This window comes from Suricata suricatta, chromosome 10, assembly GCF_006229205.1.
Source record: "Suricata suricatta isolate VVHF042 chromosome 10, meerkat_22Aug2017_6uvM2_HiC, whole genome shotgun sequence".
Classification (NCBI taxonomy): domain Eukaryota; kingdom Metazoa; phylum Chordata; class Mammalia; order Carnivora; family Herpestidae; genus Suricata; species Suricata suricatta.
The window spans coordinates 79,322,594-79,386,477 of NC_043709.1; the positions used below are offsets into that span (position 1 = coordinate 79,322,594).

At 39.8% G+C, this 63,884-nt stretch overlaps 2 protein-coding genes across 3 annotated transcripts; one reads left to right on the forward strand and one right to left on the reverse strand.

Annotated features, from left to right (window-relative positions):
- Positions 1-10,217: 10,217 nt before the first annotated feature.
- On the reverse strand, positions 10,218-16,568 carry MED21 (mediator complex subunit 21). Its single transcript, XM_029954106.1, has 4 exons — positions 16,482-16,568; positions 12,322-12,436; positions 11,673-11,773; positions 10,218-10,691 (listed from the first exon to the last, which is right to left on the reverse strand). Exons 1-4 carry the CDS (start codon positions 16,521-16,523, stop codon positions 10,515-10,517), a joined length of 435 nt encoding a protein of 144 aa, XP_029809966.1. The 5' UTR covers positions 16,524-16,568; the 3' UTR covers positions 10,218-10,514.
- Positions 16,569-23,969: 7,401 nt separating this feature from the next.
- Positions 23,970-58,607, forward strand: TM7SF3 (transmembrane 7 superfamily member 3). Of its 2 annotated transcripts, XM_029953946.1 has the most exons (13): positions 24,166-24,247; positions 25,898-25,968; positions 33,980-34,134; positions 37,232-37,382; positions 39,905-40,025; positions 40,767-40,938; positions 44,014-44,191; positions 50,311-50,397; positions 52,219-52,299; positions 52,906-53,058; positions 55,684-55,781; positions 56,359-56,521; positions 57,789-58,607. In XM_029953946.1, the coding sequence occupies exons 2-13, from the start codon at positions 25,956-25,958 to the stop codon at positions 58,049-58,051; spliced, it is 1,635 nt and encodes a 544-aa protein (XP_029809806.1). In that variant the 5' UTR covers positions 24,166-24,247; positions 25,898-25,955; the 3' UTR covers positions 58,052-58,607. The 2 variants fall into 2 exon arrangements, with proteins under 2 accessions (XP_029809805.1, XP_029809806.1); XM_029953945.1 differs by lacking the exon at positions 25,898-25,968 and having other exon boundaries at positions 23,970-24,247.
- Positions 58,608-63,884: the final 5,277 nt, after the last annotated feature.

The window sequence follows — 63,884 nt, forward strand, 5'->3', positions numbered from 1 at the left end:
AAATGTTTATAATTCTCCCAGACTTACCTAAAAGGGCCCGTGGGCATTTCTTCAGTCCACTGTATACAAGGGAAAGAGAAATACCAAGGCATTCTGAGGACTGTCGGCTCTAGGATCTAATTTGACATTAATACCAGAGAATCCAAAGCATTATGATGGTTCCCCTCTTGGAGAAGTAAATAAAAAGTAATAAATGGTGTCCTAGCCAAGATCTCACACATAGTAGGTCCACTGGTTCCATGACTCATCCAGCGATCATTTTCTTGGTTACTAAACTTTATAGTTATCAGAACTCACAGTTCGTGGGTTCGAGCCCCATGTAAGGCTCTGTGCTGACAGCTCAGAACCTGGAGCCTGTCTTCAGATTCTGTGTCTCCCTCTCTCTCTGACCCTCCCCTGCTTTCTCTTTGTCTCTCTGTCTCTCTCTCTCTGTGTCTCTTTCTCAAAAATAAATAAAACATAAAAAAAAATTTTAATATTTATTTTGGGGAGAGCACAACTGGGGGAAGGGCAGAGAGAGGGGAACAGAGGTTCTGAAGTGGGCTCTGTGCTGACAGGCTGACAGCAGCAAACCCAACATGGGGCTTGAACTCATGAACTGCAGTATCATGACCTGAGCCAAAGTCCAACACTCAACCCACTGAGCCACCCAGGTGACCTCCACGTTAGTTTTTTAATTTTTTTTAATGGTTATTATGTTTAGAAAGAGAGACAGAGCAAGCAGAGGAGGGGCAGAGAGAGAGGGAGACACAGACTCTGAAGCAGCTTCAGGCTCTGAGCTGTTAGCACAGAGCCTGACATGGGGCTCGAACTCACAGACGACGAGCTCATGACCTGAGCTGAAGTCGGATGCTTAACCAACTGAGCCACCCAGGTGCCCCCACGTTAGTTTTTTAGCCTATAGCATAAGAGCTATGGAAGTGGAAAAAGCCAAGAGAAAGCTCTGAAACTGTCCCTCCCACTCCACCTTGGTCAAGATAACAAAGTTAAGAAATGCAGTATTATGAATAAAAGCATATATTGTAAAAATTTGAAATATTATGAAATGTCACTATAAATATTGTAAATAAAATACAGTATCGCCTGGAACAATGGAAGAAATTAAAGCCATCCTTAATGACATAAAAGATACAGAGACTGTAATCCCCATTATATCCCTCTATAATTCACTAGTCTGGCTTCTACAAACTCCATAGATATCCCAGAGGATGATGCTGGACCACTGCACATACATAAACTCATTTACTCTTGAAAACAATCCCATGAGGTAATTAGTAATATTATCCCCGTTTTACAGTTGTGCTGAGACACACATAACTTGCCTAAGGTCACACAACCAATAAATGGCTGTGCTTAAACAGTTTTTACATGCTTTTCCATAGGGTTGCCCTTCAGGTAGGATATAAAAGATTTCTGATGTATGGCCTGTTTAACATACACACACACACACACACACACACACACACACACACACACACAGGCACACACACATGCACATAATAGATAATTTACCATCCAGAACAAGTGCTCAAATACCTTCCTTTGTGGTTGATCCTAGTACTTAATCTCTCAATGATGAGCCATGAAGTTGTGTCCCTGCCCTTTTGTTTTCAGGTGAAAATTAACAATGTTTGGTCATCACATTCAAGTTACTGACACCAGGAGGACACTAGTTCAAATAAAAATCATAACACTAGCTTTGAGTGGATTCCCAGGGAATCCTAATTTGTGGCTACTACTACCCAACTAGCTAATCCCCATGTATCCCTCTGGGTCACAAAACATCCCATTCAACTACTTCATGAATGAAACCAAAAGTCAGGGTCAAACTGCCCTCTTGTGGTGAAAGATTGCTATCTGTTTGGTCTCTGAGAAGCTCCAACCCACAACATCAGTGCCTTAATGGAGTTTTCCTATCACCTGAAGCAACTTGGGGAGCCAGAAGGGGGGGGGGCGGGGGAAGAAGAAGAAAAGAAAAGAAAAAGAAAACCCCCAAATAGGCAAAGACAGGATGAGAAGCAGGGACATAGTAACAGGAAGATCATCTCTCTAAAGTCTATCTACTGTTGAACTTTTGAAGAGTATGGCGGACAGAATGTGGTTCCTTCCATATGGAGGAAGATTGAACAGCCCCTTCCAGCAATATCTAGAATAGCTAAGAGCAAACCAGTTATGCTTAAATTCAAACACAGATGAAACAATATGTTATTCTGCTTAAAACTGGGCTACTGTAGGGGTGCCTGGGTGGCTGTCAGTTAAGCGTCCAGCTTCGGCTCAGGTCATGATCTCATGATTCGTGGGTTCAAGCCCTGTGTCGGGCTCTGTGCTGACAGCTAGCTCAGAGCTCATAGCCTGGAGCCTTCTTCAGACTCTGTATCTCCCTCTCTCTCTGACCCTCCCCTGCTCACATTCTCTCTGTCTCTCAAAAATAAATTAAAAAAAAATTTTTTAATAAAAAACTGGGCTGTTTTATACATTATTGAAAACATGACCTTTTAATATAGTTTACATTATTCTTTTATTAAATGCATACCTCCCAGTTCAAGAATACTATTATATTACCTTAAGAGTTCCTCTGTGTGCTTCCCTAATGGTATCCTTTCCCACCAGAGAGTAATCACTGTCCTAAATTTTGTCCTTGGAATCTCATTTTCTTTAAGTTATATAAACATACATTTATAGACTTGCCCTAAACATATGTAGCTCTGGTCAAGAATACATGAAAACCTATGGACCACATATCCAAATGTATAACGTTTATAAATCAAGCTAGCAAAGCATTAAGTTTAAAAATAAGTACATTTTGTCTTCCTGAAGACCCAGAAAGCCAGATTTAAATTCTCTGATTACCAATGAGGTGGAACTTTTTTTGTTTGTTTGATTGTTTGTTTACTGGCCATCTCTCTGGTATGAAATGACTATTTTGCAGTTTTTCTAATGGATTATTCTTTTCCCAATTGATTCTTATTAGTTCATAGGAGGGTTTTACAGATTCTAAGTATTAACCCTTTGTGCAGTTACAGCTTTTGCAAATAACTGCTTCCAAGTTGCGCTTGCATTTTCTATTTATGGAGTCTTCTGATGAACAGAAGATCTAAATTTAAATGGAGTTGAATTTAACCTGACCTAAAAGAGTTAATATATGTAAGTTTGAAACAAGGTCTGATACACATTGTTTATATTATAATTCTTATGTTATTTTCCTTTATGATATGAATTTTTCATATCTGTTTAAAAAATTATTTCCTATCCTGACATCATAAAAATGTTTTCCTTAAAATGTCTTCAAAAACATTTTAGGTATTTGTCCTTCATATGTTTTTAATCCACCTGCATGGATTTTTTAAATAAATGGTTTTAACATAAAATTCACATACTATAAAATTAGTCTTTTTATGGTACACAGTTCAGTGTTTTTAGTATATTCACAAAGCTGTCATGACTATCTAACTCTAGAACATCTTCATCACCCCAGAAGAGAAACCCCGTAGGCATTGACTTTAATATATGGCATATAAATATGACCAATGTTCTACACCAGTTCTATTCTTCCCCCCAGTGATTTGTAGCATTATTTCTGTCACAAATCAGATTTTCCTATCTGTGTGGATTTATTAGAGATCTCTGTTCTCTTTCATTGGTCTGTTTGTCTATCTCTGTACTAATATGTCTTATATGCTTGCTATTAAAGCAAGCTCGGTCATTATGTTATCTTTTCTCATAAGTATCTTGATTTCTATTGATATTTTGCACTTCGAAATAAATTTTAGAATAACTTCTCAATTTCTGCAGAAATCTCATTTGAAAACCTAGTTAAAATTATATTAAATCTATGAACCTGTTGAGAAAATTTACATATTTACAATATTGACTCTTCTGTTCCATAAAGGTGGTATTATTCTATTTCTATTTTTAAAATGCTTTAAAATTAAATTTTATAATTTTTCCTTAATTTTTGTTCTATTTCTATTTTGTTCTAAATATCTTACATTTTAGTTGTATTTTAGTCCTTGAAACATCATTTTTTATGCTATGGAAAAATTTTTATGTTTATTTTTCAGAGGAGGGGGGAGAGAGAGAGAGAGAGAGAATATCCCAAGCAGGCTCCATGCTGTCAGCACAGAGCGTGACACAGGGCTCAAACTCATCAACTGTATGAATCATGACCTGAGCTGAAATCAAGAGTTGGATGCTTAACAAACTGAGCCACCCAGGCTACCCGGAAAATGATTGTACGAGGTAATTTCTCTGCCTTTTGTTGCTGGTGTGTTGCACATTGTTTTCATCTCCAACAACGCTTCCAAAATACATCTATGGAATCTTCTTGATTTTTCCTGCAGGTTATTATTTTATCTTTAAATAATAAGAGTTTTGTTTCTTTTTTTCCCCATCTTATAATGTTTATTTCCTTATCATGCTTAGATGCATTGGTTAGGACTATCAGCACAAAGATGAGTAGTTTATAGCAGTCATCTTTGTCTTGTTCTCAAGCTTAAAGAGAATGAATCTGACCTTTCAACATATATTTTGTACCCTTCATATTTTAAAAATTCTTTTGTGAGGATCCCTTTTGCACTGCTGGTGGTAATGCAAACTGGGGCAGACACTTCGGAAAACAGTATGAAGATTCCTCAAAAAATTTAAAAATAGAACTACCCTATGAGCCAAGAAATTGAACTACTAGGTATTTATCCAAGGGATACAGGTGTGTTGTTTCGAAGGGGCACATGCACCCCAATGTTTATAGCAGCACTATTGACAATAGCCAAAGTATGGAAAGAGCCCAAATGTCCACTGATGGATGAATGAAAAAGAGGTGGTCTATATATATTCAATGGAGTATTACTCAGCAATAAAAAGGAATGAATTCTTGCCATTTGCAACGACGTGGATAAAACTAGAGGGTATTATGCTAAGCAAAATTAGAGAAAGACAAAGACCATATGACTTCATTCATATGAGGAATTTAAAATATAAAACAGATGAACATAAGGGAAGGGAACCAATATAAAAGCAGAGAGGAGGACAAAACATAAGAGACTCTTAAATATAGAGAACCGACAGGGTTGCTGGAGGGGTGTGGGAGGGGGATGGCTAATTGGGTCAGGGGCAAAAGGAAGACACTTTCTGGGATGAGCCCTGGGTCGGGGGATGGATCACTGGAACCCACTCCTGGAATCACTGTTGCACGATATGCTCACCTGGGTGTAAATTTAAATAACCAGATAGATAGATACAGAGATACTCCTCTGTTTCTCCTTTGCCAAAAGTTTTTCCATAGACGCTGGATTTTATCAAAGGCTTTTCTCATGTCAAATTACATGATCATACAATTCTGATTGTAATCTACTGTGACAAATTACAATTTTTGATCAAAGCTTCCACCGGTGGTAAAGCATACCATTATATGTTCCAATAAGGAAGGAAAAAAACAGCTACCCGTTGAATATTCCAATTTAAGATACAATTAAGAAACAAAATGGTGAGCATCTTAGAATTCATAAAAATACAAAGTAATTTATAAAGATAAAACTGCCATGTATCCCTGGGGTTAAACAAAGATGTGTGATATATTCAATGTTTAAATAACTAGTGGCTTTTAATTTGCTAATATTTTTGCATGTTCATGAGTGACATTGGTTTTCATTTTTACTTTTGTACTTTCCATGGGATTTTGGTAATGAGCTTTCTGTTTGAAATTGTAATTTTTCTCACTGTAAGTTTAACAAAACTATTAAAACTCTCTGGGCGTGGTGCTTTATTTGTGAGGAAGTTTTGACTATTGACTGAATTTTTTTAAAAGGTTATAAGACTATGATTTATATATCTCCTTAAGCCTATTTGCTACACTGTTTTTTTCTAGGAGTAAGTCCTGCTATCAAAACTTTTCAAATTCATTGGCATAACATTACTCAAATTTTCTGTGTTTTAAAATCAATGTGTAGGACTTTACCAGTTCATATTGTTTATTTATATTATGTTTTCTAATCAAACTTGCCTAAGTTGTCAATTTTATTACTCTTTTTTAAAAAATGTTTATTATTCTGAGAGAGACAGAGCAAGCAGAAGAGGGGCAGAAAGAGAGGGAAAGAGAAATTCCAAGCAGGCACCATGCTGTCAGCACAGAGCCAGATGTGGGGTCTGATCTCATGAACTGTGAGATGGTAACCTGAAGTGAAACCAAGAGTTGGTAGCTTAACTGAGCCACCCAGGTGCCCCGATTTCAGTACTCTTTTTGAAGCTCAACTTTGGGCTTTCCTTATTTTCTCATGGTATGGTTCTTAATTTCTTGTGGCCTTTAGGGGCGCCTGGGTGGCTCAGTCGGTTAAGCATCCGGCTTCAGCTCAGGTCATGATCTCACAGTTCATGGGTTTGAGCCTCGCGTCAGGCTGTGCTGACAGCTCAGAGCCTGGATCCTGTCTTTGGATCCTGTGTTTCCCTCTTTCTCTGACCCTCCCCTGCTCATGCTGTCTCTCTCTCTCTCTCTCTCTCTCAAAAATAAATAAAAAAACATTAAAAAAAATTTAATTTCTTGTGGCCTTTATTATTTCCTTCTTTCAGTTGGAAGCTTAGCTCGTGAATTTTCAGCCTCTTCTTTCCTAATATAAGTAAGGAAGGTAATACTTGCATTTTCTCCTACATGTTTAGAAGATTGCCACAAGTTTCTTTTCTTTTTCTTCCTTTCCTTCCTCCCTTTCTTTTCCTTTCCTTCCCTTCCACCCTTCCTTCCTTAACAGCAATGAGTGTTTCTTTTTTACATAGAACTCAGTAATTAACAAAAAATAACTTCCATTCTCATGGCACTTTTATACAAGGACTTAATAAAAGAAAACAATGAGAAGCCCTTGCTGTGAAAAAAGAATGATACTGCAGCTCCGAAGGGATGAAATGTACTCTAGTGGCCTGGTTGCAACTGCTACCTTCTTTCCTCATCAACATTTTCTAGAATGAAAAGCATGATGCCGCGCACAGTCTTTGATTCAAAGGTTTCAGAGCCCTTAAAAAAGCTCCATCAGTATCCAGCACTATTAATCCCATTTAGAGGTTTTCTTCCTTCTGTAACTGTGTCCCTATCATTAGCTTCCTAGAGTTTCTTTGTATCATCTAGTGGTCTAGTGTCGCACTGTAGAGAACTGGTACAAATTGCCAAAAGTGAAAGGGTTACAAATCCAAAAGCTGTTATAGGTTTGTTAGGCTTATGAGGAGCTCTGGATTCACAGCTCATAATAAGATTGTTGTGTGGACCCCTCAGACCTGGGTTTTGAAAGTCTTTCTCTTTGGGTGGTTCCTTTTTAAAGCCTAAAGGCTCAGGTGCTAAAGAACATCTTAACTAATGATGATTTATTACCTGCCATGAGGTCACCTTCCTTGCGTACCTGCTCTGCTCCCCACAGGTTTCTATATGTAATATTTTCATTAAGTTCTGAATCATGTCCTAACCTCCATTATAATTTCCTCTTTCATCTGAGTTATTTACATCTCACAAGGTTGGGTTTTAAATATTTATTAATATTTTCTTTATGTTTTTTATCCTAACCATACATATAGGTGTCCTGATAGATTTCTTACTACTTCACAGTGAATGAGTGTCACAGCCCCCTTGGGCCCAGGGCTATGTTATGAGAGCAGATGAAGTTTTTTCCTACACAAGTGAGTGGTGGTAAGTAAAAAAATCCAGACTTACGTACAGAAAGGCTTTACTGGAAAAGATTGTAGCAATAAGGAGAATGCCCTGACCATAAGATCTACATTTGTCTCAAAGATCAGGTAGAAAAGAGCTTTCTAATAGAAAGGAGTATATAAACAATAAATGAAAAATCTGAGTGTGAGAGAGATGAGCAGGTGACATAATGGGACAGTTGATCAGGGAACATCTTTTTAGTGATCAGTTAATTTTTTCGAGGAGAGTCTCAGGAGAGACTACCCCACATTCCAGTGCAGGCTCAAGCTGAGGGTGGGTTAAAATTCAGGGGCATATGTAGGGAGAGGCCTAAAGTTTGAACAAGTCATTAGAGGGCATTTTGTCCAGATTGGTCTGTGGGGACAAAGAGTTCCACTAACCATTTATGAGATAAATAATGTGAATTTGGAGATCTAAGTCTAACTTTGTCACAGATGAACAAAGTCACATGGGAAAGGGTGGTTCTTTGCAGTAGGCCATTGCCTGGAATACAACAGGATGGAGGAACTTAACTGTTAACTGCTTTCCAGAAGCACAGCGTTCAATCAAATTGTCAGTAGCCAGGTTATACCTAGGCAAATGACAGGGAATGGGTTGGGCATTGTTTTACATGTCACACAATTATCTCTCTACCTTTAGCATGTCCTGAATGGGAGTATCTTCTCTGGCATTGGTGTGTCCAAGTTAAGGGTATCGACTCCAATAATACATTCATAGTAGAAGCCATGACCACAGTGTTATCAGATCAGCCTCAAAGTTATATTTAGCCATAAAGTGATACTTAACTTCCTCACTGGTTACTTTGCCTAGACCCAAGATTGAACTTGTTTGACCCTGCTCCCCACTAGACTAGGTACGACAGTAACTTGGGCACCCATATCCAACAAAGCCATGAAAGTTTGTGTTCCTCCTTTCCCTTAGTTCCCCAGAAAATTCCAACAAGGATAGAGGGTCTACGGTCCTTTTGGAAGAGAGAGACCATGGCCTCATCTTTAAGAATTTTTCTCCTTAAAGCAACTTAGATTTGGGTACAAGGGAAAGGTAGGCAGGAACCAGGAGATGAAAGATATGACATCCATGATTTTCTGTCTTCCCAAAGCCATGTACTAGGCAGCAAAATCATCACTGCCCATACATCCATTTCAGCTTTGAGGACTTCTTCATCCAACAGCCATGTCCACAAAATGATGGCCAAGAGAAGCTGCTGTATACAGTCTTTATGAATTATGCTATGTACAGTCTTTATCAATAGTCCAGAATGTGTGCGGTCATTTTTCTGCAACACGTTAAATGGTAATAACAGGCAATTTCAAATATAAAAAGTTTCTCTCAGGTAAGGATAAATAATAGTCTACCAGCTGAAGGCCAGAACTTTTCATACTTCTCTCTCTGGGTTAACTGTATTGAATAGAGTTCAGTACTTTGAATATTACTTTCTTCTGTAAGTTCCTTATCTTCTATCTCATGCTAGGTTTATAAATAAAATGAACTTTTTTATGATTTAAATGTAATTTAAATATGATTTAAAAATAAAATCATTTTAAGTGATGCCAGAGAGAATAAACCCAGCATTTTAAATATTTATTAGTACAGAGGACATTTAATATAACTTTAAAAATTAATGACTCTATAAATTGTACTTTAGAGTTAAAATGTGCCTCTAGTTCTTGTATTTTTCAAGAACTGTGGAAGAGCTTGATTATGATGGGAATAAGAAGCAGAATCTAAGACTACTGTTCTTGCACTTTCTTAAACTTAGTAAGACTGCAAAAATGGAGCTCAGGATATTCTGAAAAATGTAGCCTCAGGAGACAAAACCAGTTACAACATGGACTACATTTCAACTCTAGCTTTCTAGTAGAAATAATCAGTGGGTTCAAAGAGAACCAAGAGTTGAATGCATAATCATACTTGATAATACAGACACAAGTGTCAGCAATAACAAACATAGGTGGAATGCATAAAATGATATTAAAGTAACTAAGATATTAAAATTATGTTCTTGTCAGATTAGAACACAGGAATAAAGGTTGACAGGTTAACAAGATCAGAACCAGGACCTTCAGATACATAAAAAGGATGAGAAGGAACTGATGACACAGGGAACATACTTCACTATGTAAATTAAGAAGGAAAAAAGCAGGTCAAAAGATAGGAGAAAGGATAGTTCAGGATGAAGAAAAATATTGTCATAATAGCATGGGAATTCTACAGAGAAGACAATTTCTTAGAAACCCATGTGGACATGAACTAAAATGGGTATGAGGCTCTGGAAAATGAGGAATGTTTCCCTAAAAGTGATCTAATCTCTCATCCAGCCACATTTTTCTTAAAAACAACATGGCTTCAGAAACTTTCATGGCCCAAGCTCTAAATTTATATAATGTCACATCTGAAAAGGCAGAAGGGTTATCAGCCTAAATTGAAATGTCCCATATCACTGCACTTAACCACCTCTACTCTGGCTTGAGGGATGTTTTGATTTGTAAAAAGACTATAGAAATTTGATAAGAATAAAGACAGAAATGTCACAACAGAATTTTAAAGTACATCTGTTTAATTATAACCATTAATGCATGATCTGCCTCAATAATTTCATTCTGATAATAAAAAATGATAGTATAATGATGGTTTAAAGCTGGTTCAATTCCAATTTTAGAGGCTTATTTATCAAGAGTGAAAATAGAAGACTATTAAAAAACAGCTAAAAAGTTAACGTGTCATAGTGCTTAATGTTTCTGTAACTGTTGGTAAGGCGTACATCTACATTTGATGCAGAATTCTCAACGGCACTGAAATAGTTCTTTTCTCAGCCACAGGGTACACACTGGTACTACGAGTCAGGAAGAGCCTGGCTATGGGTGCCACTCCTTGTCTTCAGCTGTGACTGTGCAATGTCAGCAAGTGCACTTTGTATCTTTTCCAGAAGCATGTCCCCTCGATAAACAACATCCTCCAGACACGTAGCAGCTTCGTGGTTTTCTTCTTCCAGCTTATACAAGCTAGCAGCCTTCGTAAGACACAAATTTAAAAATCTTTTGAGAAATGAAAACTTGAAGATTATTAAAAGCTAAGAAGGAAAAAAAAACTGTAGAAGTATTTACATTTCAATCTGGATGACTCTGCAACCATTATGATAGATTCTTTTGGTGGCAGAAATTTTTTTCTTTTTTTTTTTTTTTAAATGTTTTTATTTATTTCTGAGAGAGAGAGATAGAGCACAAGCGGAGGAGGGGCAGAGAGACAGGGAGACACAGAATCGTGGTGGCAGAAATTCTAAAATCAGGTAACTTTTAAGAGTTTTTCCCTATGTGAATTATTTAAAAGAATGAAATTTTCAAACTCTCCGGATGTCTACACTGCTTTGGGACACTCTTATTCTACTCTATACCCAGAATGTCACCTTTGTCTCATTATCTGTTAGGAAAAGAACCAAATTAAGGAAAATAGGAAGTTTTCTTATAACTCAAAATTGGACAACTACATATATTCAGTAAGATCTTTAACAGACTACAATACCTCACAATTAACAAAACTTCCATTTTAAACTTTAATCTTGGAGTGTCTGGGTGGCTCAGTCGGTTGAGCTTCTGACTTTGGCTCAGATCATGATCTCACAGTTTGTGGGTTCGAGCCCCACATCAGGCCCTCTGCTCTGTCAGCACAGCGCCTGCTTTAGATCCTCCCTCCCTCTCTCTCTCTCTCTCTCTCTCTCTCTCCCCCCTCTCAAAAATAAACAAACAGTAAAAAAATAAAATAAAAAATAAAATTAATCTTAAGGAAAGTTTGAATATTATTAACAAAAAATATTAAGTCTCCTTTGGGCACCTGGTTGGCTCAGTCAGAGCAGCATATGACTCGATCACAGGTCAGAAGGTCAAGCCCCACACTGGGTATAGAGATTACTTTAAAAAAATAAATCTTAAAAAACAAATCACCTTTAATCGAAATTCTCTACTAGCGAATTTCTGAAAGGTAAAGAGATTTTTACCTGTAAAGCAGCTGTAGATTCTTCACTGGGTAATGAATCTATCAAAACATCAATGTCTTTTGCTGTTCGTGCAATCAGTGCCGCAAAAAGCTGAGCATATTCTAAAGAAAGATAATACTAATTTAGAGTATTAGGGAATCTCAAGTTTTCAGAAACAGAAACTAATTCAAGGCTAAAAAGACCAGGAAATTACATAAACTTTTCTGTACTAGACTTTGAACGATTAAAATATAATTCTAACACACCAATCCTATTAACATACTTGAGAACTAGCCTTACCATTAACTCAAATTGGGAATTAAACAATCATTTCATTTTCTAGGACAATATGCCACTCACTTAAATGAAGGAATCTGTAAATAAAATGCTTTCTAAATTAAGGTCCTTCAAGTGAAATTTAACTAAATTCATACAAATGAATTTCTAAAGGAGTAACAATCTGTTATTTGACATGAACAGAAATATGAGATGTTATGTAAATTGACTGTGACAAATTCATTTTTTTAATAACAAAACTTGCAGTTATAGTGTCAAACAACCAGGTTTTAAGAAACCCATAAGTAAGCTACATTTCTCAGTAAGTTTAATTTTAAAGGATTACAATAATGAAGGTCAAATTAAGAGAAGACAAAATCTATAATCTATTTACCTTCTGTAGGATTAGCTGGCTGATCTTTGTTAATCGCTGTCTGAATATTACTAAAAGAGGCAGGAGGACCACACTGCTGCAACACTCCAATGGCATTACAAAACTGATCTGCAAGCTTGAAGCCAAAGAAAATGTATCAGAGTTAGAAAGGATTTATCTGTTTTAAAGACTGTGACTGGTAATAGCAACAAAAATAAGTTTCTATAATAATGATCTCTGAGCAAGGAAATAAAAAAGGAGCAATTTTGGAATAAAATAGCCAGTTATTTATAATGATTAAATGTTTTAATCATGCAAAGAAACTAGGTTTGGTATCAATGTAGTTGAGACAGGTAAAAAGAAATACAAAATAATCTTTCTTTTCATTCCTAGGTAACAGAATGATAAGACAAATATATGCCAATATTTGTTACAAGCATAAGTAAGTAAAGACTTTTTGGGACACAGTGGTGGGAAACAGCAAATCTGACTGGCAAAAATCTAAGTATGACCCTAGGATAAATTTAAAATGTGATTCATATATGAAGTATATGATCCCTTTTTTGAGACTAAAGTAGGTACAAGTATAAAGAAATAGCAGGAAAAAGACTCTACCTTAGGAAGTCCTAAGGTCATTGATGGATGAATGGATAAAGAAATTGTAGTACATGCATAAAAAGAACACTATTTGGCCATAAAAGAAAGGGAAATCTTGCCATTTGCAACACGAATGGACCTTGATGGCATTATGCTAAGTAAGTTAGAGAAAAAGACAAATACAACATGATCTTACTTATATGTGGAATCTAAACAAAGCAAAAACAGAGGACAGACTGGTGGTTATCAGAGGACAGGTGGGAGTGAAGGTGAGCAAAATGGGGGAGAGGGATTAAAAGGTATAACTTCCAGTTATAAGTCACGGGGTTACAATGTACAGTATCGTGACTACAGTTAATACTGTACGGTATATTTAAAAGTTGCTAATCTTAGAAGTTCTTATTACAAGAACAAAAATTTAACTCTTAACTACATATGGTGACATATGTTAACTATACTAATTGTGATCATTTCACAATACACGCAAATACCATTATTTTGTACACCTGAAACTAATGTTATATGTCAATTATACCTCAATTTAAAAAGCAAAAAGAAACTGTCCCTTAAGTATTCAGAAATGTTTTTCTCCATGACTCAAATTGTAAACTCCCAGTGCTCTAAAAGTATTCCTTAAGCAGTTTTGAAGACTGAGAATACTAATCCCTTACTATCTCCAAACTTAAGTATCCTATCCTCCCCAACAACTTTTCTCAATAGCCCTGACCTCAATTCCCTTTCCTCCCCCCCCCCCGTTTTTTTGGGGGGGTTAATGTTTATTTGCTTTCAAGACGGAGCATGAATGGGGGAGGAGCAAAGAGAGGCACAGAGGATGCACCTGAGCTGACAGCAGGGCGCTGATGCAGTGCTTTAACTCACCAACCTTGAGGTCATGACCTGAGCTCAACAGACTGAGCTATCCAGGCGCCACCTGAACCTCAATTCCTTATTTCCAATCAGTGAATGACCATTTCCACTAAGTTTCTCTACCATTATTTAAATGACAGAACTTGGTGTGCCTGGGTGGCTCAGTTGACTGAGTGTCTGACTTTGGCTCAGGTCATGATCTACCAGTTCATGAGTTTGAACCCCACATCAGGCTCACTGCTGTCAGTACAGAGCCTGCTTCAGATGCTTGGTCTCCCTTTCACTCTGCCCCTCCCCAGCCTGTGCTCTCTCAAAAACAAATAAACATTAAAAAAAAAAAAAAAGTTAAAAAAAAAAAGTAAATGCCAGAGCTCCAAGTCAACAGTTTCCTTTAATATCTAATTTGTATTGACAATCTCCTAGTTAGCCAGTCTAATTTCAGGCTCTTAGGTTCCCTTTATCTTCAACTCCTTCTGTTACTATCTCCCTTTTCCTTCTAACATCATTGGGGCTGTGTTAGTTCAGTCAATTATCTCATATCAGATTTGTTAGAACAGTCTCATTGTTTTCTGGTTCATTATGTTATTTAATCCTGCTTAAAAATTTTGAGCTCACCCCGGGATGCCCTTTAAGATTAATCTCCAACTCTTAAGGCTGTTCCAAAGCTTTCAATAATCTAAGTCAACTCTATATATTCATTTTCTACTACTCCTTCATATATACCTAACTAGTGATAAATTCACTCCTATGTTTTCTCACGTTTTGCTACTTGTAATGGAACCGTAGTAAGTGCTCAGAAACTGTACAAATGTGAATTCTAATTCTGGTTCCAGCAACCTGAATAGGGTTTATTTTTCATTTTTAAATTAGGAACATTCTCACATTACAACATTGTTTTGCGGTATTGAGAAAATGCACATAAAATTATTCGCCACAGTGGCTATCTCTTCTGTCCTTCAAAAGCTCTCAAGATCCACTGATTCAACAAATATTAGTTGAGAATCATCTCTATGACAACCATTGTATATAAACATTATAGTGATACAGTGAACAAGAGACATAGTTTCTGCCCTCACAGAGTTCTGAGTGTAAAACAAATTTTATTTTAATAATTTAACAATAATTATCATTCAGATCAATGCTAAGATTTCCTCTATTTTAGCTCATATCACTCTATTCTAATTTACCTCAGCACTTTCAGCTTAAGACACTTGATTCATTATAAGTACCGAACCACATCCTACTTTTGCATTATCTAAATGTCTCTTGAGTATATGACATCTTTCTAATTATACTGTAAACTCCTCAAGGAGTATATTTCTCTGTAAACATGGTAGTGCTTACATACATAGTAGGCATTCATACTAGTTAACCTAGAGGTTTCTTCCCTAAATCCAATTATCAGCATGCCTACCCTGGCGTTAAGGTCATATTCACTTTGTTCCTATTGTCTTTCCAATTATAAGACATGTACGGATATGCAACATTTCTCCTAAAATAACACTTCTATCCAGCAGCATCATTACAATTTGATCTTGAAAAGCTTCAAAGGAATATCTCCCAGAGGGACGTTGGCTGGCAGCCCAGGCAAGTCACCATAAAGTAGAATTTATGTTGGTGAATTCATCAACACTTAGGGGCTGGCCCTCTGGGTTCTGAAGGGTCCTATTTTTAGGTCCTAAGACGTAAAAGGTTTTATTTTCACTAGTAGACCCGTTTCTCACAAGTAGATTCACACCCCTGAAACTGATGTAATACTAATAATCCCAACTTCTTAGCTTCCAGTGTGAAAAAACTGGCAAAGGGCCAGATAATATGATTTTCCAGTCAACATATCATCTCTATACAGTTTACCTGGGACATCAAATTATAAATAGAATGACAATAAAAATATAGCTACTAATGAGAAACTGTTTAACTCTTAACGGCAATGAGTATATAACTCCTTTCGTTTGCATATACAGTCCTTTCCCGTTAGGCACAATAGGAAAAATAACCGGAAGGATCAAAGTAAGGGGGATGATTTGGCCCTTAACAGAAATAGGCTTTTTGAGACACATTAAAGACGACTTTAATCTTTATACAAGGATAATCCATATACAAGGATTAGAAGATTCACTTCCATAAAGATGTCAGTTTTCCCCAAACTAATTTACGCTAGGGAGTCGCCAAGAGACGGAATCGGACTCTTTGTCTATAGGAACCAACTAAGATAAAACTTCCCACGTCACTATCACTCCCCCTCGACGTGGAAGTCCTCGCGAAGGAATACTCTTGACTGACATTTAACGAAAAAGATCCAATAATCAAGAGCACTGGTTTTCCTCTGCCCTCAAAACTGATAAGAGAAAAAAGAAGCTTCTGCGGCTTCTCCCCGTTCCCCCGAAAGACAAGCAATCTCATACGCACTACTGACAAAATAAAACTGTTTCCAAAGAACAGGACAGGGCCGTGACACCTAAGTGTCCTGGTAGAAAGATTCTCTACTTTCCAGGAGAAAGAGACTGCTTGCTTCCTCCCTGAGCTCTCCGCAACGCCGGCAGCCGGCCTCAAACCTCCCAGAACACCGCGCCGCCTCACGCCGCCACCAGCGCTTTTTGCTGAGACTCTGCCTCAGTCCGCTCCCCGCCTCCAGGATCGTTTTTCGGGCCTCTTCTGCTCTCTTGCTTTACCTTCGCAAAGGGGAAGTCAGATATTAATAGACCGAAATTGCTCACCGAGTTCACCGCGTCCTGCAGCTGTGTGAGGCGATCCGCCATGTTCCTCCCGCAAGCTAAGGAAGCTAACACAACTGCTCGTCCCTGATTGGGCAGCTTCAGTAATGTTGTGGCCAATCACGAGGCAGCGTTCTTGGAAGGGGTGGAGTCAGACTGAACTCCTAGCCGGACGAAGAGGGAGGGCGGGACTTGCCCTAGGCTTTATTTTGGTTAGAGCCCGCCGCGGAGGAGCGCGGCTGGGAGCTGTTTGAGTAATTTGATGGTTGTTCCGAGTCCATTCGCTTCTGGGGCCAGCATACTGTTCTCGAGGCTTTTGAGTGTTAAACACTTTACGGAGATTTTTAGATTCTGCGGTTTTAAAAGTAGTTTTCCTTACCCTCCCACGAATTCATTTTTAAGCTTTGCCTTGAATGCTTTTGTTAAGTTGCTTTGGTTTTCCAGGTGGTCCTCAGTACATATACACAGAAAGCAAGAACATTTGGAGGTCGCGACACCGATTTTAATTTCAACAAATCCAAATTAAAATCACAAATTAGGGGCATCTGGGTGGATCCGTCTGTTAAGCGCCCGACCTCAGCTCAGGTCATGATCTCACAGTTCGTGGGTTCGAGCCCGCGACGGGCTCTGTGCCGACAGCTCACAGCCTAGAGCCTGCTTCTGATTCTGTGTCTCCGTCTCTCTGATTCTCCCCCGCTCACACTCTATGTGTGTGTGTGTGTGTGTGTCTCTCTCTCTCTCTCAAAAAAAAAAAGCGTTAAAAAATGTTTTTAATCACAAATTAGGATCACCAAGCAATCTTGGCTTCGTTAGGGTGCCTTCTCTGTTGCTTTTGGATTGGGGGGAGGGGGGCGGTGCGCGGCGCTACTCAAGTTGAAGACTGGGTGCTTGCGTGCTCTAATTCTGAGTGTTGTTGTGCTGGGGAAGCTGACACGCGTTGGCAGGAAAGCTCCCGAAACAATTAAATACAAAATCAAGCTGTATTGACTGTGTTATAAAAGTATGGATAGAGGGGCGCCTTGGCTGCTCAGTCGGTTAAGGGTCCGACTTCCGCTCAGGTCATGATCTCACGGTTCAGGAGTTCAAGCTCTGGGATGACAGCTCTGGAGCCTGCTTTGGTTTTGTGTCTCCTTCTCTCTCTGATGCATCCCTGCTCACACTCTGTCTCTGTCTCTCTCTCAAAAATACATTTAAAAACTGTTTTTAAATAAGAGTAAAAAAAAAAGAACATGGATGGAAAAGGAAGATTTCCTGGGCAAAGGTGAGGCAGAAGAAGAGCATTTGGAGTTAAGAGGTAAGGTTTGACTGTAGGTAACTAATAAGCAGCTCTTTTGTGTGACAGCGAGGAACTCAGTGTGAAGAACAGGTTAGTGGAGAGCAGAGTGGAGGTTCCTGGAAAGTAAGCTTTATGTACAGGGGGAGCAGGGGCAATTTTTAAACAGATAAGGTATTCAATTTAGACTTAGCTTCTAGACCTATTGAGGGCTTAAGTGTGAAGGAAGCTAGTAGAAACTTGGTATTTGGGAATCCTGGCTGGGAGAGTCAGAGGAGCATGTGACTCTTAATATCCGGGTTCTGAGTTTGAACTCCAAGTTGGGTGTAGAGATTACTTACAAAAGAAAGAGAAAAATTTGGGATCTAAGAAAAGCTATAGCCTGAGGATAGTCTGGCAAGAAATGAGCCTGGAATCGGCAAATGACTGGTTTGTGGACTTTATACAAATTCCTGTACCTTCCTTCTTGGGCTGGTTATTTCTGATTATCCTACTGGGGTTGGGAGAAGGTGAGGAAATTATCCATTGAGAATTAAGCTTGTTGGATTTACCCCAACCCTAGCTGGGATGCTCTACTTCTGCTTCAGGACTACTTCTCAATCCCCAATCTACTGTCTGCTGGGACCTAATTAGAACCTGTCCAGGTGAGGCACTTCTGCCCATAATCTGATTACGAGGGGTAACTCTAATATGTTTTAACTGTAATATGGAGTAATCTCGTGACCGGTTCTTCTCACCCTCAGATGAGAGTGTACCTTATTGAATGCTTGCCATGTACCAGGAAGTATACTAGGTGCTGAGTTTAAATAAGCCAGTGGCTCATTAGCAGGAGGGCTTTACAGTTCCAAGAATGAAATGGGATGGGTTGGGCCTAGACTAGGCTATTAACTCTGATGAGAGAAGAAGAAAGGCTCGTTTTGAAGGAAATATTAACATGGGTTGGTGCCTGGTTAGATATAGGGATGGATGAGAAAGCCCATAAAGGAGAACACTGTTTTGCGGCCTGATTGAAGGAAACCTGGGCACCCAGGACAGGAGAACCACTTCAAGACAACTCATGTTATGACTCAGTTATTGTCCTGTCATTATCTTCCTTATAGATTGTTCAGTGGTCCATAGAGACCTTAGGTTGATGTACAGCCATCTCAACTTGGTTTACAAGGTTCACTGTAATCTGTCGTTAGCAAACAAATCCAGCCTCCTCTCCCAATAATATTCTGTGTGAAATAATCAGATTATTCATCCACAGTCCTTGAATCCTTGGCTTTCCGGGGCTTCTTAAGCCTCTTTCAGCCATGGACACCTTTAAGAATCAAATGAAAGCTATGGACCCTTTCCTCAGAATAGGCTCAAAAATTTTCATACATTTTTAAGGGGATTATGAATCCCTTGAAGCTGTGGACTTCAGGAAAAAACCCACCTTCCAAAAGCAGTCCTCTGTGTCTAACTCAGGATTTCTCGACAGTAGCACCATTGACATTTTAGGCTGAATTATTTTTTCTGGTATGCTGTCCTGCCCATTGTAGAATGTTTAGCATCATCGCTGTCCTCTCCCCGTGAAGTGACAATAGCAAACTCCCCTTCCAATTGTGACAATACAAAATATCTCCAGATTTCCCCAAATGTCTCCTGCGGGGCAAACTTTCCAGCAGTTCAGAGCACTAGTCTACCTCTTCCTCATTCTTTACCTTTATCAAAACAATTTCTTTGCCACTATTTAATTTGAAGTTTTTCCATTTTCATGTCCATTTTAAGAATTACTGGAGTTCACACGGATCTCTCCTTTTACCATTTTATGATTTTTGCACTTTTTCATATGCTTTTTCATTTGCTTTTCTTGAATCCCCAACTGAATTATATGGTTTGAAGAGCAGAAGCCCAGTATTACATATTGTTTATTTGTTTGTTTTTTTTTAGTAATCTCTACACCCAATAGGAGGCCCAAACGCACAACCCCAAAATCAAGAGTCCATGCTCTTCTGACTTAGCGAGGCACCCCTAAGCTTCATATTAACAGTTTCAAACCTATAAAAAAAATAGGATAGTAAGGTAAACACTATGTACTCATTACCCAGCTTCAATTATCAACTGATAGCCAGTTTTGTGGTATTTTGATTTTTTAAAAATCTGTAATGACTCCCTATTTTTTCAGAAAAAAAATTTAACAACTCTGTAACATTCTAGACTCTTAACTACCTAGACTCTTAACTACCTTTATTATGTACTCAGTCACAATTTTTTAAATATCTAAAACATTCCAAGCACTGGACTGGAATACTATAAATAAGCATTTAGTATACTAGACTCCCCTTGTGTCCTTGTTGACCATCCACTCACCTTATTTTAAACATATATATTTTTTTAGAAAAGCTTTTCTGAAATCCCACACTAAATTAATTGCTCCCAAATCTTCACCACAATTGTTCCTTATACTTTTGTTATTGCACTTGGCATATTGAGGTGTAATTATTCATTTTTTTTTAAAGTTTATTTATTTAGAGAGATGAGTATGTCTGTGTGCATGTGCATGCGTGCATGAGTGGACGAGGAGGGACAGGAAGAGAGGGGAGAGAAAATCCCAAGCAGGCTCTGTAGTATCATAGCAGAGCCCAATTTGGGGCTCCAACTCACATACCATGAGATCATGATCTGAACCAAAACCAAGAGACACTTAACCAACTGAGCCACCCAGGTGCCTCAAGGTGTGATTATTCATACATGACTAACTCACTACCATGAGTTCCTGTGAGCAGGAAACATTTTAATTTTCTCCGTATTTCTAATACCTAGCACCCAGCATTAGAATGGCACATAGAAGCCAATCAATGCATATTTGCAGACTAAATGAATAAATTTTCTAGTACAATGATTTCCATGTAATAGTTACTAAGTAAACATTTACTGGATTTTATTTAATAAACACTGTCAAAATAATGTGACCCACAGAAACAAAAGAGTTGTTAAAGGAGATGGGCAAGATGCCTTTCTGCTGGAGCTCTGTTCCCATCTCTATCCAAGGTCTTGGGTTTTCCAAAAAATCTAGGATAGGTTGCTTGTCTTCCTTCCTTTTCTAAATTTTAAGCAGGCTTTAAAGCTCTAGTTATCTGTATCTAGGGTTTGGGAATCTCCTCCGTTTTTGTATTTCCTTTCAATTCTTAGGCATGACAAACTCATCTGCAAAGCTCCAGAGCCAATCTGATATATAGGTTTCCAGTGGAATTCTGACACGAGCAAGGAACCTCAGCCAATATTTTCCCCAAGCTGTCACAGTATTTCAAAGCCAAGGTAATAAAGCTCTCTTCTGATTGCTGACACATCTGTCATCAGCTGTCCTCTGCAGGCAAAAGGAACTGCTATGCAAAGGTATGGAGGGGAGACAAGGATGGGGTTAGTTCAGGAAACTGAAATTAATTCAATGTGGCTAACATAGAGGAATTAAATTTAATTGCAGCATGAACCTGGAGAGGCAGACAGGAACTACATCATGAAAACCATTGGATCATACTCAGGAAATTGGACTGTTACCCTGAATGCTTTTTTAAGAAAATCTTTAAAATTATACACATCTTTTAAAAATTAAAATTTTTTATTCAAAGCAATACATGTTCAATGTTGAATTTTTTACAAAGTGCAGAAATGTGGAATAAATTATTCTTAATCCAATCACTCAGATAACTATTTTAAACATTTTGATATGCTGGGATGCCTGGGTGGCTCAGTTAAGTGTCTGACTCGTGAGTTAGGCCCCGGTCATGGCCTCACAGTGTATGGGTTCAAACCCTGTATCCAGCTCTACGCTGAGGGCATGGACCCTGTTTGGGATTCTCTCTCTGCTTCTCTCTTCTTGTTTGTGTTCTCTCCATCTCAAAATAAATAAATGAGCTTTAAAAATAATGAACATTTAGATATGTTTTTATAAACAATTATGTGCATATACACATGAATAAAAAGAAAAGATAAAGCTCATACTTCACATATTTATTGCTTTGTAACTTGCATTTTCATAAATACTTCACAATCAGTTGTCTTCTAAAACATGAGTTTTGAAAAAAAATTTTGTTTTGAGAGAGAGCACATGTGTTCATGTGGGAGAGGGGCAGAGGGAGAGAGAATCCCAAGCAGGCTCCAGGCCCAGTAGGGAGCCTAAGGTGGGGCTCAATCTCACAACAGTAAGATCATGACGTGGGCCAAAATCAAGAGACAGATGCTCAACTGATTGAGGTACCCAGGAGCCCCTAATTAAAATTTATTTTATTTTATTTTTTCATTTTTTTAAGATATTTTTTTAAATTAAAAAAAATGTTTTTTGATACAGAGAGAGACAGAGCATGAGAGGGGGAGGGGCAGAGAGAGAAGGAGACACAGAACCGGAAGCAGGCTCCAGGCTCTGAGCTGTCAGCACAGAGCCTGATGTGGGGCTTGAACCCATGAACGTGAGTTCTGACCTGAGCTGAAGTTGGAGGCTTAACCGATTGAGCCACCCAGGCACCCCTAAAATTTATTTTAATGTTTATTTATTTTTGAGAGACAGCACAAGGAAAGGAGCAGAGAGAGAGAGAGAGAGACAGACAGACAGACTCCAAAGCAGTCCCTAGACTTTTAGCCATCCTTACAGGGCCCGAGGCAGGGTTTGAACTCAAAAACTGTGCGATTATGACCAGAGCCAAAGTCAGAGGCTCAACTGCCTGAGCCACCCAGGTGCCTCCCTGCCTCCAATTTAAATTTTTAAGTAGCAAAATCTACCAATCTTTTCCTCCTTTGCTTTTTTTTTTTTTGCTTAGAAAGTTCCTCCCCTGAGGAGGCACCTGGGTGGTAGCTTAGTCCATTGAGCATCAGACTCTCGATTTTGGCTCAAGTTAAGATCTCATGGTTTGTGAGTTCAAGTCGGTCTTTGCATTGACAGTGCTGAGCCTGCTTGGGATTCTCCTTCTCCACTCTCTCTCTGCCCCTCCCCTCACTTGTGCACACGAACGCGCTTTCTCTTTCTCAAAATAAATAAATAAATAAATAAATAAATAAACTAAACTTAAAAAATTTTCCTCCCCTGAATGCTTCTAATCACTTCCTGCTTGGTGCTTCCAGATTCAAATAGATTCTTGTTTAAATAAACTTTTTTGGGGGGAAAATAAAGGTTCCTCCATTCTGAGATCAAGTTTGTTTTTTAAAGCCTGTATTTCTTCTAACACCCTTATGGTTTTATTCAATATTTTGGGATTTCATTTTGATAGGGTGAGGTAGAGTTCTAATCCTCCCTCCCCAAAAGGATGCAGTGAATCGGTTATCAGACAGTTTATTAAATCCATCCTTTGATTCAAATACTACCCTTTAATTGGTCTTATCCTGGGATTTCATCTAGTCTGAGTTACAGGAATGAGAGCATTTGGGACAGTGAATAAACACCATAGGGATAGACAGTACTATCAAAGGTACTTTGATACATTTGGACCACGCAGAGGGAAAACAGGAAAAACGTGCCTATTCGATGATGGTGATTGCTATACGTTTTTAGCTTGCCAGTGGAATAGCTGAAGATGTATTTTTCAAGATAGTTGCCCATTAAAATATCTAAATGAAAAGTTTGAAGAGCAGGCAAAAGAAAACAGAGCAATCTGCCACCAAATAACTCTCTAAATCCAATTCCACATTCAGTAGGAGCCATCTGTCAGTAGACTACTGTCCTTTAAACACTGCTCAGGTACAGAATTTGGGAGAGGAAGTTGGGTTATTTCGAGGATATTTCGCTTAGAGAAAATGAAACTTTATTTTTAAACACCACATCTCTAACGTAGTAACCAGGTCAGAAATTCAATTCCCCGCTCTATGTTCATATTAACGTAGACCTGACTAACTAGGGAAACCCATTATTCGTGCGTCGTGAGCACCAGATTCCTTCCTGTTTTCCCCTTTCTGCAAAGGGCAGTTAAACACGGAAACAGGAGCCTGGAGACGTTAGGCCGCAACAGAAAGTTATTTTTTACTCTAACGGCGGTTTTTTCGTAAGTAAGAAAGATACAAAAGTGCCAAGTGCAGGTTACACCACAGACCTTCCCGGGGTTTCCTCTACCCCCAACCCGCGAGGTCGCTGGGACTCGGCGCGGCGTTCAGCGAGGCCGCCGAGCGCCGGGAGGAGGCGCGCGCCGGCTGGAAACGCCCCTCGGTCTCCGCGCGCGGTGGAGGGGCCCCGCGGCGGTGACGTAAGGGGGGCGGGGAGAGGCGCGCTGTAGGGCTGCGGGGTTTTCGCCGGAACAGGAAACCTCTCCGTGGGGTGGAGGCGTGCGGCTGGCGTGGCTAGCAGGCTCTGCGGGACTGGCTGGTGTGCGGCGTGTGCGCCTCGAAAGTGATGGAACCCGGCGCGAGCGCCCCCGGGTAGCGCCGGTGAGGCTGCAGGGCCTGGCCCGGGCAGCCATGGGCCTCCTTCGGCTGCTGGTTCTGGCGGTGCTGGCGTCCAAACCTGGCGTGGCCGGTGGAGCCGAGACCGTCGGGAACTCCAGCGAGGGTAAGGGCAGGGGCGCCTCACTTCTGCAACGCAAAGTTGGCTTTGCATTTCTTGCAGGGTCGCAGTCCATTTCGGAGTCTGCCGTCTAGCAGGGCAGTTGGTGAGATCAGAACCGGTAGTAATGGATCAAGGTCCTTTCCTGCAGAAGGACACTCCCAGTGCTAAGGAGGCCTCGCCCTCAGCCTCCTAATTTAGGCTGGACAAATGGGGGGAGATAAGGAACTCTCCCGTTCAGACACGTTTTTGTCTCCCTTAGGGAGAAGCCGTGTTTGCAGGTTTAATTTAACACATTAAAACACCTCTTTGCTCTCCAGTGGTGTATCTGAGCCCATGGACAGCGAGGTTTGGTACAGAGCTAAGGGCTTTATGAATGACGTTCCTCCAAGCTGCAGCGGTTTTTTACACTCCAAAATCTATTTGCTTTCAAATTGGTTATGCTCCGTGAGTTTGAAAGGAAAAGTAAACCCAGAATGGGACTTTGGATGCTGGGTCATGTGCTTGGTGAATAGCTAGTGGTTTGTTAATATACACCATAAAAAAGCACTAATTGTGCGAGACTGGTCGTAATCATGTGCTTCTCCGTGAGGTTAATCACATTCTTAGTTTTATTTTGAGCTTGAGAGACCAGTTGCAGTTCTGAACCAGTGTATTTTCTGAATAGTGTGGTTGTGTTCCAAATTGCTCATGTTTGGAGAGCTCTTGTACAAACTGAATCGTAGAATCGTTGCATAGAACTCAAGGCCAAAGCTGAAAAGGCAGTTTTATTTTTTCAGAAAAAATAGCCTCGTTAATAATAGGGCACTAACATTCACCGTGTGCTGTATGTGCCAGGTGCTTTCCATGGCATTGTACTTTAATCCTCGTAACCCAGGAGGTAATTATCCTCCTTGCCTGGCAGAGGATGAAGCCGAGGTCCTAGACGATGCTTAATACACAGGTGAACAATTACTAGGGAAACAGGCGATATTTGAATCCAAGTGTGTCTTGCTGCAGTTTTAATTTGCATGGCCCTTCCACTCAACAAAGCTGCCCTCCAATAAGAATATTTTACTTAGTATGGTGCTTTACACTTCTGTGAATTCTTACTCCTCAGAATAGCCTTATGAGGCAGATAATGGAGATGCTATCTCCATTTCAACAGGTGAAGAATTCAAGAGATTAAATTTGTAGTTGATCAAGGCTCCTGAGTCAGGAGGGCTATGATCCACATCTTTTCCAGTTCTGTACTTTTGTGTTTAATACCTAGTATTGGTGTTATCTATAGTGCTAAATTTAAGGTAGCAGGCCTTTTGTATACTTAGTTGCAAATGATCTCTTTTGAAAGATGTGAAAGGTAGTATGCACATTTCTGTTTCCTTTCAGCTTTTTGGGGCTAATGAAAATGCATAACATATAAATGAGAAATGGGGAGGGGCAGTTGAATGCCAACCAACTTAAGTATCTGAACTTTTTTTTTTTTAATGTTTATTTATTTTTGAGGAAAACCTAGCACAAATGGGGGAGGGTCAGAGAAAGAGGGAGTCACAGAATCTGAAGCCGACTCCAGGCTCTGAGCTGTCAGCACAGAGGCCGATGCGGGGCTGGAATCAGGATGCCTAACCCACTGAGCCATTCATGTGGCCCTGAACTGTTTTTTTCTTTTTTTAATAGTTCAGCTGAAGAGGATTATGAAGACTAACTTTTCACAGATCTAGAATTTGATTGTGTCATGGCACAGAGAGGTAAATTTTAGTAAAAAAAAAAAATAGAAAGTTGGACAACTTTAAGGTTTGAGTTTAGGATCTGATTCAGAAGAAAAGGAGAAGATTAGGGTTGGACAGCTATTTTTAGAAAGAAATTATTAGAAGAATTGCCCTGGATAAGAATGAAGGGGGGATATGAAAAATAGAAAAGAGCGCCTGGTTGTGGGTAAGATGACAGACAATATCTTTGGCAGAAACACCAGAGCCATTGTTTCTTAGAGGAGAGCCATGGCCTGAGTGCTCTGTCTCCATGTTAGCCCTTTGCCTGTAATCTCGTTTGATGTGCTGTCTTTTTCCTTCCCACGCCCAAGGTCATAAGATCTAGTTATGCCTCATAAAATATTGCTAGTGAATCCTTTTCCAGATGGCTTAGAGGAGAAGTTAACTTCCTGTTAACTTCTTTAGGATGTATTTTGGATACATGTCTGTTTTTGAGTAGAAATTAAATGCATTTTCTGCCAGACTGTATGGTTAAAGTCTTGACTTCTCAGTATTTTTCCATGTCACTCCGTGGAAGTCTCTTCCTCACTTTGATGCTTATGATGGACATGCTGGGCATGTATAGTTTATTGGTAGGGCCACATTGAATGTTTGACCTTTTTTTTTTTTTTTAAATAAGGAGATGAGCTTCTGAAATACCGGAAAGCTAATGGAAGTTAATAACAGTATTTTATTGTGTAGCATTGGACAGCTTAATGTTTTTTCTATTTGTTTTATACTTTTAGCAGCCAAATGATGTATGCAGTACATGACCTCCACTTCACCGTGGGGAAGCTGAAGCCCAGGGGAAGTAAATTACTTTCTTGAGGTCATAACTCCTTCACCAAACATTTATTGTGTGCCAAATATGGGACTGGTACTGTACTAGGCACCAGAATGTCAAAACAAAACCCTGCATAGTGAAGAGTCCGACCACAAATGGTTTGGTGAATATGCAGTTTTCTGTAAAAATTGTGAAATGGCTATTAGACTGCCAAGGTAATAATCTCAAAGGATTTTCATACAGAAGTTAGGTTAAAGATAACTAAGAATAGGAAAAAAACATATTTATCTTTTCCTAATTCATCAAACATTGTGTTGGGAGTTCTCAGACCTGAATGAACATTAGAATCACTTGGAGAACTTTTTAAAAAGGTAGATTGGTGAAGAGACAACTAGAAATTAAAATTTAAAAGAAAAAATGAATTTCCAGTAGCATTAAGAAATATGGAATATTTAGGGATAATTATAATGGAATATATAAAGACCTCTACAGAAAAAAACATACAACATTCATGAGATAAATTGAGAAGCTGAATAAGTAGAGGGATAGGTAGGAAATTCTGTGTAATAAAGATATTATTTTTCCCTAAATTAATACATTCATCTCCATTGCAAATTCCCAGCAACTGTATGTGTGTGTATGTGTGTGTGTGTGTGTGTGTGTGTGTGTGTGTGTGTATGTAAATTGACAGACTGCTTTCTGAACTTTATATGGAAATGAAAAATGGCCAAAAATAGTCAAGATAATCTTAAAGAGAAAGAACAAATTTGGGGCAGACATGAAGACAAGGTAATATTGGTGTTAGGAAAGACATAGACCACTGGAATACAAGTCACAGTCCAGAAACTGACACATGTGGTGACTTACATGAAAAGTCAAATTGCAGAGTTGTAGGGAAATGCTGGTATTTTCCATAAAGGTTGCTGTGTCAGCTGAGTGTACACATGGAAACATGAACCTACTAACCCCTGCCTCACACCATATAAAAGAATCAATTTTAGGGGCGCCTGGGTGGCTCAGTCAGTTAAGCATCCAAATTCTGCTCAGGGCATGATCTCACAGTCCGTGGGTTTGAGCCCCACCTCAGGCTCTGTGCTGACAGCTCAGAGCCTGGAGCCTGCCTCAGATTCTGTGTCTCCCTCTCTCTGCCCCTCCTCCACTCACACACTGTCTCTCTCTCAAAAGTAAATAAACATTAAAAAATATATATATAAAATTTAAAAAATAATCAATTTTAGGTCGACTCTATTTTATTATTTTTTTAAAGTTTAGATTGATTTTAGACTTAAACATCAAAGGTAAAACAGAGGTCTAGAAGTTAACATGGGGAATGTATCTTCACAGTCTTAGAATATGTTGGCAAAGATTAGGATAGAATGACACAAAAAGGACTGAGTATAAGAGAAAAACCCAAGAAATTGGCTTACATTAAAACTAAAACTCCTGTTAATGTAAAGGTAACCAGAGCTACAAGAAAGGGAGACTTACTGACAAAATGGTCACACCAATGATGTATAAAAAAAACTAAAATTCAATCAGGACAATCTGATTTTTAAAATGGACAAGTCTTGGGGCGCCTGGGTGGCTCAGTCAGTTGAGCCTCTAATTAACTTCAGCTCAGGTCTGATCTTACAGTTTGTGGGATTGAATTCCATGTCGGGCTCTGTGCTGATGGCTCAGAGCCTGGAGCCTGCTTTGGATTCTGTTTGTGTCTTCCTCTCTCCCCTCCCCTTTTTGCAGTCTGTTTCTCTGTCTCAAAAATAAATAAAACCTTTAAAAAAATAAAAAAAATTACATGGACAAAAGTCTTGAACACAGACCCTTCTACAAAGAGAATATCCAAATAGCCAATAAGCAAACCAAAATGTTCTTAATATCTTTAATAGGAAAATGCAAATTGAAATCACAGTGAGATACCACTGTGTACCCAGCACAGACACAGATGATACCAAGTGTTGGTAAGACTGTTGGGCAGCCAGAATACTCTTCCACAAGTTGAGGGGGGTATGAATTGGCAAAGCCATGTGGTATAATTGTTTGGCTGTATCTACTAAAGCAGAGCATAAGTATACCCAGTTACCTAATTGATTCTACTCTTATGTTTTACCCAATAGAATTGTGTACATGTGTGTACCGAAGACATGTACAAAAAAATGGAGTTCATATAATTCGTAATAACTCCAAACTAGAAATAACCCAAATGTTGATTACAGAAAGGTAGATTAATAAATTGTGGTATATTCCTTTTAGGAGGTATACGACAATGAACATGAATAAATGCTGGTTACTTGTAGTAGCTTAGATGAATTTCTCACATGGTATTGATTTTAAAAAGCTAGAAACAAAATTCATCTTGTATGTTTCCACTTAATTAAATTTCAAAAACAGATAAAGCCCATCAGTTTGTTTGAAGTTAGGATCATAGTACCTCTGGGAAGGAAGGAAGGCTTGGTGATTGAAATGGTCCACAAGGTCTTTAAGACGGCAGAACGCTGTTTCTTCACCTGACAGTGTAAACTTTGTTCACTTCTCTTTATGGATGTTCTTTCTTTCTTCTTTTTGTTAATGTTTATTATTTTGAGAGAGAGCACACATGCTGGAGGAGGGGCAGGGAGAGAGAATCCCAAGCAGGCTCTGTGTGCTCTGTTAGGACAGAGCCCAATATGGGTCTCGAGCCCGTGAACTGAACCCTGAGCTCATGACCTGAGCCAGTATCAAGAGTCGGACACTTGATAAAAAGTCCTACCCCACCTTTGTTCGGGGCTCTCCGTTCCACCAGCTTGTAGTGAGCAGAGGCCGGGGTTCAAACCTGCAATAAACGACCCTTGCTTTTTGGCTTTGAAAAAAAAAAAAAAAAAGAGTCGGACACTTAATCAGCTGAGCCACCCAGGTGTCCCTGTATGTATATTACTTCAATAAATGTTTCTTTAAATGACTCTTGAACCAGCCCCTTGGATTTTTATTTAACTGGTCTGGATAGGGGCTTAGGCAGCCATAGTTTTAAAAAGCACCTCCAGATGATTGTCATACACAGCCAGGTGGGTATCCACTGTATGAGAATTTCCTTCTAATAAGGACACTTTAGGAGAGCTCTAGGAAATTTGAAAATTAACGAAATGTGCAAAGAGAAAATCATTTACAATACACCCCCAGAGGCACCTCCTTTTAATACCCCTACTTATTTCGTCAAGTGATCAGTTATTTAAATCATGAATACAGTGTCTCTTATTATCTGGCATCTGCCTGGTTCTTGCTACCGGCATTTGATTAGGGACAGAGGGTGAGTGAGACGTCATCTTTCCATAGCGTTTGGAAATCCAGGAAGTAATAGATGAAAGTTGTAACCAGGTGTTTTTCCTTGAAGTCAGAAGCAGAGACTGTAACTTAATGTTATGGTCCTAATCATAACATATTTTCACATGGGCTGTTTGTTTTCATTTCTGATTTTCTTAGTAAGAACAAGACTTCTTACATAGGATCAAAGATGATCTGTTAACACCGTCACACCAAAAACCTCAAATAAGTTTTACTGCCTGATATGTATATATACTTTCTAGTTTCACAAAAACTACTATTTTTCTATTTATGCTGGAATGGTAACAACCTATATATTCATCAGTAGGGGATTTGTTGAGTAGTTAATGGTTACATACAGAATGGAACATTATATAACTTTTAACATGGTAAAGCTAGAATTATCTATGTTGATGTGCAGAGATAACTGTGTCCTATTAAATGGGCTGTATCAAACATATTTATATTTCTTTTTCCAGGTATGTAGATAGAAACACTCATTACCTGATATCTGCCTAAGTCCTAAAAGATGTATATCAGTGTGTTAATAGTGATTATTTCTGCACAGTATACTTGGCTGGAGGTATTGATTTCTCTACATTTCTTACCTTTTTATATTAAGGGTTATATATTATCTGGACAAATATTACGAATTTAAGGTAAAAATGAAACAAGTGACAAAGTGTTGAGAGAGTGTCATGTCATCATTTTGTCTGGGGTGTGTTCCTGTTTTATAAGTTTGAGATGAAGGGTTGAATTACAATCTGTTTTGGGTGCCATCAAGAATGGAAGTATTTTCCAAAAAAAAAAAAAAAAAGAAAGAAAAAGAATGGAAGCCTTTTCACATTGTGCAGTTTCTTTCTGATAAGAACATCTCATTGTCACTATAGAAATTTGATAGGGGCGCCTGGGTGGCCCAGTCGTTTAAATGTCTGACTTCGACTCAGGTCATGATCTCACGGTTCATGTGTTGGAGCCCTGTGTCAGGCTCGGTGCTGACAGCTCGGAGCCTGGAGCCTGCTTCAGATTCTGTGTCTCCCTCTCTCTCTCTAACCCTCGCCTGCTCATGCTGTCTCTTTCTCTCTCTAAAATGTATAAAAACAATAAAAAATAATAAAAAATAAGAAATTTGATAAACAGTGATATGTGTGAAGAAAAGAAAAATAACTTAAAATATACTCATATATTCACAGGGATACCTACTTTCAGTACCCCTATTTACTTTAAGTTACCAACTGTTTTAATTATATATTTTAATTTCTGTGGTCCTGTCTGTTCTTACTGCCTTTTAAAGTGCTGAAAACTTTGGTTCTTCAAGTCTTTCTGCGTTGTGATTTATTTTCATTCTTTTTTTTTTATGTTTATTTTTGAGACAGAGCTAGACACAAAGTGTGAACGGGGGAGGGGCAGAGAGAGAGGGAGACAGAATCTGAAGCAGGCTCCAGGCTCTGAGCAGTCAGCACCGATCCCAACGTGGGGCTCGAACGCACGAACCAGTCGTGAGATCATGACCTGAGCCATTGGTAAATGCTTAACTGATTAACCGACTGAACCCCCCAGGTGCCCCTGTGATTTATTTTCACCCCTGTGCGAGAGGTTAAGTGAAGGCTAAGAAAAGATTGACACAAGACTTCACTACTTGATAGCTTTAATCTCTTCCAGGGCTTTTAAAGGTTCTGCACAGAGTTTTGTTTCAAGGCCTGTTGGGAGATAGACACCCTACAGATTATCAAAACAATTTCTAAGATATAGTTAGGGGCAAATTTAGTGAGAACTACAGAAATCTTGGGTAATCTTTACAAATTTACTTGTGCCAGTTTTGGTCACGGTACCCAGTAGGCAGAGCAAGTAGTCCATAAGTACTGCATAAATATTTGTCAAATAGAGAAAATTGGGAAGAAAAGAGAAACACTAAAACAAAACAACCCCCCAAAAGACTGGAAATATAACTAAAAGAGTCAGAATGGTAAATGAGCTGAGTGCTACACCTGATGCTAATATAGCATTGTATGTTAACTACACTGGAGTTCAAAAAAAATGCAAAATAAAAAATAAATTAAGTACTTTGGACGGAGAGTTAAAGGATGGAAATCCAGGGGCGCCTGGATGACTCGGTCGGTTGAGCGTCCGACTTCGGCCCAAGTCATGATCTCACGGTTCGTGGGTTCGAGCCCTGCATCGGGCTCTGTGCTGACAGCTAGCTCAGAGCCTGGAGCCTGCTTCAGATTCTGTGTCTCCCTCTCTCTTTGACCCTCCCCTGCTCACACTGTCCCTCTCTGTCTCTCAAAAATAAATAAGTGTAAAAAAAGGATGGAAATCCAATTAATTCCTAGGAAAACAAACATACCGCTTTTACTTTGACAGACTAGAATTAGACGTTTTTAAGACTTGGAAGACAGAGGATGGATGGGACCAAAATACATTACATCCAATGTTTTTAGTGCCACTTACTGAGATCTGCTTAATTTTATAATAATTTGGTTTTCTAAGAAAATAATCATGATGCTGGGAAGGCCTGGAAAATGTAAAAATGTTTTTCTTATTTCCCTTTATAGAAAGGAAAACAAAAACTCTCACATTTTCTAGACTTATGTTAAATATGTTCTAATATTTTTACCTGTATTCTGTCTGGAGTTTTGTTTTCATAAAAGGTAAAATGTGTTTCCAGTAACATAAATTGGAGGAAAGATGCCATCATTTGTCATTGTTACTAGTATTAAAATGTTCTCAGGAGTTTTAGAAATTAAATCATAACTACAAAAAACTTTTTTTCTATCCCTTATAAAAAAAGTTATGAAGGTAATATATTTGCAGGAATTTGGGGAATTTATGGCGAGTAACCTTTGATCTCATTGTAGGATTATTTCTATGTTCTGTTTGGCTTTTTTGGTTAGCCATTGTGGATAGTCTTTTTTTTTATCATCCAGATGAAGTACTTGTATTGACAACAACAAAAAAAAGTGTGGAAAATTAGCCTGTTTGGGAAATGGTACATTAAGAATGAGTTTGAAGTTATTTAATGTCTGCAGTGTTCTCCTTTATCACCCACTGACTCTAATTTCCTTCTAAAATAAAATAGTTCCATTGTGGAATGCTAGTGACCTGTAATCTATCTCGCCAACTCTGTTTCATCTTTATTAAATTTAAATCTTTCTTTTCTACTTCATTTTTAAAGTTTATTTTTTTCTTTGAGAGTACAAGTCAGGGAGGGGGAAGCATGGGGGGCAGGGGGCGAGAAAGAGGGAGAGAGGGGGAGAGAGAATGAGAATGAATCACAAGCAGGGTCCACGCTCTGCACAGAGCCCAACATAGGGCTTGGTCCCAGAACCCTGGGATCATGATCTGAGTTGAAATCAAGAGTTGGACACTTGACCGACTGAGCCACACAGCACTCCCAAGTTCTATTTTTAATATCCATGTATTCATAGTTGTTAGTACTTCCTCAAGGTTAAATCCTTAAATTCAGGGGCTCTTGTTTTTTATTTCTTTTTAGTTTTTTGAACTTTTTAAAAGTAAACTCTGTGCCGCACAGGGCTTGAAATCACGACAATCAGAGGTCTCATGCCCTGTGGACTGAGCCAGCCAGGCGCCCGCGGGGCTCTATTTTGAATAATTATTATCTCTGCTGCAGTGGGAGATTTTTCTGGGCTCTGGGTGCTGGACATCTTGGGCATTCTAGGGCATCCTCAGCACTCTAAGTATTGTTTGCATCTTTTGAAACACCCCTCTTCTTTTCTTAGCTTCACCATTTACTAGCTGCTTCTCTTCTTTAAGCTAGTTTGTCCTCATTGGTAAAATAGGGGCAGTAATCGTATTTATCACCTCAGGCTTTTTGAGGATTAAATAAGCAATACATGTTTGTTAATGTATGTGATTTCTATATTTTGATACTACAGGTACAGATGTTATAATGAAATGTTTCTCCCCTTGTAGGTCTTCTTGAATTTTCTGTAGGGAAGTTTAGATACTTCAAGCTCAACAGGCCCTTTCCAGAGGATGCCATTTTGCGTCATATTTCCAGCAATGTGTCTTTTATTATTTTCCAAATACACTCACAGTATCAGAATACAACAATTTCTTTTTCGAAGGTAAGTACAGAGAATTATTTCTATAAACGCCATATTTGAGGGTCTTGTATTTAACATAAACATTTAGAAAATTAAACATTATGTTTAACTTTATGCCCATAAAAGAAAAAAATCAAAATTGGATCTGGTCAAGTTAGTGATTTAGACTGGCTAAGAGGCATGTGTCTGTGTGTCTTTATTGAGTGAGGTGACCTCTGACTTAAAGTGGGTAGGAGAGTGCTGAGTTTGGGGGGAGGGTGACCTCTGCCAGGCGTCTCCTATCTGCTGTGATTTCTTACCTTTTCTTTTTCTTACTCTCTTAGGTCCTTAATGATTTTTACCTCTGAATACATTTTAATGGGTTTCCATCATTGTTCAGCCATTCGGTGTTTACTAAGACCCTTGTGGGGTCAACTTTATTCTTTGGAGTCTCACGGGAACAAAAGAAGTCCTGCACTGAGGTCATCTAGCCTAGTGCTGTGGGAGTTTTTCATAGGCCCTGGATTAGCTTAACTCATTAAGGATCTGCCATTTACATTAATCTTTTATAAATCCATTTTTATTCAGCCTCTATGATCCCCTTCTACTAATAAATGAATTTTATTGTGTATGACGTCATACTGCTCTTTACTCATCCTAAGCCGCTCTCTTGTTATAAACCTATCTTTTAAGATTCTGGATTTTGCTAAGCTAAGTGGTCTTAGTCCAATTCATATATATTCTACGGGCATTGATTATACTACCTTTCATACTAAATATTTGGTATATTTGCATTCTTTTCTTTTCGTCATGGGCACGAAGGTTTTGAAACTGTGAATTTGGTAGTTTAATAGGCTAGAAATGGAAGCGGGTTTGATCAAGGAGAAGAGGAAGGCATAAATCATGTGAATTGCAAGAGTTAATGGTGTTTATGACCCCCACTCAGATTTTGCCTGAGTTCTTTGCAGCCAGCGCAGAGATCAAAGCTTGTTAAACGTCATAACTTCCTTAGAAGGAAAAATTATGCCAGCTCCTTAGAAAAGCGAAGCTTTTTTCCTGGCACTAAATTCCAAAGGAAACTTCCTATTCAGGCCCTTTCATAGGAGACTTAGTAAAATGCTGCACAGATGATTTCCTTCTTAGTAACATTACAGCAAAGACGATATTTGAAAGAAGAGAAAGGATTGAGGAAAAAAGGCATGTGCTGTTTTATTTTATTTTATTTATTTATTTATTTATTTATTTATTTATTTATTTATTTATTTATTTATTTTTGCATGCTTACTAGGGGCTAAGTCAGTGGTTCTAAACCTCTCCAGAGGCCATAGACTTTGAATCTGCTGAAATCTCTGGACTCCACCCAGCAAAACATATGGATACATTTGTATAACTTCATGCAGACCTCTGGACCTCTGGAAATTCATTGGGCCTCTGCCGCTCCTAGTTTGGAACCCCTGTGTTGGTCCTTGTAATTAATTGTCATAACAGCTTAACCAAGTAGTTATAATGTGTGTTTTTACGTTTGAGGAAACAGAGCTTGGACAAAGGAATTTCCACATAACTATTGACTGGAGTGGCCTGAATGAACAAACGGCACGTTGGGCCTCCGTTTTCGTGCAGAACAGATTTTAGTTATCCTGAATTAGAATCATGTTCCTTTCTTGGGCTGCCCATACTTGTCACTGTGTTTACACTACTAAGAAGATGATGACCAGAGCTGCACATAGCTCTAGAGATGAGTGGTCCGTGTGAAGAAAATACTCTCTGTTTCCAGTGCCCTTCTGGAGGAAGTATGGCTCTTTGGGTTGTTTTAGGTCATCTGAGCAGGTGGTTCTTTGAAACTGTTGACGCTGCAGTTTGTCAATTAGTACTTGAGTCATTTTCCCTTAGGCTTGTCAAGTTGAAACCCATCTGGCACTTTTTCATCCTGTTTTCTCAGCTTTAAGAAAACATTCTGAATCTACTACCTCTTAACTTAGTATTTTGTTATTCAAAAGTTTTCCAGATCATTGGGGTTAGGGGATGGAGTTAGGGGTGAGAAGGAGGATTAGAAAGAGCATGAAAAGGATGGGTTCACAGTACTGATTGTGGTGATGGTTTCACAAGTGTCTGTCTATATCAGTATTTACATAGTATTCTTTTTTTTTTAAGTTTATTTATTTATTTTGAGAGAAAGACAGCATGAGGAGGGGAGGGCCAGAGATAGAGGGAGACAGCGAGTCCAGACAGGCTTCACCCTCTCAGCACAGAGCCCAAAGCAGGGCTTGAACTCCCCAAACCATGAGATCATGACCTGAGCTGAAACTAAGAGTCAGATGCTTAACCAACTGAGCCACCCGGGACCCCTATAGTATTTTTTATGTGTGGGTTATAGTTTATCAATTATAGCTCAACTTATTAAAAAAAAGAAGCTTACCACTTTAGAGGTTTTTGCCTTTGTAGTGATAAAGTTAATTTGTGTATTGGACTGACAAAATGGAGCCTGGCCCAGCGGTCCGGTTCATGTCACAAATCTAAACCTAAGTCAGCTTACACTCCCTCTGTCTGGGAAGCCTAACGTGCCAGTCACAGGCTCCAACTCTGCTCTAGCTAGCTTGCCTTAGGAAGTGGGACCTGCTAGCCTTACAGGGAGATCCTGATGCCCTAGCCAGTCATGCCCTGTTTTTGCTCTGCTGCTTCTAATGCTATAAAACTAACTTTTGCCCCCAGTCCCTCAGGAACTGCAAGCAGGAACTTACTGCTTGTAAGACACTGTTGTCCTCCAGTCTGTGGGTGGTTTTTCCTTGAATAAAGGACACCAAACTCTTTACTGGATTTTTTGTTTTTTCATTTGACAGTAGTCTTAGCACCTGACGTAGGAAATCTTAATTTGGAGAATTGAAAAACTTGAGAGATTTACTGTGCATCTGCTATTTTTGTCAAAGGTCATATATTTAAATAGATCATCCATGTGTATGTGTGGGCACCTGCTGTATATACAGACATGAAAAGAATTCTTTAATTATATGAGGAAGGTCTGTATTTGTTCCTTCTTGTTTTGAGAAAGTCTGAGATAGGACATGCATTCTAGATCAAGTCTGGAATTTAAGTATTTCGTTCAACTCCTTATTCACGATGACTCTTTTCTACCTTATTGCAGACTGTACTGCCCAGCACCTCAGGAACAGGCACTGACAAAGGACTGGTTTTCATTCTTAGACCAGAGCAGAGTATGTGCACTTTGTATTTGCAGACTTTAGATGCTGAGCCTGTCCAAAACATGGCCATTCCACTCTCCTACTCCGAAAGAGGTAACTACCTTCCTGTCTTCGACTTCCTATTTACTCTCCAGATTGTGGAACTTTTTCAAGAAAATTCAGGGGAAACTATAATCCTTTTAAAAGGGTTTATTGCAAGTACAGTATATTGAATTGAAGATTTTAATAGCAAAGGAATCAGAGAATTGCTTTATGATTGAAAGTCCAGGTAGGGGCATAGGAGAATGAAGTCATTAATTGAAAAGACATTTAAAGAGCCTTGAAGAAGCATTAGCAGACAGGCAAGGCACAGTCCTTAACACTTTACCTGATTATTCCAGGCAGAGGAAGGCATGGAAGAAGAATGGAGAGTATTTGGAGAAGGGCACATATTGGATGTGGCTGGAGCCAGATGTCAAGGGCTTTGTGTACAATTTAAGGTTTACAGTCTATTCTGAAGAAGCATTGTGCTTTTAAGCAGAGGAATGGTCTGTATTTCAGCTGTCAGAAAATTAACTCTAGAAGCAGTGTGGGGAATGGTTTGGAGAGGGCATAACCGAGTCAAGACTCGGCATACCTTTAAGCACTCAAAGTGAGAAGGTGTTTGGAAAGTAGCGCTGATAAGACACAATGACCAGTGGTTATGGATTATATAAAGGAGGAATGTGGGCTTCCTATTTGGAGCCAGTGATGCAAAATAGGCAAGGTTGAGATAGAGTTGCGATGCTGGATTGGTTTAGGTGATAGGGATGGGGTAGATGGTGACTTCAGTTTGGGACACAATGAATCTGAAATGCTTATAGGACATCTGGATGGAAAGGCACAGTGGGGAGTTTAAGGGTGTGGAGTGGAGCGCTGAGGTTAGATATCCAATAGATGTTCTTAGTAAAAGCCAGAGAAGGGAGTAAGACTGTCCAGGCATGTACTTAAGAACTTAGCTGGAAAAAATAATAGATACTTTCAAGGTGCCTACCACATGTCAGGAACTGTTTTGGGGATGCTACCTACTGAGGAATAAGCATAAGACTAAGGAGGAATCTGGGAAGTAAGAGAAGAGCCTAGAGGTTCTGCTCTAAGTCAGGAGTGGTAAATAGTACATTGCAAAGAGGTCAAGGAAGTGGCTGAACGTGTCCATATGATAGTGCAGTGAAGAGTCAGCGGTGGCCTTTCATGACATCATGTTAGTGGCACAGTGGGGATGAACACTAGATTACAGTGGTTGAGGAGTGAAGGTGAGGTGAGGAAACTTAGACCACTCTTAGTGTTTTATGCAGCAAAGGGTAATTTAGAAAAGGAAAACCAGAGACTGAGTTTTTATCAAGGACAGTGTACAAAGAAAAATCACAAAGAGTACAGCTTCGATTCCAATCCATATCCTTTTCTTGGGTGTGGTAAAGATTTGTAAATGCAGGAAAAGGAGAGTATGAAAGAGGAGCAACGTTGAAACATAGGCACACGTTGGGTTTCTCCATTTCAGATCTGGCCATGGGAAGTCAGCCACTAGAATTCTAACAGTTTATGGAAACCAGGACCCTACTGTGGGAGTGATTGATTGGATGAGTGTATGAGACTGAGGTCTTGTAAATCTTGAAAATTGGTCCACCCTGATCTCTCTTATCTCAACCTTTCCACTGAGTCCACCATATACAGTTCTTCATATACAATTGAGCTCATATCAAGTGACCCCTTTAAGTTTTGTCACGCTTAAGGGCATGAATAGGATTCCTAGTAAGAGGAGCTGTTTTAGCCACATTGTTAATGTAAATGGAATATCTTTGCATTTAATTAAATATCCAAATGCTATTCTGATGTGGTCTTGGGGGTCTTTTATTTTTACTCCTTTATACACATATACAGACTGTTTTAGCCCCGAGGATGACACCATCCTTCTTCCTGTTGAAAGAAGGAAAGGTGAAAAGTGGACACCCCTTTCTTACCATTGGAGTTTCTTTTCTCTTTGGCTGTGTTTTTCTCCCTCTGTCCCTGGGTTCGTAAGCTCTTTTTGTGGGTTCATAGATCCTCAAAGTCTACTAAAAGCCTCTCTCCTTAGGATATGCACACATTCAACATTTGGCATACAATTTCAGGGTGTTCATGGGACCTCCGAAGCCCATTCTTGGATGCCAGCTCAAGAATATCTGTCCCCAGACCTTTTCAGCTCTGGAGTAGGGGTTGGCAAACAGAGACCACGAGCCAAATCCAGCCTCTGCATGTTTTGTACATAAAGTCTTACTAGCTGTGACTGTGTTTTTGTTTGCTTACGTATTGCCTGTGGCTGCTTTCGTGCCGTGAGGGCAGGGTTCAGTAGTTGCCACAGAAACGGCCCGGCGTGTGAAACCTGAAATACTCACGGTCACACCCTTCACAGAAACTGCTGGCCTTTTTCCAGAGCCCTTGACCTCAATTAACTCTTCCTTCTTTAATCTCAGTTCATTTGGTAGTACAAACTCAGAAGCTCTATTATATTTATTTAGCTTCTATATGGGAAGTTCTTATAAGAGTGGAGTTCTGTTTTTCTGAGTACGATTTGAATATATAAGAATTCTGTGTTGAGTGCCTTCCTTTTTTTCATCCAGATCCTGTCCCCGGAGGCTGTAATTTGGAGTTTGATTTAGATATTGATCCCAACATTTACTTGGAGTATAATTTCTTTGAGACAACTATTAAATTTGCCCCAGCAAACCTTGGCTATGCAAGGTATGTCTATTTCCTGTCTCCTAAAACTGCTTTTAGGACATGCATGACCAGCTGTTATGTAGATTCAGTGAACTCTCTCAAAATCCATGGTTCTCTTCAGTAAACTTGAATTGTTCACCTTTTTGTTTTGTTTTTTGGAGTGGAGGTAATTTAAGCTTTGGAAGTAATACTTCCAATTGACATTGGCCCCTTCCACTCTTACGAAGGGCCAGATGTTGAGTCTCTATTGTGAGTTAGAAGTACGTTTAGTTTCTGTAAAAAGTTTTGAATATGGAAAGCATTCTGAAGCCATGAAACACCTTTGTATTTTCATAAAGATTTTATTGTTTTAATTAAAAGTCTGCCTTAGTTTCTGCTTTAATAGTAATGATAGCTAACATTGAGTAATATTCGAGTGCTGTTTGTGCATCATCCATAGTGCTGAGAGCTCTATGTTCTTGGCCAGCTTTATTAGGAAGAGGTGGTGCTTTTATGTTACAGAGTGGTTCCCTAAGGGTTCGCGAGATGTCGTACCATGCCCGCTTACACATACTAACAAGGGGCGGAGCTGGCATTCCACTGCAGGCCTGACTAACAGCAGCATCTGGCTGTTTAGCCGTGCTGCCTCTCAGTATGTTACTTTTCTTCGCAATGCCCAAATTGGAATTGGTGCAGAAGTTTGAAATTTGAGCTTTTGGTTCCTTTTATAGATGGGACATGCACCACAAGAGATTGATGTTCAGTTTTGTTGGTTGACTTTAGAGGCACAAATCCTCCGCCATGTGACACTGGGACAGGACGGGACTCTAGGTGGAGGTTGCTGTATGATGTCTATCAGTATTTTCTGCCTGAGAATGACCTCACCGAAGAGGGATTGCTAAAGCATCTGCAGAGGATGGCCGAGGTGCCTCAGGTGCAGGCCAATGCTCTCAAGGTAAATCCGGTTCTTAATAATTTGTGTGGCCACATTGTGGCACCTTTGTAAGAGCCGAGGAGGGGAGAAGTGACCAGGAGCTTCTTTCTTTACTGTGTCCTTGGTCTTTCTGGGATTCTCACATTGTTCTCCTTTATTTCATTATTGTCTTGTTAGTGGTATCCCAGAGTAATGTTGGCTTTTGAGAAGGTGCTTTAAATTATGTTACATTTTAGTTGCTGCTCACACTGTTTCTCTCTCTCAAAAATAAATACAAACATTAAAAAAAAAAAAGAGAGTCCTCTATGCCAGAGTTCAAGGAAACCCTCCGTGACTAATGAGGGCATGTCCGAAAAACTGGAGACTTTGAAGAGGTTTATATTGGTCAACTTGGGACAATTCAGTCATCAAAAAGAGTAATGATTGCTTATAAGTTTTGAATAAAAACAAGTTTACACTGATATTAAGAAAGAAAAAAAAAGGAAAGAAAAAGAAAACTCACCAGTTGCTATCACTGGAGGAGATTTCTTCTACCAAATTACTCTGGGAATTGATACAGGAAAGGAATTTACACTGCCTTTTGTAAAAGAGAAACTGTGATTCATCCTCGTCTATAAGAGAAAGCTTTTTACTGAATAATGCTGGCCAGTAAATGTAGGAGTATTAGCATTAGAAAATCACTTTTCTCTGAACCCCAGTGAAACAATTCAGGCAAGGGTCATCAGGTAAAAGATTGTTGGGGAACAGGATATTCCCTGGATGCCTAAATAGCACGCTCAGATTAATTCTAATTGCAAAGGGAAAACTGCTTTTGGAGTAGAATCATCTGAGGGTCTCCATCTTATCCACGCGGTCGGTTAGCTTCACTGTTAGCAGGTTGGCCTGTGTTACGTGCACATATGGCACAATCTGACATCATCCCCATCATCTATGAAGTATTCTAGCAAAATATGTTAAACTGAATTCAGTCCATTGGAATTCCTGTTTACAGGAAATACACTAGATAAAAAAACGAGTTGGTCACCTTGAGCACAATCTGATAAATCCATATTGTGGAATGTTCAATAAGACAACTGCTCTTCTTTTTTGTTTTTGTTTTTAAAAATTTTAAGTAATCTCTATACCCAATATGGGGCTTGAATTTACAACATTGAGATTAAGAGTTGCATTGCATGCTGGGGCTCCTGGGTGGCTCAGTCCATTGAGCATCAGACTCTTGGTTTCTGTTTAGGTCATGATCTCATAGTTTGTGAGTTCAAGCCCTGCATTGGGCTCTGCGCTGACAATGTGAAGCCTGCTTGGGATTCTCTGTCTGCCTCTCTTCCTGCTGCCCCCCCCCCCCCCCCCCCCCCCCCCCCCCCCCGCTCCGTCTCAAAATGGATAAATAAACAAACAAATAAAAAAGGAGTCACATGCTTTACCAACTGAATCAGCCAGATGCCCCTATAAGACAATTGCTCTCTTAATCTCCTTAAAAGTCATTGGATTGGTGGGAGAGAGTGACGGGAAGGACGACCCTAGATCACAGAGGTTGGAGCTAAACCTTGCCTGAAATGGTTAGATTTTGGTTAAGGGGGAGAACACCTTTAAAAGACAAAGACATATGGGAAACTCTAAATATGGACTGTGTATTAGATAATAAGAGATTATTGATTTTCTTAGGTGAGTGAAGGCATTAGGGACTTAAAGGAGAATACCTTCGCACTTAGTGTTTTGCTACTCAAAGCGTAGATGAGTGGGTAGCATTGGCCTCACCTGAGAGAGTGCTAGAAAGGTGGACTCTGATACCTCCTCTGACCCAACAGAATCGGAATCTGAATTATAACAAGTTCTACAGTGATTTATAGGCACATTGGGTTTGAGAAACACTGTTTTAGGGTGTGCACACTGAAGTATTTAGAAATGAAATATGATATCTGTAATTTACTATAAAATGGTTCAGCAGGAAAAATAGGAAGAAGGAGGGAGGAATAAAAAGAATATTCACAGTTGTTAAATATAAGTGGTGGTATATATAGTTTTTCATTTTATTCTTTCAACATTTCTATAAGGTTGAATGATTTGTAATAAAAAATTTGGGGGGAGTAGGAGGTAATGTTAACATTTTGTTGAACTTGACCAATCCTTTGCCAGAAACATTTTTGAAGGCTAAGCAATATTTTTTTTCTTTTCTTTTCTTTTTTTTTTTTAACATTTATTTGTTTTTGAGAGACAGAGTGCGAACAAAGGAGGGTCAGAGAGGGAGACACAGAATCTGAAGGAGGCTCCAGGCTCTGAGCTGCCAGCATAGAGCCCTACGCAGGGCTTGAACCCATGAACTGAGATCATGACCTGAGCCAAAGTCGGACACTCAACCAACCGAGTCACCCAGGCGCCCCTAAGCAATATTTTAAAACAGAAGTTTTCTAAGAGGCTTGTAATTATTCTTGAAACTCTTAATACTAAATGTTTTCACTTTTAATAGTAGGAACATATTTGTGTATTATGGCCATATAAGGCCTTTCTTTCTTCTATTACATATATTACTTACCTAAAAAACAAGCTTTAAAAGGGAGTTTTTGAAGTGAAAGACTATTGCATAACACAACTGTATGGGAAGTTTTCTTACTGCAGCGTCTGTTAGACAAAAACAGATGGGTCCTCTCTATGAGAGGTTAGTAAACACTTAGCGGCGACAATCCCATAGCTCGTGCTGGTGATAGCTGACGTTTGTTGAACACGTACTCTGTGCCAAGCATTGTGTGACGTACTAAGGAAAGAAGGACTAGTGAGCAGAATAGAGTTCTTGCCGTTGTGTTGTTTACAATCTAGCAGATGAGGAATTTTTTCAATTTTGTCCTAATTAGTGTTTATGCTTCATATCCTATTTTACTTCCATCATTAAAATTTGATGTTATACAAAAACTTTGGAAGCATTTTGTGTAAGAACTTGCTTGTATTAGCATGTATAAACTGTGTAGGACAATCTTTCGACAGAGCTAAATGGGTTGATGTGTACTTTAAACAAGAATGATAATATCACATTTCGGTGGGATTATAATAGAACAGCTTTAAAAACAAATCTGAACACTAACCCCACATTATTTTTGGCTTCAGGTGGTGACCCTCACCGCTAATGATAAGACCACGATTTCCTTCTCCTCCCTCCGGGGACAAGGTGTCATTTATAATGTCGTTGTTCGGGACCCATTTCTAAACACATCTGCTGCTTATGTTCCCGCCCACACATACGCCTGCAGCTTTGAGGCCGTGGCGGGTAATTGTTCTTCCCTCGGTGAGTATATGGATTTAAACTTTGAAATTTCTTCTTCGGATTTGCAGATCTGTTTCAATCAATACAGAACAGAAGAATATAAAAGAAATGCTTTTCTCCAGTCTTCATTCAACAGATGCCTTTTGAGCCCTTACATGATTCCGTCTGTTTCTAGGCACAGGTATCCAGCAGTGAACAAAACAGACAAGACACCTGCTCTCTTGGAGCTCATGTTCCAGGGGGGAGATGAGCCAGACAAGATAAATTTGTAAAATATATGTTATGTGAGAAACCGATGAGTGCGAAGAAGTGAAAATTAAGTAGGGAAGGTAGATAACAAGAGGCGGTGAGGGGGGAGTTTTGAGAGAGATGGCCAAGGAAGCCCATGCTGGGAAGCGGACCGTTGAGTGGAGACCCGAGGGGAGGCAGGGGGCCACACGCACATCTGGGCTATACTGCCAGGCAGAGGGGACAAAGGCCCTCAGATGGGAGCCTTCTCGTGAGAACAATGGCCTGGAGGAGGCTGGGGCAGGTGCGAGGTGCACTGGTCGGTCACTGACAGCTTGGGCACAGAGTGAAATGGTCAGGCCCTGGAGGGTTTGAGCTCATAGTTTGACGGGATCACTCTGGCTGCTTTTTTGAGAAAAGTCAGAAATGGAGATTGATCAGGAGGCCGTGGTAGGACAGTGATTTAGATAGAATGGTGGCAGCGAGGGGTTGCAAGATCATGCCGTGTGCACTTTTAACATTTTATTCTGGAATAGTTTCACAGAGAAGATGCAGAAATACTAAGAATTTCTGCATAATCTCCACCCAGATTCCTCAGCATGTTCATGTATCGTGCTGTTTGCTTTGTATCTCCGTGTAGTGTGCTCGTGTGCGCTCTCTCTCCACGTGTTTATACACACACATTGGTTTTTCCTTTGAGCCAGTAGAGAAGTTGCAGACATGAAGACCTTTCTCCCTTAAATACTTCTTTTTTTTTTAATGTTTTATTTATTTTTGATACAGAGAGAGACAGAACATGAGAGGGGGAGGGGCAGAGAGAGAAGGAGACACAGAACCGGAAGCAGGCTCCAGGCTCTGAGCTAGCTGTCAGCACAGAGCCCGACGCTGGGCTCGAACCCACGAACGTGAGAACGTGAGATCATGACCTGAGCCGAAGCCGGAGGCTTAACCGACTGAGCCACCCAGGCGCCCCTCCCTTAAATACTTCTTATTTCCTTATGTAAGCACAGCAAAAAGGTCAAATTCCCTTTAATACATTACTGTTACTTAATATTACAGTTGTTACCAAATTTCACTAGTCATCCCACTAATGGCCTTTATTTTTAAAAATGTGATCCCATGTTGCGTTTAACTGATATGCCTCTTTTGTCTTCTGTAATCTGGAATGATTACTTAGTCTCATTTTGTCTTTGAAGACCTTGACCTACATGATCTTGCAGTCTCTGAGTTCAAGCCCCACTTAGGCTCTGCACTGGCAGTATGGAGCCTGCTTGGGTTCCTCCCTCGCCCTTTGTCTCTGCTCCTCCCCAGCCTGTGCCTGCGCTCTCTTTCTTTTTCTCTTTCCAAATAAATAACCTTAAAAAAAATTTGACCTTTTTCAGGAGTAGGTGCTATTTTTTTTTTTTTTAGAAGGTCCTCAGTTGGGTTTTGATGTTTCCTCATGATTAAATCCACCATTTGCATTTTTGGCAGGAATACAAAAAAGTGACGTTGTGCCCTACTCAGGAGGCACTCATATCTATTTGTCCCATTACTGGTGGTGATAACCTTGAATATTTTATTAGTGGTGTCAGCCAGGTTTCTCCTTTGTAAAGTAACTATTTTCCCTATAAGTACTTTTGGGCAGGAGAATGTAGCTAGATATCCCCTTCTTCGGCTCTCCCTTGCCAGGATTAGCATCCCATGATCTTTGCCTGGAACATTCATTACTAGGTGGTTGCCAAATGGCAATTAAAAAAAAAAACTTTATTTTTATTTTTTTATGTTTTAATTAATTAATCTATTTATTTTTATAATAGTTTATTGTCACATTGGTTTCCATATAACACCCAGTGCTCTTCCCCACAAGTGCCCCCACCATGACCATCACCCCCTTCCCCTCTCTTCCTTCCCCTTCAGCCTCGGTTTGTTTTCAGTATTCAGTAGTCTCTCACGATTTGTGTCCCTCTCTTTCCCCAGCTTTCTTTCCCTCTTTCCCTCCCCCTGGTCCTCTGTTAGGTTTCTCCTGTTAGACCTATGAGTGCAAACATATGGTATCTGTCCTTCTCTGCCTGATTTACTTCGCTTAGCATGACACCCTTGAGGTCCATCCACTTTCCTACAAGTGGCCAGATTTCATTCTTTCTCGTTGCCCCAAGTGGCAATTTTCTAATTTCATCATCTTTTCAGTTATTAGTTGGCATTCTATTGTAAGGAAAAGCTTCTTCTTCTCCCGTTTATGTATTTATTTATATACATGAACCCATGGGTTCTGAATTTCCTGGGTTATAATCCATCACTCATTATTTTCATGTTCATATCATCCCAGATTTGACCAGTGAGTGGCTGCATGCATTTTGAAATAGTGGGTTAGTAGTAGTTGCTGGTGGCTTGGATGAGATGGTTGGAGAGAGGTGAAAAGGATGACTACCATTTTAGCCCGAACGACTGCCATTCACTGAGGCTGGAAAGACTGTAGGAGCGGGGTTAGGAGGATGGACACAGTCAGCTTGAGGACCTTAGGAAGCATTCAGGTGGACATGTCGCACTGACAGTCGGTTATGGATACGCTGGAATTCAGGGGAGTGGTTCGGGCTGGAGACTACCTTGGAAGTCATCAGATTAAATAGATGGCGTTTAAGGCCATGGACTAAATGGCATTACCTGTGGAGTAAGAATGTAGAGAAGGATGGAGTCTAAGGACGCTGGGCACTCTGGTGTTTGGAGGTCAGGAAATTAGGAACTGAAAAATGACTGCTGGACTTAGCAACATGGAGGCTGTTGGTCAGCACTGTTTCAGTGTAGGCCATGGTAAGCCTTACTGGAGTATGTTCAAGAATTAATAGGAGGGAGGATGTTGGAGAGGAGTCCAGATAGCACTATCAAAGAGTTTTGCTGTAAAGAATGAAGTGTATCCACTGTGTGGGGATCAGGGCTTCCAGTCTGTGCCTGGAGTGGTATCCCTTCCCACCCATTCTTCCACCACTGTGCTCAGGGTCCTCGAGAGATACAGTGTGGGTGGGCCAGGCAGGTGTGAGTTCTGTATTTTCACTGATAAACTTAATCTCATCTGGGTTCCTCTACACCCCTTCCCTTGAGCCTTCCATACCAGAGGCCCTCCTGATCACAGAGCCCCTTTCCCCTGTGTCTCAGTCTCTACGGGTTAGCCTAAGAAGGAGAGTTCTGATCCTATTCCTCCGATGTAGGGTTGACTCCTAGTAACGTTCTTCCAGTTGTTGGTCCGTTTTCAAGCTCAATGTATATAAGGATGTCCTTCCTGAGCTTGGATAGGGTGGAGGTATCTACATTGCCTTTTTTTTTTTTTTTTTAAATTTTCATTTATTTTTGAGAGTGCAAGTGGAGGAGGGGCAGAGAGAGAAGGAGACCTAGAAACCGAAGCAGGCTCTTTACTGATGGCAGAGAGCCCAATGTAGGGCTCCAACTTGCAAACCAGGAGATCATGACTTGAGCCCAAGTCAGATGCTCAACCGTCTGAGACACCTGAGTGCCCCCACATTGCCTTTTGATTAAGACCTTGGTCTGGGTGTCATAACCTAGAGTAATACTGTGGTGATTGAAGACCTGCTAATCTTAGTCTGTCTTCCATTCTCCCCACCCATTCACCCCTTTGTCTCCACTACCCCCTAAAGTGCCTGTTTCGCCTCTCCTATTGTCTCTAGGGTCTACTTCTTATGAAACCTTCTGCTCTCTGATTTTACCTGGATGTTTTTTTTTCTTTCCTTTCCTGGTACTGTGTGATAGGGGTTCTGTTTAGTTTCTGCTGCTGTCTAGTATCATGGAGGAATATCTAACTGTGGGTGTCAGGTTTTATTGGGTTAGAAGATCTTTCTAACCTTAATGATTGTACTTACTGGAAACTGCCACTACGTTTTTATTTGAAAAAGAATTATCCCAGCAATCTCCACATTTGTGGTATAAAGATTAAATCATAGAACAGCATTCAACCACAGGTCTGAAGTAAGCACAACGTGGCGTTTTAGTTTATCATTTCTTCTTTCTTTGGGGCACTTTGTTCTCAGAAACACTGCTGTGTGGGTATGTATCATACCCTGCACATTCTGGCTTGTGTTTCTTACTTAGATGCAGGTCTTCATGGTATTTGCATCTAAGCACTCGTGTTTTGATCTATGGAAGGTTTATAACAGTTTTCACATGAAATTGTACAGGTGTTTTTATTCTTAGTACAGGAGTTTTTTTCTCATGTTTATCTCAAAAGGAGTCATGATGGTGAATTTAATGAGTGCATTTCTCTGTTTAGTAAGCTGTATCTTTCAGTTCATGTTATTTATATTTAAGTTGGTGCCTATTACGGACCATGAGATTGGGATTCTTGGGCATCATGAAGCATATTGGGTTTTATTGTTAGTTAGAATGCTACAATTTTTTCAAAAGCAGTGTGTGTAATAAAGATGGGCAATAATTTGTTCATGTGTGATGTATGGTGTAATACATGGTCTTTTATCTTAATGTGAGTTTTGGTTAAAGGTTTTTGTTATGATGAGCTGCAAAGAACCTTTTATATACAAGTTTTTCAGCCTTAACAATTTTGCTTCATGGCTGTTAATTTGTTTCAACTATATTGCCCACCTGGGTCTCTGTCTCCCAGCTCTCCTTTATTATTTTTTTTAAGATTTTATTTTTTATTTTAATTTTTTTTATTACTTTCTAATGTTTTTATTTTTTTGAGAGAGTGGAAGTGAGGGAGGGGCAGAGAGAGGGGGGACAGAGGAGCCTAAGTGGGCTGTGTGCTGACAGGCTGACAACATGGAGCTCGATGTGGGCCTTGACGTCTCGAACCACTTGATCATGACCTGAGCTGGTCAGATGCTCAACCGACTGAGCTACCCAGGTGCCCCAAAGATTTTTTTAAAGTAATCTCTACACACCTGTTGTGGAACCTGAACTCACAACTCTGAGATTAAGAATCGCATGTTCTACCAACTGAGCCAGATAGGCGTCCCTGGCCCTCGTTTATTACTGGATTTTCTTCTAATAGCAAATTCCTGGCCTTCATTTTCCTCACAGAATTTCTTTGGTGTGTGTGTGTGTGTGTGTGTGTGTGTGTGTGTGTGTGTGTGTGTGTGTCTGTCTTTCTGCCTTAAAGATAAGCACTGTTTTAAAAAAATATAATAACCACAATATCACCAACACAAGTTTCAGTGAAAAATATTGAAGATAATTTTTTAATAGCATCAAACTAACAGCCAATACTTGCATTTTCCCAGTCGTCCCAATTCTTTTGCAGGTTTTTAAAATTTGAATCAGGTTTCAGATGAGGCCTATGTATCATATTTAGTTGATGTGTCTTTAAAAAAATTTTTTTTTAATGTTTATTTTTGAGAGCGAGACAGAGAGCAGGGAGGGGCGGAGAGAGAGGGAGACACGGAATCTGAAGCAGGCTCCAGGCTCCGAGCTGTCAGCACAGAGCCCGACGCGGGGCTTGAGCTTACAGACTGCAAGATCATGACTGAGCCAAAGTAGGATGTTTAACTGACTGAACCACACAGGCGCCCCTTGATCTGTCTCTTAAATCTCTTTTTATCCCTAGTTTACCCTCCTGTTGCCCTCTTTTCTTCTTGCAGTTTGTGAAGAAACAACTATTTGTTTTGTGTGTGTGTGTGTGCATGTGTGCGCACGAGCCCAAGAGTATGTCACAACTAGAGCTGCATACCTCGTCAGGAAGCATATATTGTCTGCTTCCTCTTCGGGTTATAACAATGGCATTGATCTTCACTGCACACATAAAATAATTGGTAGGGCTGGCACGGGTATTTTTAAAGTAAGTTTATAATATATATGTGTGAAAGAAATTATTGTCCGTTCACTTTGCTTTTTTTGTGAAGCTTTGTTCTAGTAATTAAATACCAGTATCAAACTGGATCTATTATTCACTAAATTTTTGTTACTTTTAGGAAGAGTGTCAACCAAAGTGTTCTTCACCCTATTTGCCCTGCTTGGTCTCTTCATTTGTTTCTTTGGACACCGATTCTGGAAAACAGGTATTTTGATACAGTTGCTTTTTACAGGCACTATGGTCTTTTTTGCTTAAATTCTGCTGGAGATTTATGACCTCTAAAGAGATTAAGTAACTGCTTGTCTCCAACTGTCTTCATAGATTTGTGACTGGGGTTCTTTCAGTAAAAATTTTACTTAGTTGCTGTGCTTTTTAATTTTTTCTCTTAATGATGGAGTATAACTTCCTCTTATTTAGAGGGCAACAAGGCTGGATTTGTGCAGCAAACTTCTTCACTTGCTAGCTGGGTCAGAGAGCCAACTAAAAATAACTGAGGCTGGAAATCAGGACATCTCTATAAGAGTATGTGGATTTTCTTATTGGTGATTGACAGTACTCCCTATAAATCAAGCTGCAGGTCTGTAGTATATTATATGTAGATTGAAATGTCTACTTAGTCCTGGGAGGTTGAGACTGCGAACAGGAACTGTACAGTCTCTGGTGAAAACCATTCAGGGAGTGAAATACCATAGTTTCCCCCTTCCTCTATCTGTGGGGCATACTTTCCAAGACTCCTAGTGGATGCCTGAAACTACAGACAGTACTTGAACCCTATATATATTATGTTTCTTCCTGTAATACATACATTTGATAAAGGTTAATTTATAAATTAGGCACAGTAAGAAATTAATAATAATGCAATATGGCAATATGTTGTAATAAAATGTCAATATGTCAATGTGATTTCCCTCTCTCAAAATATCTTATTGTCCTGCACTCACCTTCTTGTGCTGATGTGAGATGATAAAATGCATAAAGGATGAAATGGGCGAGATTTATGATGTAGGTAGATAGGGGACACGGTGTTAGGCTGCTGTTGACCCTATGATGAACCTCAGAAGGAGGATCATCTGCTTCTGGACCACGGGGTAACTGAAGCCATGAAATGAGAACCCATGGAAAAGGGGGGATGACTGTATAAATTATGCTCACTGAATTGATTAGAATTTTTGGGCTGCCTTTTATGTAACAATGCTTCTAATTACTAAAAAAAATACTAATTTAATTCATTAACAAGGAGTATAGTGGAGCATCCAGGGAAGAGTGAAAATAATCTTGATCTCAAACTCTTAAACTTGCTTTATAAACTACGAATTGAAATATGCATTTCATGGGGCACCTGGGTGGCTCAGTCGGTTGAGCGTCCAGCTTCGGCTCAGGTCACGATCTCACAGTTCACGGGTTTGAGCCCCACGTCGGGTTCTGTGCTGACAGCTAGCTCAGAGCCTTGAGCCTGTTTCAGATTCTGTGTCTCCCTCTCTCTGACCCTCCCCTGCTCGCGCTGTCTCTCTGTGTCTCTCAAAAATAAATTAAAAAAAGATTAAAAAAATTTGAAATATGCGTTTCCTTCTCAATTACTATATGAAGGTATAAATGTCACGTTTTGCTTTAGAGTATTTTGTTATTTTTTCTTTTTCTTTTTGCTCATGTAACAAATTTAGTGTGATCTGATTCAGATCAGATACAATGACAAAAGTATACTCTTCCTGTTTTCAGTAGAAAGTATGAGGGTGTTAGAGTGAGCTGTGAAATTAACAGTTAACAATTTACCAGTTGAAAACTGACCTCGGTGCAAGAGTGTATCCAATAGTTAGTACTTTAATATTGCATTCATTTAATATGAGTTATAAATTTTTCTTGTCTTTCTAGTAATTATTTATTTCCTCTAAATGTCCTAATATGTATAAGTTCTGGGAGCTTTAGCATCTATTTGTAGGTTAGAAATTTAAATTGCACTATAAAAAAGAATACCTAATCATCGCTTGTTTTTTTGTTTTTTATTCTTTTTCTGGTGGTTTGCTACTAGAATTGTTTTTCATAGGTTTTATCTTCATGGGATTCTTCTTCTACATACTGATTACAAGACTGACACTTATTAAGTATGACGGTAAGTGAAAATAATACAGTTTCTTTGGGAAAGTGTTGTGTTCACATTCTCCCTTTCTTTCTGTAGTTTGATCAGTATTGTGTGTGCTATCCTATTAACATGTGTAAATAATGGACCACCTATCCTGGAGACAGCTTTTCTAGACTACTCATTTAGACCTTCTCCTCTGGGTTTTTAACCTCCTTGGTGAACTCCTTGGTACTTAGGGAAATGAAGAGCATGTTGATTATAAGCCTGTGTTCCAGCTACCTAACATATTGAAGATTCAAGATTTATAACCATCAAAATATTAAGATTTTCTTTCCCTTAAAACACATAAAACCCATCCTTCCTTGTCCCATTTAGCAGAGTGCTTGTCACCCGTTCTTCCGTAGCCGCTGTGTATAGATTGTGCCAAGCTACACCTGTCACTTGTCCTGGGAGGTATAGCTGACCTGCTGGAGTCCATGGCTCAGCCCAGCCCTCCCTGCCCAGGGCCCCCCATGCAGGTGTCATGGCACCCCCTCAGTGTCTGGCCTACAGAAAGGCTAAGGCTGGTGTTGTGTGTCCAAAGCATGTGGTAGGGAAAGCCGCCTCTGCTCAAACAGTTCATCTCCTTCCGTGCAGTTCGTCTGATTCTGACCGCCGTCGCTGGAAGCATTGGTGGGATTTTCTTGGTCGCTGCTTGGTGGCGATTTGGAATCCTCCTGCTCTGTATGCTGTGTGTCGGATTGGTGCTGGGCTTCCTCATCTCCTCAGTGATGTTCTTCGCTCTTCTGGGTAGGAGATGGGTAATGTTTTGTATGTTGAGTTTTTTGTTTGAAAGACCTTGATTTGGGCTTTCTAGGTCCCACTACTGCTTCATCAGGGACTTGGGGCCTTAACATATAGAGTTCTGGAATTTTTTTTTAATGTTTTATTTTTGAGATAGAGACAAATGTGAATAGGGGAGAGGCAGAGAGAGGGAGACACAGAATCTGAAGCAGGCTCCAGGCTCTGTGCTGTCAGCACAGAGCCAGATGCGGGGCTTGAACTCAAGAACGATGAGATAGTGACCTGAGCTGAAGTTGGATGTTTAACCGACTGAGCCACCCAGGCGCCCCTCTGGGAATTGGTTTTTTAAGTAATTCAGTTTCTATCAATTTTTAGAATATAGTTAGCTTTTGTAAGTTAACTTACTTTTGTAGGGGAGGAAAAATTTCCCTTTTATCCTTCTAAGATTCTTTGGCTGGTAAAATAATTAAATTGACATAAGATAGGTTAATAAGAGAAAAACAAATTTAATTTTGTTATGTACAAGAGCCTCAGAAAAATAGGAGACCGAAAGACAGGCAGTTTGAGACTTCTGTGTCGTCAGGGGCTAAGGCACCGAGTAGGCGTGTGGGTTTCAGATGGTGGGGGCTCCGGGGTGTGATTCATGAGAAGATAAGAAGAGCAGGCAGTTGGTAATCAGATGTTTACCCTGCCAGGAAGTTAAGTATTTCAGAGAAAATAGTTCTCTCTGGTAATTGCTCTCTCCCTGGGCCAGGATCCCTATTTAAATTCTTCTGGGCAGTTAAGGAAGCAATAGAAGTTTTTCCTGACTCTGCTGGGTCTTTCTGTGCCTTCAACTCAAAATAATCCACATGCCCGAGTGGCACATTCTATTGTCCTTTCGTTGTGGTTGCATAACAACTTACATTTCCTGATTGTGGTCAAAAATGCAGGGGAAAAAAAGGAGTTTTTATATTCTAAGGTACTCTTTTAGGCTGTTTCCTTCTTGTGATAATGTTTAGTTCTTACGTATCTCAACTTCAGATTAAAGTTGGTTTAGTTCTTATATTTAGCAATCTCAGATTAAAGTTGATGGAAATGTTAGATATAAGAGGCTGTCATCTCTTAGGAATGTGTGATATGACAGAATGCAGTTGGCTCTCTGAAGATTTTTTTCCCCCGAGACCAGAAAGCATTGACAACTTGTGTGTTTATGGACCATCCAGGTCCCTTTGTTCTGATTTTAGCAAACCTGTGAGTTCATTAACCCAGGCCCCCATGCAGGTAGCTTTTCATCTAGATGGTCTGATGCTGAGTAGCAGTGTTTAGATTTGGCTAAAGGACAGTTTCACAGGGAGGTATGTTGAAAATGCAGATTTAGGGCCCTTTTCTAAAAGAACTAAATCAACTACTTAATAAGCTCTCTTCCCTTGTTCTGTTAATGGTTGGAGGGATGATTGGTTAGAATTTTTAATAGTTAATGTGTTTGTTTATGAACTACCTCATTGCTGAAGGACATTTAGGATCACTCTCTTCTGTTGGATGCGCACTCCTCTTTTTAAGCATTAAAAATTTTTAACTGTTGGCTAACTTCTCAGATCTAATTAAATTACTACTGTTTTCCCTTCTTAGGTAGCCACCAAAGCTTATCCTCTGAAAGTGTCCATCTTCACATGCTTGCGGCACAGCTATTTTTAATCTCTGGATTCCTTGACTTTTTTTTAAGCTACCCGTGTATTTTGTGAAGGTTAATATAATTAAGCTACAGAATATGATTCACAAACCCACTTCGCTGCAGCGTGTTGCAGTTCACTTTCTCCGAATGTGAGGTCCCAAGGTCAGATCTTCTTCCTCTGGGACTCCCCTTCTTCTGGGATTATTGGGTTTTAAGATGTAGGGCCACTTCCAGTTGGGCCGAGTGGTGGTGTCAGTATCCATATTAACTAACTGTCTGGCTTATATTCTTGCCATCTCACCTTAACTTTATAAACAGGGGTTCTAATGTCGTCTTCCTGGGTTACCCCGGCGTGCTGCATTTCGGAGCAGGGCTCAGTAGGCGTGCAGTAAGTGGTGAGCTCCCGATACACGAGGAGTCACATCTTCTAGTCTGCAGTGGATGGGCAGGAAATGCATTGATGGTAAAAATCTAGTAAAAGGATTTTGCTGCTCATTTTGGGTGGGATTTCATATAGTTTTCTCTGAATTCCATTTACTTGCACTTTTTACTTTTTGCAGTACAAAATCAGAGAATGATAGAAACCTAGAGCAAGAGACAGTGATTTGGAGCTTGGACACAAAATAGTTCAGTCTTCTTGTTTTATGGGTGAGGACAGTGAGGCCCAGCATCACAGCTAGTGAATGGAAGAGTTTAGACTAGTCCAGCCTCTTCCACGTTTCCCTTGGAATAACTGCAGAGCATTTACCTGCTTGATCCCACCCCTTGACCTTCTAAGATGACCTTCTATGACACATCCTTCAAAGGGGATTGTATTGGCTGTTAAATCAAAAAAGTCAGAATTCATTTCTAATTGCTAGCCTATTCCTCGGTTGTTCCAATAAACCTTCGAAATATGTCTGTGTTCACATATTGAGAAAATGAAGTGGAACTTGGTAAACCTGTGGTTAACTCCTGAATTCTTCTGGCTTTTTCAGGAAACCTAAAGATTTTTCATGATGATGGTGTGTTCTGGGTGACCTTCTCCTGCATAGCTGTCCTCATTCCAGTAGTTTTCATGGGCTGCTTAAGAATAGTGAGTGTTTCATCAATGAGATTCATTCATTATATTGTCCTGGGCCTTTAGTTCACGTATTGCATCATTTTGCATGTTTTATATAGTGGGGAGAGCTGGAGGATAATCATGAGATGATTCATTTTAAATAGGCTCGTTACTGTGAAAGCAGGAGAAGTCCTGAATATAATGATCATAGAGTGTTTTCCATCAAGTGGAGCAGGCAGGTCACCACCGTCCATATGCTTTGGATGGTGGGAGCAGAAAGGTTGGGCTCCCTGTAATTCACAGCCTGATGGCTGCTTAGTTTCAGCGGTCCCTCCAAAGAAGCATTTTTTGTCTAATTAGTCTTTGTTGCTGAGGTTCGTTCACAGGGAAGACATTTTCTATAAGGTTTCGTTTTGAGAACTCACTGTGGGTTTCGAAGTTGGTTTTCAGTTTAATGTGCCAGGCAGCCTATATTCAGCTCGGAGACTGGATCCCGTGTCATGTGCCCTGAGGGAGAAAGGATTCCCTGTGATGGAGGCCGGTAATGAGGCTTAGAAACGATTTCTTGTTCTACCAGTGGCCACACCTAAACTCTTCCACTCTTCCACAGCTGAACATAATGACTTGTGGACTCGTTGGCTCCTACTCGGTGGTCTTGGCCTTTGACAGTTACTTGTACACAAGCCTTTCCCACATCACTTTGAATGTACTCAAGAGAGCACTCAACATGGATTTCCACAGAGCTTTCACAAATGTGCCTTTTCAGACTAATGGTAAGACTAAATCCAAGAACCGGAGTGATAGTCAAATAAGAATATTGCCCTTTCTGTGCCCACAAGGGCACTTGGTGACTCGATTGAAAGAAGGTTAATGGGACAGAAGGAGGAAAGCCACACCCTATAAATGCTTACTAGAGCCTTCTGTTAATGATAACTTATGATCACAGGAGGAAATAATTTAAAATTGTAAACTAGTGGAAGTTCATACTTCTAAAAACCTACTGAGTGAACTGTGTTAAGAAATTCTCAACCAGGATTACTTGGGTTACCTGGTCACATTCCCCCTTGGGAGACAAATTCTGAGAACAAAGCTGTTTGGCACCTTACAGATGGGGATGGGATGAGGGATGGGAATGACAGCCTGATTTTTAAAGTTATTCCTTTGTTTCCCTCCTTTAAAGAAGCATGTAATTTGCTAATTGAAAGTGAAAAAGTGATTTTCCATCCGTGTTAGCATTTCCGCAGTTGTAAGATTCTATCATTAAAGGTTTTCCATTAACTTTTTGAAGAAAAAAAATTGACTAAATTAAACGTTCACTGTGAGTGTAAGGTATATTGGTTTCAGAAATATGGAGGATGGAAAAGCATATCTTAGCGTTGCAAGATATTTAAGCACAATCACGACCGCCGTATCTTTCCCCCTGCTCTCCGGAGCCTGCCCTCATTGGATAAGAGGTTGCTGGTTAAAGACCTCGAAATCCATGTTGTCTTGGAAATTTTACATACAAGACAGTATTTTGCCAAGCTTTGTACCGGAAGCTCAGTTACAGTTTGTTGAATCTCTCCATGCATTTCTGTATCCACTCTGAGTGTGGTCGGGCCCCATGCTGAGTGGGGGGGAAAACGGCAAGGTGGCATCTCCTGCTCCACGATGTATGTTTGTGAGGCGTTTCTAGATGACTGTCTTCTCACCTCACCTTCAGAAAAACACAGTGAACAACTGTGCCTGTGGGCATTGGTCAGAAAATACTGGAGATTCCAGGATCCAAACCACTGATTCCTTTACAGCCTGTCTGGACTTTCAAATGCCCTTCACAGAAAATTCCTATTATAAAATGTAAGGCTGTAGCTTCCTTTTTTATTCCTTGGTTTGTAAGGGAAGAAATACACATGTGTGGCCAAACTCACCAGAAAGTTTTAATTGTACTAAAAAAAAATGACACAGATTTAAACTATTTAAACTGTGACAAGTTAAATGTTAAGAGCTATGTTAGGTTTTAAAAGACAAGAGTTCAAACTGCTTTTCTGCTGTTTTTTTTAGACTTTATTATCCTGGCAGTATGGGGGATGCTTGCTGTAAGTGGAATTACCTTACAGATTCGAAGAGAAAGAGGGCGACCATTTTTTCCTCCCCACCCGTACAAGTTATGGAAGCGAGAGAGGGAGCGCAGAGTAACGAACGTTCTGGACCCCAGCTACCACATCCCTCCATTGAGAGAGAGGCTCTATGGCCGCTTGGCCCGGATCAAAGAGCTCTTCCAGAAGGAACAGCCAGCCGGAGAGAGGACACCCCTGCTTCTGTAGGTGCCAAAGGGGCTCGGTCAGTGTGATCTCGAAGTAGAGCCCAGACGCCTCCCCTCCGGTGCGTCCGCCCAGCCGCTTCGGCCGTGTCCGGTCAAGTCTGATAAGAACACTGGCGTGCGTATCTGTGCGTTGCACAATTTCATGGTGTCCTTATTGATACATTATCAAAAGGTACCCTTCTTTTTATTTTTAATTGTGGTAAAATACTTACCACATCAATCATAAAGTGTATAAGTTCAGTAGGCACTTTGTTTTTGCCTTTTATTGCTTACGATGCTAATTTAAATACTAAATTATGTCAGTTATTTGAAAATAGGTCAATTTATATAGGTAAAACTTTGATACGCATATAAAGGCCTCGGGTTTTTTTCTTTAAAGGCCTTTTAAAATAGTATTGACATCTGATCTCTAAAGTGCATTTGAATTGTTCTTTTTTAGGAAACCAATTGATTGGCTCCTACCTTCTAAGGAAACCTTTTAACATTTGCATTTTGTGGTTCTTTCCGCTAAATTGGTTGTTATTAGCATTGATGTAAAAATACAATTTCAAAAATTTTCTCTTTTGTATGAAGACTTTGTACCATCTGTATTTTAGTGATGAGGAGGAGGGAGTCAAAAAGGATTAAGGAATTTAAAGGAGCTGCTTTTAGTTAGTACCCTGGATTCTGTAAGGAAAGTCCCTTCTGTTTTGACCGCCACCCCCCCCGTCCCCCCCAGCACCTGGATGCCCTGGGCTGCATCCCTGCTCCTCACGCCTTTCCTCTGCATCTGGTTCTGCCTCGGATTCGAAGCTGGGGACCCCGACATAGCTGAGTAGTTGTGAGGGTGGCTGTGGTGGCTGCATACACATTTGTGAGTTAGCCACTATTTAAACGGTGCTGCTTTTAAGAGTTTTTTTAAAGTTAATGATAGATTTTTAGAGTTTCAGATAACTGGAAAATTTCAGCTTTTGCATTTAAGTGTTTTGGAAAGGCTGAAACATATAAAACTCAACATACAGAAAGTGAAAACGTACAAAACTAATCATTTTTGCTTTGCAAAATTACACACAGGTGTTTACTATTATGTAACCCTAACTGTTGATGTAACTTCAGTAACACTTGCATTTTTCCCCCCATTACTGTAGGGGTTCTGGCTTCTGCCATATCTTTATACATTCTGACAAAGTTATATGGAATATTTGTGAGTTACTTTCTGTACCATCCAACTGTACTGCCACTGAAGACTGTAAAGACAGCATACTTTTTTTTTGGAGGATTGAGACAAATTACTTAAAAAATTTTCATAATTTGTGAGTCATAAAACCAATTTGTATAATTTTTTTAAATAAATACCTATTTTGAAGAAAAATCCTAAAAAGTCTCATTATTATTCTTATTAAATTTTTTTTACCGACTGTATTTTACCATAGCAGTGAAGACATGACAGAAGTGTCATAGGTATAAAATTACTTAATCTGGAAATTAAATTTTTATTTTTTATCTTATTTTTTTAATGCTTATTTTATTTTTGTATGAGAGACAGAGCACAAGTGGGGGAGGAGCAGAGAGAGAGGGAAACAGAATCCGAAGCAGGCTCCAGGCTCTGAGCTGTCAGCACAGAGCCCGACGCGGGGCTTGAACTCACAGACTGCGAGATCATGACCTAAGCCAAGGTGGGACGCTTAACCGACTGAGCCACCCAGGCACCCCGAATCTTTAAATATTCAGTGTCCACATGTACCCCAATGTTCATAGCACTGTCAACAATAGCCAAATCATGGAAAGAGCCTAAATGTCCATCACCTGATGATGGGATCAAGAAGATGTGGTATATATATACAATGGAATACTACATGGCAATGAGTAAGAATGAAATCTGGCCCTTTGTAGCAAAGTGGATGGACCTCGAGGGTGTCATGCTAAGCCAAATAAGTCAGGCGGAGGACAGATACCATATGTTTGTACTCATAGGTCTAACAGGAGAACAGGAGAAACCTAATGGAGGACCAGGGGGAGGGGAAGAGGAAAAGAGAGTTGGGGAGAGAGAGGGATGCAAAACTTGAGAGACTATTGAATACTGAAAACGAACCGAGGGTTGAGGGAGGGGGGGAAGAGGTGGTGGTGATGGAGGAGGGCACTTGTGGGGAAGAGCACTGGGTGTTGTATGGAAACCAATCTGACAATAAACTATTTAAAAATAAATAAAAATTCAGTGTAAGCCTAAGTGAAATAATAGGAAATAAAGGAAATCTGCAGCAATGTGTTAAATTTATATCCCTTGTTAGAATAAAGCTGATGCCTTTGGTGGATTGATGTGTGTTGGTTAGTAGCAGTTCAGGGTCTTCTAACTGAAGAAAAGTAGTATTACAGAAGATAGTTATACTATTCCTTAAGTGTTTTGGTTCTAACCTGTTACAGGTTAGCTACCAGGTTACTAAATCACAGCAGCTAACTAGTAGACTAGTGTTCTGTAGAAGGTTGGGATAGAAAATTGATTCTTCCAAGGAAATTGCTAGACTGTTAGACCAGAAACAGATCTTAGGGATCATCTTAGCTGATCTCTTATTTTATAATTGAGAGAATTCTTGACCAAGGAGTCAATCATATGAATATTTATCAATAACTGTATCCAGACCAAAATTTGGGATACCTGATTCTGCACTCAAATGTGCTTTATGCTTTATCATGATGGAAGTGTCAATCACTGATTATTTTCAGCTGTTTTCTGCTGGGGGCTTGGTGACACCACCATGAGAAGGCAACCTTCTGCAAGCAGAAGAGAGAGGCCTTAGTGGAAACCGCCTTGAACTTGGACTTCCAGCCTCCAGAATGGTGAGAAAAAAATTTCTGTTGTTTATGGCACCCAGTCTGTGGTACATTATGGCAGCCCTAGTAAACTAATACACTTTAGGAATCATTTTACCCTGTTGATTGGAAAGACCTCTGGGCAGTTTGGCCACTGCGTTTGTGAGGACCGTTCTATGAAACTGAAATAGAGAGGGGCTCAAGTTAGTGGAAATCTGGGCTTACCTAGGGACTACCATATAATAATCATTACACTGGGGAGGTTGACAGGTCTGGATCAAGCTACATCAGCACTAATAGGCAAAATAAAAAAAAATACAATGATTGGCTCTTAACCTTTACTCATTAAATATGAGTTCAGTTCCTAAGTGTCAGGCCTTGCCTTGGGCACTAGGAAGAAAATGGCAAAATGCCCTGGCATGGTGCCTGTTTCAGGGCTTAGAGAGTGAGGAGACCCATACTTCGGTAGTTACACAGAGGAGGGACGGTAGGCAGTGGGATTTATGATGGAGGAGCAGGTAGCATCTGGGATGCTGGGGAAGAATTCCTTGAAATGACATTTAAGCTGAGACTTAGGATGAGCGGAGTAACCAAGCCACAAGGAAGCAGAGTGCATTCCATGTTCTGGGGGTAAAGGCATACAGGAACGCTTCGAGGCCTTCTCTTCTCTGCGGCGCGCCCCAGTGGAGTCCCGGCACCCGTGTGCCCAGCCAGTCCTCACAGCCCTTCACGCTGGGGCTTGGTGGGCTCGGCTCTCCCCGTGTGGCATTTTGATCCACAAAGAACGTTGTCAGTGTTGTTGTTTTAAATTGAGCTATAACTGACATTGTGTGTAAGTTTAAGGTACAATATGTTGATTTGACACATTTATATATTACAATACTATTCTATGATTATTCCTACAATGATTCCTCTGATGACTACTCTATGATTAATATCAGAGTTAGTTAACATCTCTATCATGTCACATAATTATCATTCTTTTTGTGAAAACAATTAAAATCTAGTCTCTTGGCAACCTTGAAGTTCACAATACAGTATTGACTATAATCCCTAGTGCACTTTAGCTCCAGAATTTACCCAATTCTGAGTTCATTCCTTCCTTAAATGACATTTCCCCAATTCTCCCACCCCCACATGCTGGTAACCACCATTCTCTGTTGCTAGGAATTTGGGTTTTTTAGGTTTCACATATAAGTGATACCATCCAGTGTTTGTCATTCTCAGTCTGACATACCTCCCTTGGTATAATGTCCTCAGTCTATCCGTGTTGTTGCACATGCCAGGATTTCTTTCTTTTTCACCACTGAATAATATTCAATTGTATATATAAGTCACACCTTTATCCATTCATCCATTGATAGACACGTAGGATGTTTCCCTGTCTTGGCTGTTGTGAGTAATGCTGCAAAAGCATGGGAGTTACATTTTTTTCAATATCCTGCTTTTCATATCCTTTCGAAATATACCCAGAACTGGGATTGCTGGATCATATGGTAGGAGTTTTTATTGTCCATCTTCCTCGTTAAATTTTAACAGACCTGCAGAGCATACCTTGTCCTTCTATTTACCTTTCTTTTTTATTTCCTTCCAAGACCCTAGAATTTAGCAATTGTCCCCTGGCACGTGGGTCAGAACACTTGATTGACCCACAAAAGCCATGGTCCTCAAAATCTTTCCTGTTCCAGAGTCTTACTAATATACCTGTATACAAGTATAATAAACCTGACTCTGTCGCCCCCAGGGTGAATTCCTTCTTTTGGAAAGAGATTAGAAAATGGCCACAATTACTTTTTTACGTTGAAGTTAAGGGCTAAAAGGCTTATTCACCTGGAGTTCATGGCTCCTCCTGCTCATGGAGTCTCCACTGTCCAGACTGGCTTGCACGTGCTCTGCGCTGCCTGAATTTGCAGTGGGCGCACTGGGAAGAGCATGGATGCCTGGGTCTGGGAGTTTTAAGGAAGAAGATCCAAAAATGACGCAGATGGAAGAAGCAGTTAAGACACATTAGGTGTGCCTTTGCTCCCCAGTTCTCCATGGGCTGTGCTTTTAGCAACTGAACTGGACCTCAACATGTTTTTTAAACTAGCTGTCTCCTTTGGAGGAGACCATATATCAAAATTCCTTGAAACTGAAATACATTGCATTGCTAGCACTGTACCTGGGGTTCTAGAGGAGTATTTTCATGGACGGGGACTAAAAGGCTTTTTCCTGAAAAGGAAATCTCTCTCATCTTGCTTATTAATGCCTGAAGGTTTTTTAACAGAGGACAGTCTTCCATTTCACAAGTAGAGCCACTCTTCTTCCAGACCAGTTCTTCTTCCTGAATTCATTCAATTGTATATCCCAGTGATTCTTCACTGAATTTTTACTGGATGTTGTTAACCTCTTACATTCTGTATGTCTAGAGTCTACATGACTGGGAATAAAAACCTTACAATCTTTGAGTTAGGTCTTTTTTTTTTTCCTTCAAAATTTTATTTAACTTCCAGTTAGAGACAGGTCTTACACATATTCTAGAAGTTCACATTTGAGGAATTTCTTCTCTTGATCTCACATCCCCTGTGATTTCATAGCATGCAGCACTTGACCACTGAGTGGCGCTGCAATTAGGAGATGGAGCAGATAAATCCTTGGCATTTTAAAGCAGCCGAGGGCCAGCCCTATTCACCTTGAACTGTATATACAGACAAAAGCAGTGTGCTGAGACCTGGGGTAATGCACCGTGACAGGGACTCTTGGGACACGGATTCTAACCAGCTTTGTTAGTTTCCTAGCAATGTTGGGTACTCAAGAAGTATATATCCTGTGTTTCAACATCAGGAATTTTTTTTCTGGGTCCAGATCTACCTACTGATAATGATTTCAACATAGTGAATTTTCTGAAGGCTTTAGTGATTCCAAAGCAGTGGGTTTACTTTTTCCTTTTGCTCATATGGAAAAAAAAGTTGTGAGCAGTATCATTAAGTGAAAAAACCTTCCAGTTTTGTGTATTTGTGTGCATATGTTAAAAAAAACATTTATAGAGAAGTTTTTCTGATTCACAA

Coding starts and splice junctions, on each gene's coding strand:
- MED21 (XM_029954106.1), bottom strand. CDS start 16,523: ATGGCGGATCGCCTCACACAGCTGCAGGACGCGGTGAACTCG. Junction 12,437..16,481: donor TGCAGGACGCGGTGAACTCG/GTGAGCAATTTC, acceptor TTTGGCTTCAAG/CTTGCAGATCAGTTTTGTAA. Junction 11,774..12,321: donor GCCAGCTAATCCTACAGAAG/GTAAATAGATTA, acceptor ATCTTTCTTTAG/AATATGCTCAGCTTTTTGCG.
- TM7SF3 (XM_029953945.1), top strand. CDS start 24,157: ATGGGCCTCCTTCGGCTGCTGGTTCTGGCGGTGCTGGCGTCCAAACCT. Junction 40,939..44,013: donor TGCAGGCCAATGCTCTCAAG/GTAAATCCGGTT, acceptor TTTTGGCTTCAG/GTGGTGACCCTCACCGCTAA. Junction 55,782..56,358: donor TCATGGGCTGCTTAAGAATA/GTGAGTGTTTCA, acceptor ACTCTTCCACAG/CTGAACATAATGACTTGTGG.